Genomic DNA, 72,089 nt, shown 5'->3' with positions numbered 1-72,089 from the left:
GATTCTGTGCCGCACGATGTACCATTCCGTGCCGATTATATTGATTATATGGTGAGGACGAGAGTAAAAGCACGAAGGGTGATGCCGTGCACATTTTCATTACTTGATTGCTTTGGTGAGGACTGAGAGTAAAAGCACGAAGGGTGATGTCGTGCACTTATTGATTTCTGATTCTTTGTTGATATCCGAGATTTACTGTTTCCTTCAATTACCTGTGTTTTTTTATTTTGAATTGATATCTCCCTCGTAACATGCTACCCCTCCCATATTTGACTGTTTATTTCTATTCTTCTTTTCCGTTGTATATAGTTGAATTGCACAGGTTTATGTGGTAGTCTGATCATAGCCTCGTCACTACTTCGCCGAGGTTAGGCTAGGCATTTACCAGCACATGGGTTCGGTTGTGCTGATACTACACTCTGCACTATGTGCAGATCCCGGAGCAGCTTTTGGACCGTAGATTGGGTGGCTACCTTCAGTCCATGCGGAGATCCAAGGTAGACCTGTAGGCGTCCGCAAGCCCTGGCGTTTCCCTCTATCCCTTTTTCCCTTTTTCATTTCCTTTAGTTCAGAAACAGTGTATCGTTTATTTTTCGAACTCTGTATGTACTAAATCTTAGATCGTCTGTGACACTGCGACACCAGTTCTGGGTGGTTAAGGATTAAACAGTTATATTAGCACATGTTCATATTTTTATTGTTTTTCTTCCGCTTATTCTAAATTTTCGATGTTTACACATTATTGTTTTACAAATGTTGAAGAGTATAAAATGGGTAAAAAGGTACTTGTTCAATAATTGGCTTGCCTAGCTCACACTAGTAGGCGCCATCACGACTCCCGAGGGTGGAGAATCCGGGTCGTGACAGCTCATTAGGTGTGTTAATAGTTCGGTTCGGCCGGTTATTTTATAAAATTTATACCATATCAATTTTTCAGTTATTCTATTATGTATAACCAAAATTAGACTTTTCGAAAGCATCTCAATCATGTCGATTACTCTTCGGTATCAGTACGGTTCGGTTAATTTTCGGTATTTTTTTCTAATATCATGTAAAATTTACCAGTAGAAGTAGAATTGCTATAACATACGTTCTTTTATAGGGCTTAGCAAAACTCTCTAGACATTTTTACTGTTTAAAGAGTGATGAATTAAAAAAAAGATGGCTAGAGTATAGATCCATCAACTATTCTACAACAACGTAAAAGAAATCAAACAAAGGCAAAGAAAATATTAATCACACGAGTTGAAAGATATACCAAGCTGGGACTCAAGAATAAAGTCTATAGAAGATTAAATATTCAAAAGATAAATCTAAATTATATAAAAGGAAACATATTCAATACATTGTAGTTTGCTACTCATAATCGCTAGAATACTTTGTATCTTGCTAATAAAGATACTTGAAATAACTTAGTTTAAGTAGATGTAGCATAATAGGTTTTAGGAATTAGTATTTTGAGTTTAATTACTTGTTGGCTTGTAATAATTTTCATATTTTGAGCATGTGACTTTTTCTTTTTCCCAGAAGGGAGAGCCTCCAACTTCAGCGAGCTCTTCATTCTTAACAAACGTGTGTTGCATCTTTTTTCGTCTTTGAATTTTCTCTGATCTCTTTCTCGTGAAATCAATTAAAAATTATTTTTTCTCCAATTTTGCTATTTCTATATCCTTTTCATGTTTCAGATTTTCGATTACTAATCAATCAAAACTTCTCATTTTTTTTCCTACAGTTTTTTCTTTTGCAGAATGTGGATCTTTTGAATTGGTTTCAGCGTCTTTTTTCTGTATTTGGGTAGAGAATTGCATGCAAAAATTGAAAAATATGCAGATTTTGGTCTGCGAAAACTTAATAATGTGTAGTTTTGGTGTGTAGAAATTGAAAAATGTATGCAGAAATTAATAAAAGTGCAGATTTTGGTGTGCAAAAATTAAAAAATGTGTGCAGAATGCAATATATTATAAGTGTAAGTGTAGAAATTAAAAAATGTTTGCAGAAACTGAAATGTAAGTGCAGAATCAAGAAAAATATAGTGCAGAAATTAAAAAATGTGTGCAGAAACTGAAATGTATGTGCAGAATCAAGAAAAAAATAGTGTAGAAAATAAAAAATATGTGCAGAAACTGAAAAATATGCACAGAATACAGAAAAAAGTGCAGATTGCAATAAATTATGTTGCAGAAACTGAAAATTAAGTGCAAAATGGAAAAAACTAATTACAGAAACACCAAATGCCAAAAGTTGAAACATATAAATAATTAAAGTATGAAAACTTCATAATTGATTCATACGAAATGAACTTAATTCGCTTAGTAGTCATCACATTGCAAAATGAACTTGTGTCACTCCAAAATAAATCCGGTCATTACAAAATGAACAAAATGAAAATGACTGTCACATTTATGATGCTATGCAACTTGGCACATTCATGCTTCTGGCCTCTTCTATCCTGAAAAGGGAATAAGATATTGGGAAGCATGTCAAGCTAATAGAAGAAAAAGAATATTTAAGAGAGAAAAGAAATAAATTGCACAAGACAAGACAAGATTTACATGGTTCAGTAATTTTTACCTACTCCACGGCCACACAAAGAATAACTCTTTATTAATTGAAAAGAGAAAGAAGAAGTTTTGGGATGATCTACAAATGAAAATGTAGACCCCTATTTATAGGCATTTGAATGTCCTACCGAGGTAAGCGCTTACATCATAAGAATGTCGATGTAAACGCTTACATCATAAGAATACCGAGGTAAGCGCTTACATCACAAGAATGTCGATGTAAGCGCTTACATTATATTTTCATATCTTTTTAATTTTTCTTTCTTTTGTTTTGTCTACTTTCATATACAACAATAGATTTGCTCCTATCAATCTCCCCCTCAAACCTATGTTAGATCAAGAAAGAAATTTTTTTTGTTATTCTCTGGTGGTGCCTTCACGCTATCAGTCTTGAAAGCTAACTGAGGCAGCGCACAGCCTCAGCTTGTCAACACCGATAACTTTGGTCAATATGTCTGACGGGTTCTTTGATCCTGGTATCCTCTGCAGCGAAAGAGTTTCTTCATTTATCAACTCTCGGATATGATGATACCTCAACTGGATATGCTTCGATCTTGCATGAAACACTGGATTCTTGGCAAGATGAATTGTACTTTGGCTATTGCTGAAAAACTCACAATTGTCCTGCTCTTTACCTAGCTCTTTAAGAAAATTCTTGAGCCAAATCATCTCTTTTCCAACTTCTAAGATTGCCATGTACTCTGCTTTAATGGTAGATAGAGCAACACTTTTCTGAAGTCTGGACATCCAACTAACAACAGTACCACCCAAGGTGAACAAGTAGCCCATGGTACTTTTTCTACTATCCAGATCGCTGCCTAAATTTGCATCAGCAAAACCTTGTAAGATAATATTGATCTTTTTAAAATAAAGTGCCATACCTGAGGTGCCTTTGAGATATCACAATATCCATTTTACACCTTCCCAATGCTCCTTTCTTGGATCTGACATGTATCTACTAACAACTCCAACTGCATGGGCTATGTCAGGTCTAGTGCAAACCATAGCATATATCAAACTTCCTACTGTTGAAGCATACAGAACTTTGGACATGTACTTCCTTTCTTCATCTGTCTTACATAATTGGTCCTTTAACAGATTTAGATGGCTTCCGAGTGGAGTGCTTCTGGTCTTTGCATCATGAAGACTGAACCTGCTTAGTACCTTCTGTATGTACTTTTCTTGAGACAACTAAAAGGTTCCTTCCGACCTGTTTCTGCTAATCCTCATCCCAAGCATTTGCTTAGTTGGTCCTAAGTCTTTTATTTCAAACTCCTCCGCTAGTTGTTGCTTGACCAAATTTATCTCATTTATGCTAGATCCTACAATTAGCATATCATCAACGTACAACAGTAAAATGATATAGGATTTATTAAGATTTTTGATATAACAGCAATGGTCCATCTCACATCGTGTGAAACCATTTTTATGCATGAATCTATCAAACTTCTTGTACCAATGTCGGGGAGCTTGTATCAAACCATACAAACTCATCTTCAACTTACACACAAGGTTTTCTTTACCAGAAACTTGAAAACCTTCAGGCTGCTTCATGTAGATGTCTTCTTCAAGGTCACCATGCAAGAAAGCGTTTTAACATCTAGCTGCTCCAAATGCAAATTTTCTGCAGCTACGATACTTATCACCAACCTGATAGTAGTTATTTGACTACCGGAGAGAAGATCTCGGTGTAGTCAATTCCTTCCTTCTGTTGAAAGCCTTTTACTACTAATCGTGCTTTGTATCTCTTCCTACTATCATGCTCTTCCTTGACTCTGTACACCCACTTATTCTGCAATGCCTTCTTTCCTTTTGGTAACCCCATAAGTATCCATGTTTTATTCTTTTGAAGAGAATTCATCTCTTCTTTCATGGCTAACTTCCACTTATCAAAGTCTATTACCTACATTGCTTCAACAAAATGCTCTGGTTCTCTAGCATCAGTTATAAGTAAATACTAAAGAGAGAGAGTTAACCTATCTGGAGCATTCGTCACTCTTTTAGATCTCCTCAATGTAGGTTCATGAGTAACTGAACCCGAATTTGATTCAGGTCCTGATTCCAGATTTGGTTCTGCATTTGATTCTATCTCTGGTTCCGATTCTGGTTCTAATCTAGGTTCGTCTTCTAGTTCTTCTTTAAATTCAGCTTCTGGTTCATTATCTTCAATTTCAGAATCAGTTGTAATCCCTCTAGCCACTTCATTTTCTGAGATTTCTCTAACTCAACTATTTTGGATATCTGTTTGCTAGTGCTGGTTGGTTCTACTTCAAGCTTGTCCTTGTATATCACATTTTCATTAAATGTGACATTCATGTGTCTCGGGATCTTTCTATTTTGATCACCCCAAAACCGATAACCAAAAATTATCATCACCATAGCCAATAAAGAAACATTTCTTGGCTTTAGGATCAAGTTTATCTCTATCATTAGAGTTTACATGCACATAAGCAACACAACCAAAAAATCCAGATGTGAGAGAGTTACCTCCTTTCCTATCCATACCTCCTCAGGAATTTCAAAATTCAGCGGTACAGAGGGTCCCCTATTTATGAGGTAAGCTGCCGTGTTAACAGCCTCAGCCCAAAAATACTTCGGCAATCCAGAATGTATTCTCATACTTCTGGCTCGTTCATTCAGGGTTCTGTTCATCCTCTCAGCAACGCTATTTTGTTCCGGTATTCCAGGAACTGTCTTGATCATTCTAATCCCATTCTCCGAGCAAAATGCTTTGAACTCTTGGCTATCATACTCTCCTCCATTGTTAGACTTCAGACATTTTAGCTTTACACTTGTCTGATTTTCAACTTCAGCTTTCCATCTTTTAAAGGTAACAAACACATCAGCTTTGTTTTTCAGAAAATAAACCCATACCTTTCTTGTGGAATCATCAATGAAGGTGACATAATAGCGTGAGCCTCCTAGAGAAGTTACAGGAGTTGGTCCCTACACATCTGTATGCACTAGTTCCAGTTTCTCTTTCTTTGGCGTCCTTCCCACCTTTGAGAAACTAACTCTCTTTTGTTTCCCGTAAATGCAACCTTCGCACAAACCTAATTTAACATGTTTTAGGTTTGACAACTTTTCTTTGGATGCCAAAAGCTTCATTCCCTTCTCACTCATGCAGTGGTCTTCTTGTTAATGATGTTAAACGTCACATTTCGTGTTAGCGTCAAACGAATCACACCAAGAGCTTGGCGATCTAATAGATCGCAATCCACTTTGGCCATAGTCTCTGGTTTCACCTTGGTCAGAAGTAAGTGTAATTTTTTCTGGTACAAATAATCCTCTATTTTCATTTTTCAGAATTCAAAATCTTTGCCATTGAACTTGTTAATCTTAACCTTCCCTTCTTCCGATGCTATTTTTCACAAAAAATTTATGTGAATAGTGCCTGTGAATAATACATGCACCAATACTATACTTTTCTACCAGAATTATACTGTATGTGCTCTGATACTAGTTGTTGGGAAGCGTGTTAAGCTAATAGAAGAAAAAGAATATTTAAGAGAGAAAAACAATAAATTGCACAAGACAAGATTTACGTGGTTCGGCAATTTTTGCCTACTCCACGGTCACACAAAGAATAGCTCTTTATTAATTGAAAAGAGAAAGAAAAAGCTTTGGGATAATCTACAAATGAAAATGTAGACCCCTATTTATAAGCATTTGAATGCTAGGTAAGCGCTTACATCATAAGAATACCGATGTAAGCGCTTACATCATAAGAATGTCGAGGTAAGCGCTTACATCAGAAGAATGTCGATGTAAGCGCTTATATAATATTTTCATCTCTTTTTGATTTTTCTTTCTTTTGTTTTGTATACTTTTACATACAACAATAGGTTTGCTCCTATTATAAGAGGACCTTAAGATAGATGAATTTCATCACTGTGAAGTAAGACAAACAATATTAATATATGCATCTCACCGAAAGTGTGTCACGAAAAGGGGCAGATTCTTGCATCCAACTTGTTGGGTTCTCAACCATAATAGAGTCCAAAAATGAAGTGCAGTTTGTTGGTTCTGGTTCAACAACATTATATAAAGAGCAAGTTCTTTTATTGTGGCCAGGTCTACCACATTTGCTATAATCAACTGATTTTTGTTTTCTTTTTATCCTAGTCCTCGAGGCTCCAGGCTCATCCACTTCTTTCTTTCTTAATCTCTGTTTCTTTCCTTTCTTCTTTTTCAAATAAGAAGGTGGCAATAGCATAGGATTAGATGATTTAGGCCATAAATCTTGCCCATTCATAGGGAATATGGTTGTATATGCTTTCCTGTATGTCTCAACCTTGTAGCAGTCGTGAACATAGTCTACAATCTCATCTTTTTTCATCCATATAGCACAAATAGCATGTTTGCAAGGTATCCCTGATAATTCCCATTTTCTACAGCTACATATCTTGTTATACAAGTCCACAACATAAGTATCAATATTAGTAGACCCTAGGATCTCATAATTCCATGAGTCGGCTTTTCGAGGAATATAACCAGAAGCTACTTCATGTTTTTATGCAATTTCTTTTTTATAGTTGGACAAATATCACTCAAAGCCCATTTTTTAGCTTTATCCCTGTTGGTTGTAATTCTAGCCATGAGTATATGTCTTATGGTCTCCAAAAGTTTAATAATGGGTTTATCTCTAGCATCAAGAATCAAACTATTGAAGATCTCACGCACATTGTTTAACATCATGTCGTACTTAGAAAGTGGTGAGAAGTGAGATCTGGACCATTCACTAGGTAACTTAGTAGAAAGACATTCGTGCTTTTTTATCTAATTCAAGTATCTTCAACATACATATATTAAATGCTTCAACAGTTGTTACTCTAGTTGCTTCCCCAAAAGCATCTTTTAACGTATGACCGGGGAACCTAGCCTTTTTGAAATTATTGTGCAAGTGTCGCACACAAAACTTGTGAGAAACATTTGGTAACACTTCCTCAAAAGCTTCAAGAAGGCATTTTTGCTTATCTGACATGAATGTCCAGAGATATTGCTCTTCTATTTCAATATCAATCATCAAATAGTTCAAAAACCATTGTCATGTATCCTTGCACTCCTTTTCCACAATGGCATAGGCTATAGGAAAGATATTGTTATTGTCATCCAAACCAACAACATCAAGCAACTGTGCTTTGCACATAGAATCTTTCAACCAGCAACCATCAATACCAACAATCTTCCTACAACCTGCCTTAAAGACCTCTTTACATGCTGCAAAACAAATGTATAATCTTTGGAATCTAGACGGATTGTTAGGGGTCTCATTTGGTGTTAACTCCATGTAAAATTGATGTTCCAAGATTAGATCACATGATCTCATTAATATAATTCCACAACATGCTAAACTAGTCATTTAAGTTACCATTAATCAGAGAAATAGCCTTCTTTTTAGCTTTTCTTGCTTGACATAAAGATACGTCTACTCCCAGCGCTCTACTGACTTCATCTATGAATTTTGATGTCTTTCAGTCTCTGTTTGATTTGATTCTATCCATATTTTCCTTTGCAATCCAACTGGAAGTAACATTCTTATTCTTGACATTCTAACAAAAATATGTATGCTCGGAGTTGTAAGTCTTTATCTGAAAATTTGTATCCCTACGCATTTTTTAAGCTAGAATTACCCACTTACAAGAGGGACGATGCTTACATCTTCCCCTTGCTCTTTCTGAATCATCCTTAATCCACTCGACTGTCCTTCCTCTTTTAACCTCATGAGTAGTTACAACTTCCTTAAACTCTTTTTTGTTTTGAAATACTTGTCTTGATACTAACATAGGATTAGAGCCATCAGTCTTCACATTATGCTTTGGAAAGTTAAAATCTTGATCAGATGCATCGTTAACGCTATTCAAGCTTTTTATGTTACTGGAAACAACACAATCTGAGTCGCCATCTTCGTTTTGTATATGCTTTTGCAACTCTTTGCTAATAAACTCTCCACTATCATCATTTGTTCTCGTATTTCTGTTGGTATTAATAGAAAATGTTTCAACAGAAGGATCAACATTTCTGTCAAATAAAATGTCATCTTCGTAATCTGAATCTTCAAACTCTCCATAATCGGACTCATTATCAGAATCACTATATACTGCTTGACTCTCGAACATTGAATCTGCCAATAAAGTAATTTTTATTATATAATAACATAAGAAGCTAATTTTTATATGTGAAACATAAGGTTCTTTCTTAAAAGTGGCCCCCTGCTATTTTAACATGTAATTTTTATGCCTTTACCTTTACATTCACTTGTCCACAACCTACCGTATATTATAATAAGGTATTATGCCTTTACTTTTACTTTACATTCATTTTAGAGGAATAATATAAGAAGTAATGTCTATAAATAAAAAAAAACAAGAAAAACTAAAATGAGATTAGACTTACTTTTTGGAACGCTGGTTAGGAGTGTATCACAGGTGCAACAGCGAGATTGTCAAATTTACACTGAAAGGTAAAAGCTTCACTCAAGAAGAAGTTGTTCAACCATTAGAAACCCTATCACAAGTTTCCCAAATGTGGCTTTTTGTTCTGTCAAAAGGAGGAAGGAGGGAAAATTTTGTGAGAAAAGTAGGGGGAAAAGAGAAGTCAGGGGGGGAAGAGAAGTCACGTGAGAATACAAGATTCGTCAAATATAAACGGCAAATTTAACAAAAGGATGTTTTTGGTCAACTTTTGGGAAACTAATTAAAGGATGTTCTAGATTAAGTGAAATATTATAAGGATGTAGTGAAAGTTAGGGTATAACAAGAGGGACGATTTTGGTCAAAGTTTCTTGATAGGAAGTTATGATATGGAGACAAACTGTTGTGTAGGTGCTTTCTTTCAAATGTAAATAGTTGCTAAAAGAAAACTGAAAAATTAATATGAATAGTTGCACATCTAATCACTTACAACTTGTTTGGATGGTTGTTACATGTCATTTCATAATGTATCATATCGTATTGTATTGTACTGTACCGTTTAATAAATACAATGTTTGAATAAATTGTATTGTTTGTCGTTGTTTCATGATATCACGCACCATCAATATGAAGGAATAAAGTTGTAATATTTATAAAGAAAAATTATGATACGGGATAAAATTATTATATAAAAAGGTAATCTAAATGATAAAATAAAATTATTAAATAATAATGAAGGGTGAGATAAGAGAAAAAGACAAGGTAACGACGCGACCACACCAAATCGGTCGTTACATAAAGTGGCATTCGTCGTTACGTAACGATGAATTTAACGATACAATACAATAAAATTTAAGTAACAATCAAAACAAACATAACATTTAACATTTAACGTAACAATACAATAGGTAACAACCCTCCAAACAAGTTGTTAAACTAAAAGTAGTGAGCTTTATTTATCAAAAAGTTTTTTTATTTTTTTATTTGGGGTCTTGTTAAACACTATTATTTCTTATTAGTAAGCATCGTTTAAGATTTTAACATATTCATAAATAATATTATTATATTACATGTAAACATAGGACATATTTTTAAAAAATGTTGTGCGGATTATTTATTGGAAATGTTATAGATTTGGAAAAAAGAAAAAAAAAATCTTCATCTTGATTTTCTAAAATACCACGTATTTTTATTATAATTTTTTTGGGGGTTAAAACCACATTGAAAATGAATTGGAGGAAGTGTCACATAAAATAAATACTACATAGGAAATATATTTTATATATATACATTGACAATAAATGTAGACAGATGGTGGAATCGCTGTCATATCCTATTTTAGCAAAATTCTCAACTTACCCATATGTTTAAGCTCTCTAGGACTTCTTTTCTCTCTCTAAGGTGATCTCCAACCCTCCCGCCCATTATGTTATTCAAGGACAAGAATATAATATGGGTTATTATTTAGCCGATCGTATATCCAAAATAGTTAATTCTTGTGCAAATTATTCGTGAGCCACATTCAGCAAAAAGAAATATTTAGAGATGAAACAAGAATCATATCGAAAAGATGTTGAACATGCATTCGGAGTTTTGCAACAACGTTTTGCAATTGTTGTAGGACCCTCACGTTTTTTGCAAAAAGAAGTGCTACATAATATAATGACTACATGTATTATATTGCACAACATGATAATCGAGAATAAGCACGATCTTAATGCACCAATTCAAGATGATTTGGAAGGTCCACCTCCAACAATAGAAATGGCTGTAGATGAAAATCAACGATTTAGAGCCCGTTTGGATTGGCTTAAAAAAAGTGGCTTTTAAGCACAAGTGCTTAAAAGCACTTTTTTAGTGCTGAAGCTTGTTCTCTAAATAAGTAGTTATGTGTTAGGATAATAGTGCTGAGCTGGAAAAAAGCTGTTGAAGTGTTTGGTAAATAAGTGCAAGTAAATACTTTTTCTGTTAAAATGACTGAAATATCCTTAAAGCTGTTAACACACGAAAAATAAGCTTATTACTACATCATCCTTAATGTAAAATTACCCAAATACTGACAAATTTATGTCTTAATTAACTCTAAATTAAATTAATTAGATAAGATTATTTTTAATAAATATAAACTGAATGCCAATATAATTGTAATATACTTTTGTTCTGAATATTCAACTACTAAATTAAACTATTTGTTTCTAGAGTGAAATGAAAAAAATGTAATAGAAGTATAAAGTAATGCCAATAAAACTAATGCAACAGCCTTTGCATCGTTTCTTTCTTCTTCTTTTTTTCTATGCTAGTTCTCATATTTGTCTAATATTAGGTAATTAAGGGTTTTATTAATTACTTATCACAGAAAAATAAAGCAACCTAATTTATTATAATAATATGAAGAAAGATATCTGCTACGTCAAAATGGAAAATGGGAAAAAATGACGTTATGACTTAATTAATAAAGTAAGGGTATTTTGTAATTTATAAAAAAGGAGGGATAATAAGGTCAATTACTTGGTCAAATATGAAAAACTTTTAATCTAAAAACAATAAGTTGGACAATAAGTTGGACATTTCCAACTTGTTGCTTTTGGCTTAATTCATCTTAAAAGTACTTGACTTAAAAGGCAAAATGTGCTTTTAAGCTGATTTGACCGGCTTTTAAGCCAAACCAAACATCTCTTAGTATTTCGAATGAATTTTATTGTTATGTAATATGTATTTAATTAATCTTGTATCGCAATGATTTCACTTTTATTTGAATTATTAGTTAATCTATAATAATCGCTTACAAATTATATTATTTAAATTTTATGGAGTTGTTTTAATGGAATTACAAATTAGTGAAAATAAAAAATAGAATTTGTTTAATGAAAATTAAAAAATAAAATTGAAATGAAAGATAATAATATAATATAAAAGATAGGAGGATATAAAAAAGAATATTTTCGAAAAAAAATATGGGAATGGTTGGAGCAAGTTATCCAAAAATGGAAATACTCCTCTTCGTTCTTAACTTTTCTTGGCAAAGGTTTTCCTTATCTCAGGTGAGGGTTATGTTACCGCTGTTTTCAGTTGTTTTATTTCATAATTATCTTGCAATTTTCGGTAATTCGTTTGGATTTTGCATTTTGATCGCTCTTTTCTGCTGGATTTTCTTGTTCTCATTCTGTGTTTTTCTGATTCATTTAACTGTTGTTTTCTACTTAAATACGAGGCCCCTTTTTTTCTGTTTCTGTTTACCTAGAACTTGTCTGGTTGTAAAGATTTGAGGGTAAAGTTCCAACTTGCAAAGTTTTGATAATGATGGAAGGCTAATGCTGAGTCCTTTGTTAGGATTGCTTTATGGAATACTTCCTTTGTCCCAATTAATGTGACTTGCTACTATTTGGAATGAAATTTTCCTTGAATATATGTTATACAACTTTCTTATTTTATTCTGTAATCTTTATTTCTGAAAAGGTAAAGGAATCAGTTTACAACCTGAAGAATAGATATTTTGACTATTCCATAATGATGGCATAATCAGTTTAAGTAGTCTCTAGATTTGTGAGTGAATATCGTCTATGCATTTATCACGGCATACAAGGTTTCTAAGAGTAGAATTTTCTATGTAAAACCTGATATACATTTTGCTTGTTACTTTATTTTTACCGTTTCTTTAGCCGAGGGTCTATCGGAAACAATCTCTCTGCCTTTATAGGATAGGGGTAAGGCTGCGTACATACTACCCTCCCCAGACCCCATATATGGGATTAAGCTGGGTTTGTTGTTGTTGTTGTTAGCCTGATATACATTAGTTATGTTACAAGTGGAGCCTGATAAGATAAGCTTATATAGACCAATGAGTATTTAATACCAAACTAAGAATTGAGTTTATCAGCCGCTGTTATTTGAAGATCATTTGAACTTCCCGAGGCCCCAAAATACTGCAAGGCTGCAAATATTCAAACTTTGTTGCCATATTTGCGCCCTGCAATTTTTTCAAACTGTTGTGTAGGTGCTTTATTTCAAATGTTTTAGAACTGCTTTAAGGCAGCTACACATGAGATTACATGTACATAATTGATTCAAATGGCCTGCTCTTTATTTCATTGTTTAAGAGGATCAGTGACAGGTCACATGGATATACCAAAAGGAGACAAGCTTGTGCTTAGGGGTTTAAAGTTCCACGGATATCATGGGGTGAAGCCAGAAGAGACGAAGCTGGGGCAGAAGTTCCTGGTCGATGTTGATGCTTGGATGGATCTTCGGCCAGCTGGTAAATCTGACTGTTTGTCAGATACTCTAAGTTACACTGATATATACAAGTGAGTGGTTACTGCAATTGTAACTGATAAACTTTGTGAAATAAGCCTTTTCAGTTAAGTATTAGGGCTCTACGCTCACTATGTCGATTGAAATTCATTCTGCTGTATCTAAAATGGGAAGTATTCTCTAACAAATAGGAAGATTTGATGATTCAGCAGTTTCCCTGTGGGTAAATTGAAATAAACAAATAAAAACAAATGTATGAAAATTTAATGTTTGACAATTTTTATCATTAACAATCTCTCATAGAAGAATGTATTTCATTTATATCATCCATTGTTGCCCTGAAGCAATTCCTTGTTGCTAAGTAACTGTAGAAAATTCAGTCATACATTGTCTTTGGGAATTTGTTCTTGTCATTATTGTAGGAGATTTTTGTTTTTTCCTTCAGAGCCATTTAATATGTATATCATGTCACTTGATAGCTTTTTAAAAAGAATCATGTTACTTAATGGATATATCCACACTTTTGTATTGTATTCTGAAGCCACAACAGGAACCTATATCTAATCCTGTTGGTTTAGTTCAAACAAGGACTTCTCCCCTGTTTGTTCTTTATCGTCAAAGCTCTATTTTTCCACGCTAGATGAAATATTATTGTGTAGAGTGGTTAATCAAAATGAATAGGAATTTTTTTTCTCCTTGAAGCAATCTTTTGTCAGTTTGGAATTATGTTGATCTACTACTGGGAAGGAAATACGATGAGTGCGACAATTAGTGAGGATTTACTGTATCTTTGTTGGAATTCTACTTGACGTATCCTCTAGTGCATTGTAGATGAAGTAGTTGTGGTTTATTTCAATTTTGTTCCTTATAATATGTAAGAAGAAAATAACATTATTTACTCTGTTGACCACTAGGAGAAAGGTTGAATCTGTAGAACTATTTTGAATCTCCATCATACTATGCAAACTTGATAAAGTTCATGCTTTACTTGGCATAAGCTGTAGAACTATTTTTTGGTGGTGGGCCTTTTCCGAGGTGTCATGTATTTTCTGGGAGAAGATGGTGAAGATAAAAAGAAAGTGACATTTTCCCGTTATTTCCTTGCTTCACACCTTGCTCTAGTGCAACTTTCTTCCGTTAGACGATAATTTGAGAGGGGCATTGTCCAGATTCAGGAGGAAAGAGGGTTAAGTATCCTGTGGTCTCATGTTGTTAACATCACCAAAGATTTAATGCACTATCTGGTAATCTTTTACTGGTTCATAATGGTTCGTTAGAGAGTCAGGGACCAATAGAAGTTGGCCACTATTGCTTTACCATTCTTGACAAGCTTGATGACCTTTTGACGCTCTTCTATGTCCTGTAGTGTAGGACTTGCTATCAAGCTTCAAATAATATGTGCAGGAACCCATTTGAAAATGAACTTATTTAGAAGGAACCAAAATGCCAAGAATTTCCCTTGTTCTAGTTATCTAGCTTCGTTAGCCAAGGCGAAAACCACCTTCCCCTTGGTTATGTAACATATGCTGCTAACGGAAATGATGTTATCTTGATTAGTACTCTAGGTTTGGTTAGCTAAGACAGCTACTTTTAGAATAAGATATGTAGACTTGAGAAACAACCACCAAACTTAACTGACACCAGAACTGAGATCGAACATTCGATGATTTTGTCACTGAATTGAAATGGCTTTCCTATTGGTCTTAACATATAGATTGCCTGCTGGTCCTAGTTAGTCATGCTGCAATAATTTGGCCTGCGTTTGCTAGTACGACAGTTAATTTTCATATCTTAAGCAATTCTCGGAAATAACTATTTTTTGCTGAGCAATTTTCTCTGTTGATCATTATGGTTATTTTGGCATGACATTGCCATGATATAATTTTCATCCGAGAATTGGCAGAATAGTGAAAGAGATTGTGGAGGGTCCACCTAGAAAACTTCTAGAGAAGGTGGCTGAGCTCATAGCATCTACAACGCTCGACAAGTATCCACAGGTATCTGCTGTTCGTGTTCAAGTTGGGAAGCCGCATGTGGCTGTTCAAGGATCTGTTGACTATTTAGGTGTCGAGATCATAAGGCACAGAGGTCTTGATGGTTAAAACCACGTCTTATTGCTTGTATTAATTTTTGTAATTCTAAATCGTGTTGTTCAATAACCGTTTTGGTTGAAAGCTAGTTCCTTTTCCATCTGCATTTGCTCTTGGTTATAAAAAAACTATCTGGATTCCTGCTTCAATAGAGGCCTGCAACTTTACCACAAAGCTTTGTTGAGTACTTGAATTTGGTTCTCTTATATATGGTTACTTCATCACATGAGCACTCAAGAGTGACTGTTTTCCAACTGTTAGGTGATTTCTTCTCATCTGCATCAGTCTTGGTAGGTAGAATTATCATGTACATGTGCTAGTGAGAGTATGAGCACTCTCGTGGTAGAGTGGCTAAAGGGCAACTCGGTGCACTAAGCTCCCGCTATGCGCGGGGTCCGAGGAAGGGCAAGACCAGAAGGGTCTATTGTACGCAGCCTTACCCTGTATTTTTGCAAGAGGCTGTTTCCACGGCTCGAACCCGTGACCTCCTGGTCACACTGGCTATGGACAATTATTACGAATTACGAAGACTTTTTCTATACTCCATGCATTTTGGTCCCAGGGAAATGATCACAATGTCAAGGCATTTTTGCGTTTTAGCAAAACTGATTTTGGCTCATCAAAATGATAACATATCAGAAAGCAGAATGTTGTTCAACAGTGAGTTTATACATATCAATCTCATCACTCAAGCCATTTCCTTGGTCAGTGTATCTCCTTTTCTTTCGTTAAAGAAAATAGTACGTACATGTTTTATTTGAGAATATCAGTTAGAGCTGATTAACATTGTCTGATAAAGATGCAGAATGAATATACCTCAAATATTAACAATTTCATGACAAAGTTTAAAGTTGATGCATATTCATAAAACTCAAGCATACACAGAGATGCATACTAAATCTATAGTGTTTTTCACTACTAATTTCTGCTATATTTTTAGCCTTCAAAAACTAAAAAAATCTAACCTGACGAGCTCAAGCAACACCAAATGACTTGGGATCTAACTGGGGATGGAAATTTCTCTTCGAAAAGCTGTTATAAATTAATTATCCCTTGCCTTCAACGGATTTTAGTTGGATTTGGGATATGAGGTGCCCAAATAAGATCAAATATTTATTGTGGAAATGCCTTCACAATAAACTCCCCAGTATATCCTACCTCTACCATATTGGCATAAATATAGATCCTACATGTCCAGTATGCAAAGACAGTAATAACGAAAATAGCTAACCCAATAGCAGATTCCGCAGCTGCCACCGTTGGAACCAATGAAGCAAATGATTGACCCATCATATCATCCGAAGAAACAGAAAATACCAAAAAGTTCGAATTCACAGCTAATAACATTGATTCAATTGGCATTGACATAATAAGAACATTTCGTCTATTAAGGAGGATTCCCCGAATACCTGAAATAGAGATAATCATAGAAAATGTGAAATATTTGATAGGATCCGATAAGGAAACAATTGAGTATATTTTGCAATTACTGGAACATAAGGGGTTTTTAATGCCTCCCCAATTCATAACATGCCCCATTGCGAAAACATTAATAATTTAAATATCATCACTCTCACCCCTAATCTCCCATGGAAAGATCTATATCCTTTTGTCCTATGGAGCATTTGGCTCAATCGAAATAACAACAATTACTCTAATACAAGCTACAACTTTAATCCAAAACACGTCATAGTTCTAGCAACTGAGTATAAGCTACTCACTGAAAATAAACAAATTACTGTTTCTTCCCATGCAATTAAAGTTGCATGGCACAAGCCCTACCCAAACTTCTACAAACTCAATATTGACGGTGCGTTCAAAGATAAGGACAAATTAGGGGGTTTAGGAGGTCTAGTCAGAGATCATAATGGCAACTGGATAATGGGTTTCCAACACCAATGCCCAGCAACTTCACCTCTTCAGGCTGAACTACTAGCACTTAAGGAGGGTCTCAACATAGCTCTGACGAAGGGTTACACTCATTTGATAATTGAAACAGACGCAACAGAGGTAATCAAACTAATTAATTCTAGGTGTGCTTCTCACGTTTTGATTATATGCACCTGCAGGTGGTTAATACTCCAGCTGAAGCAGCCGACAATCATCCATAATTTCAGATAAGGGAACAAAGTAACCCATAAGCTAGCAAGGGAAGATTTTAAAGATGGAAAGGAACATCAACTCCTACATAGACAACCCCCTTATGTTATAAATAAGCTGGCTACAGATAGGACGGAATGTGTTTATTTTGTTAAGACTATTAGTATTGATGTATGTTGTAGGCTAGCCAACCAGGGCAATATAAATGTCCTTAAGGCTTGTTGTTTTCTGGATGATGTAACAAACAATATTCCGTAGTTTTATATATAATCTCCCTTTTGTCAAAAAATAAAATAAAAATGACTCCATGTATTTCAGCCAAACATTAAAATGAAAAAGCAATTTTTTGGATCTCTTTTAGGTGGAGATGGACACCTCCAGAATATTCATTCCACGGATTGTACACATCCACGATTACATAGGATTCATTTCATCTGTTCGAATCACATAATCACCCATGATATTATAATCATACAGTTATTATTCCATGTATAATATTGAAATTAACTTACATAAAATCACATCTAAAAAATTATATTCTATAGATACCTTTTAATGTTTATAGCAAAATATTTAATTTTGGTTACCTGCTAACCCTAAGCCACTAAATACGCTATTCAGTTACACTATTTTCTTTCTCTCTCTACTTTGATACACTATTCAATAATGAACCGGACTCACACAAACTCTGCTTCACCGACGTGGCATTAAGCAAATCATAAGAAGAAGAAGAAGAAGAAGAAGAAGAAGAAGAAGAAGGCCCCTCATTACCCTGTCTCTCCATATACAATCTATACTTCTGTAAATGACTCGCCACGTTCTCTCGCGTCAGTCCTTCCACATTCATAAGCTGCATAATCGTCTTCGGCACATCGTTTTTGATACCTAAGTGGGCCACCACTTCAATTCTGTGATTTCTACATCTTCTAAGATATGGTATTGAAGGCTTTGACGTTGTTTTTTGCCATTGTGGTGCTCTTATCGGCAGTTGCTTCTGCTCAGGAAGTGACCTCGGCTCCGGTCCAGTGAACGGCGGATTCGCCGGAAATTAGGGTTTGTTCTTGAACAAAGACGACATAGTTTGGGGCTGAGCAACTTGATTTTCTGTTAATATATTTCAATGTATTTTCATGTATTTCATTGTATTCATTATCTTTTTTTCATTGTAATTCAATGTATCTCGTTGTATTCCATGTATCTCATTGTATTCATTATCTTTTTTTTCATTGTAATTCCATGTATCTCATTGTATTCACTGTCTTTTTTTTCATTGTATTTCAATGTATCCCGCTGTATTCTATGTATTTCATTGTATTCACTGTCTCGCTATATGCCATGAATATATTCATACGTTTTTTTTTAATTAATATAATTTATGTATTCAGATGTATTATATAATTTCTCTGAAGATTGCTATGTTCTTGGGGTATTTTTCGGTTGAGAATCTTTTTTTATAACTGAAAATACAAAATTTGTGTGTTATAATTAAGTTTGTTGAGTTATATTAGGAGTCTATTATGTTAATTGATTCACTTTTCGTTTTAAAAACAGTGTAATACCCTATTTCACGTCGTGAATACAATCGAATATAGTTGAATACAATAATATGTTTAGCTGTAATCCCATGTTTCACTCCATGAATACAGTCAAATACACTCGAATACAATAACTAATTAGCTGGACTTCCCTGATCCACGCCTATTTTTGCTACTGTATTCATGAATAGAATAGCTTAAATACATTTTATAACCACAGAAAAAGTATCTATAATCCGTAATATAGCAAATGATATTTATAGATGGCTAATTACTACTAAAAGATAGTGCTTTATGAAAATTAGTTTATTTATCTATCTATCTATATCTATATTATTATAAAAACACGAATAATTTATGCTAAATGTTAAACGACTAAAATATCCTTGAAATATTGATCGACTTTTATGCCCTTAAATATTCGTATAATTTAAGGATCTAATAGTAAATTACCTAATAATAGAATTCTTTTTTAATTTAAACTACACATAGCCCAACCCTACAAAGTAAATCCTACTTGAACTAAAAAAATATGTCCATAATTTTATTTCAAGAAGAATTATTGTTCCTAATTAGAATTCCTTAAAACAAGATACATACTAAAAGGAACATTTAATACTACGCTCTAAAAACAATTAATAACATTCTGAACAAAGTGAAAAATTGAATTTGTATTAGTTCATATAAAGCTAAAATTAAATAATTGTTATCTTTTATGATATGCTTTGTGTTCCTAAATATTAGGAGTTACTACATAATTCAAATACTTTGAGTTAATTTTTAAAATATTAAATAAAAAGAAAATAATTAAATAATAACTTTTTCAAACTAATTAGTCAAACACAAACTGCTTCTCACCAAAAGTATTTTTGAGAAAAACACTTTTGAAAAAAACACTTCTCAAAATAAGCTGATTTTTGCAGCTTGGCCAAACGGGCTAATAATATGTTTCACTTTTAAGAGGGAGAAGTCAAAGTTATAGAAGGAAACATACACCAAAAATGTCATCTATAAAGAAGTATTTTATCACGTTAATTACTTTATAATAATTATTTCATCTTGTAAATAATTTGTTACTAAATTTAGTTAGTTGTTCTTTCACATAAAAGTTCTGGCTAAAGATTTAAGTGTAACGCACGTACATAGTAACTAGTACTATATTAAAAACACGAAGACCCTTAACAAAATGTCATTCATCTTTTTTACCCTTTAAATATAGAGTTCACATTGAATAATACTGTAATTAAATTATTTATCTAATATATAGGAATAACCATTTAAATATTTTCCTACTATTTAGGATTTTGAAATCCCTAAAGTTTGGTGTATAAATTCTTCTATATAATGTTCGTACTATAGCATATTTGTATATATATGTTGCTGGAGATTTTACCTAACAGTAGTGAGAGAAATTGCTTCTTCCTATGTTTTTATTTATCTCCTTTTTTTATTCTGTCAGTTAATTTAATTATTTTATACTAAACCAGATTAGGAATAATATATATGAATGAAATTTACATGTCGTCCTATGCATTTAAGTTTCAGTCTTCTATTCCTAATATAAACATGCAAAAAGGCCAAATACAACCCATTCAACTTGGCACAATATTTCATTTTGGCACTTTATCTTTGCCTTGTTCCATTTTGGCCCTTCAGTTCTATTTTATATGTTCCATTTTGGCCCTCCAACTCTATTTCTTATGTTCCACTTTAACACAAAAGCTAAAACCAGTACAAAAAATATAGCACGTGTGTATACACAAATTTGAGGTGTAATAAATATCCAATTAAATATTGTCACCTGATTTTTCATCCATATCAAACGGGTCAATACTAAAATACCTGAACCAGACCATATAGTTGTTTGCTTCGAGTAATAGGTGTGTTTGCATTCAATTGTGTGGCCTCGTGATCAATGGAGTGGGTAGAGAACCATGAGGTCTCAGGTTTAAATTTCAGCCAGACTAAGGAATTGCTATAGAATTTGGGATTGCATTTACCCATATTTGATTATCTGTACTAGTTGATACTGGTATAAATTTTATACCAAAATCTTGGTATTACCTATTGCAATCGAGGGGTTAATCCCTCGATATACCACCTAGTAACCAAATGACCCTTAAATTATCAGGTACCCTATTAAATTAATCGAGATGCGTCCAAGCTGGCCCGGTTTCCGCAATTATTAAAAAAAGGTGTTTATGGTGTGTGTTAATTAGAAAAATATATGCTTTACTTAAGCTAGGCTGCTGCTTTATCAAAGAGTGAAGGCATGTATGGAACTATATTAGACAACATCTTTAAGTAGATTCAGAATTTAATTTAATGAATGTAGTGGTACTGCTCTTTTCTGACAATAGGTATGAACTTAGCATTAACATATTTTTTAAAAGAATTTGATCGGTCAGTGTCCATACCATGCTTCACTACTGTTGCGCAAGAAATTGTGAAAGTTTGAACTCCATGAATTTTTTCTGGAGTTTGAAATAATAAAAGTTCAAACTTCATGATTTTTTTTGGAGTTCGAATTGCTCATTAATAGGAACGATCCTTGGAGTTTGAATTGATAGATGTTCAAACTCTAATTAAAATTTTATTTCCACATTAAAAAGTGGCTATTTCTCAGTTATATTTTAAACTGTGACTAAATATTAGCAAGCACTTTAAAAATGGACATCCCACCCAAGTTTTTTAAGTCCGGTGTGTCCCTGAATATTGGTCCTGAAATTGAGTCTGATCAGGAAAGTGACAGGGAAATCAAGATGAGGTGCTCCTCGATAGGAGTGATGATGAGAGTGTTGGGAATAAACCCAGTAAAATTAGTATTTACGGTATTAGTGATAAACACTGAACACTAAGTTATGGTTAAATCAGCAAGAATAGAAATGCAACAATAATGACACCAAGATTTTACGTGAAAACCCTTCTGAATAAGGGAAAAAACCACGGCCAAGAAGAGCAACTAATATCACTATAGCAAGGAATTTTACACTGTGTAGTAACGAGTAAAAAATACTCCTAAGACCACTACACCCTCAAAAGAAATAAACACTCTTTTGCTTTTTCCACCTCACTACAATATCTCTCACACTCTATATTTCTTCACAAACTATTTTCTTATAGTTTATGGAATACCTTGTTCTCTCTTTTCTCTCTTTGTTGGTGTAGAAATGAGAGTTAAAGCTCTCCTTTTATAGCTAAAACCTCACTCTCTAAAGCCTACAATATTTGACAATTTACACACCCTTTTCACAATTTCAACAAGGTTGGCTACCAAACCAAACCAAGTCAATAAAATTGGCTACCAAATTATACAAATTCAATAAGGTTGGCTACCAAACCAAACCAAGTCAACAAAATTGGCTACCAAATCAATTGAATGAGATGGAAACCATATCAATCTCCCCCTCCAGTCTCATTCATCTAGAGGAGGTAGCACTATCTTCTAGTTTGAGTGCATGCCGACAAGTTCTTTGCATGGCTCGAACTTGTCTCTTGGTACCACCTTGGTCAACATATCTGCAGGATTTTCACTCGTGTGAATCTTTTTGACTTGAAGTGATTCGTTCTCCACTTGCTCACGAATCCAATGATATCTGACGTCAATGTGTTTTGTTCTCGCATGGTACATGGAGTTTTTGCTCAGGTCTATTGCACTCTGACTGTCGCAATAGACAACATACTCCATCTGTTGCAATCCAAGTTCTTGAAGAAATCTCTTGAGCCATATCATCTCTTTGCCAGCTTCAGTAACCGCAATATACTCCGCTTCAGTTGTAGATAGTGCGACACACTTCTGCAACTTCGACTGCCATGATATAGCTCCCCCTGAAAAAGTAAACAAATATCCAGTAGTGAATTTTCTGTTATCAAGGTCACCTGTCATATCAGAATCTGTATAGCCCTTCAAAATTGGATTTGATCCTCCAAAACATAAGCATTCACGTGAGCTTCCTCTTAGATACCTGAGTATCCACTTTACAGCTTCTCAATGCTCTTTTCCTGGATTTTCGAGAAATCTGCTAACAACACCGACTGCATGAGCAATATCTGGTCGAGTGCATACCATTGCATACATCAAACTTCCAACGGCAGAGGAATAAGGAATCTTGGCCTTTCTCTCTTTTTCCTCCGTTGTTGTTGGACACATCTTCTTGCTCAACTTCAGATGACCAGGAAGAGGTGTGCGAACCAACTTAGCACTTTTCATATTGAAGCGCTCCAGTACACGTTCTATGACTTCTCCTGTGACAAGTAAAGCTTCCTTTCGTTTCTCGAACGAGTAATTCTCATGCCCAAAATCTGCTTAGTATGACCCAAGTCTTTCATTGCAAAAGACTTATTCAACTGTTTCTTCAACTCGTCAATCTTAGAAGAATTCCTGCCCACAATCAACATATCATCCACATATAGCAAGAGGATGATAAAATCGTCATCAGAAAATCTTTATACAAACACACAGTGATATGAAGAAGTCTTCTTGTAGCCTTGCTCCCCTATAACAGACTCAAACTTTTTGTACCACTATCAGGGAGCTTGCTTCAATCCATATAAATTCTTCTTAAATTTGCATACAATATTAGGTACTGGTGAATTGTACCTAGATTCCATAATGAAGGACCTCAGAGAGCTTTACTCCCAGGTGGAAGTTAAGGTGCTTTTATACTCTCTCTCTCTCTCTCAGTTGGGGAAGCCAATGATGAAGCATATATATAGAAGCTACTGAAGTTGTTGATAAATAGCCAACTTTAATAGTATAATGCATAATTTGGGAACTTAATTGTATTTTTTACGACTATCCTCCATCATATATGATACTGGGGGTGTACAAATGAAACCGCACCAACCCGATAATTCGAGTCAAACCGAAAAAAGAAATCCGACTATGATTTGGTTTGGTGCTGGAAAAAAAAAACCCGACCATATTTGGTTTGGTTTGGTTTGGTTTTAACTAAAAAAAGTCAAACCGAAACCAAACCAACCTAACATTATATGTATAGACATTTTAAAAATATTTATTGTAGTGTAGTTTATAAATAGTTATTAATTTTTTTTATAGTTTTATCTTTTCATATATTATTTCAAGCTTGGACTTATAATTTTTGGATGCTGCAATAAGTTTTAAAGTTCATAAAAAAAAACTCAAATAAATCTTAAATCAATACTAATGTTAATAAAAGACATTCAATACAATTGTATTATAAATGAAAATAGTGTTAGATATTTATTTTTTAGTTTTTCCGTAGATTAGATAAAATGAATAACTTATTTTTCTTTTAGTGTTTGGTCATATAAATAATAGTACTTATTAGTCGTATTTATTTTAGCAACTTATTAGTAATTTTAAATTATGTTTGTTTTCATTATGGGTTATTAACAATACTTATTTTATACGATTTTGTTATCTTTATTATTGAATATTTTAGTACGATGCCATGACTCATCTCATATTTATGTTATTTTATTAAAAAATACCTTATATAATTCTATCTTACTATGATTAAAGAAATATTTGAAGCACAAATTATATATTTTGTGCTATGAAGACTTTATGAAGAAGAAACCCCCGAAAAACCCTAGAAAATTGAGATTGAAAAACCCAAATTTTATTGATTTGATCTGGTCTTTAAGTTTAATAGCTGTTTGTCCTGCAGTTTTTCTTCTTAAATCATTATAAAATCATGAAAGCAAGTATTCAAGAGAGAACTGAAGCGGTAATACTCTATTTACATAGTCTGAGTTTGGGCGTCCGTATATTCAAAAACTGTCAATAGTACATGACTTAATCATGTGAACTGTTTGCACAAAAACTATTTCTAGTTTCCAACATTATTTACACACCACAAGGTGAAAGAAAATGCTGCAAATATCTAAGAGCATCTTCAACAAAAAGATATCTCCAACTCACTATACTCAAAACTCCTGCACTCATTCTCTCAACCACCGCTCTTCCATCTTCTACCTTCAACCCTAACCTCAAATCCGCCACGAGCCCGCTAACCGTGTCGCTCGAGCAACATCCCGGTGGCGGCAGCTCCTCGGAAAACCACCCTTCCAACCCTAAAACAAACCTACCTTTCCCTTTACAATTCATCACATTAAAAACGCCCTTAAACCCTTCCAAAATCACATCCCATGTCACCCTCAAGTCACCGAGTGAATCAAACGGCCCCAAATCCCCGTTCTTGACATCAGTGGCAGAGCCAGGAATCCTGACATGAAAAATTCAAAAAAATGCAAACTTGAAACATGATTGAATACACTTCACAATCACAACAACAACAACACAGTATAATCCCACTTAGTGAGGTCTGGGGAGGGTAGTGTGTACGCAGTGTACGCAGACCTTACCCTACCCTGAGGTAGGGAGGCTGTTCCCAAATAGACCCTCGGCATCCTTCCCTCCAAGAACTTCCCACCTTGCTCTTGGGTAGACTCGAACTCACAACAAGATTGGAAGTGGAAGTTTCACAATCAAGGAGATTCAACATAATATATATACTGAAACCATTTCCTATATAACATCATCCCTACCTAACAAACTTCACTATAAAAGTCAAATTTTTCCGGAACCAATTTTCATGTGTTATTTTATGACATGTTCTCTATCACAACACTTCGCTAACACTAAAAAATATTTGAATCCGCTAACATTCAAAAATATTTAGAAAACGAGGCCGTTATAAAAAGATTTGACGGTTATAAAGAAGTTTGACAGCTATTATAAAGAACACCCTCCAACACTTACCTTTGCCATTGTTCGACATCAATATCGAACCGAAAAACACCCTTCTTGTCGAAACAAAGTTGGCTTCCATGCTTGACTAAAGTCACCATGCGTGTAGTGGTTTTATAGATGTTAAGTGCAAAAATAATGTTATTAAGGGAAATACGAGGTTTCAACGGCTGTTTCAGCCGGCGGTTATTCGCCCTGTGACCCAGGGCGTATAATCGCCGGTAAGAGACGGTGGGATTATAACAAGTATTAAGTGTAGAGAGAGAAGGGTAATGAGTGGAGCAAAGGGGTTGCCATATTTGATCTAAGGACATGGAAATAGACCATGATTTGCATACACATGAAGCTATAGCTAGTGTTTTTGGATCAAGATGGTTTGAAACAAGAACAAGAACTTGCCATGGAGGTGGTGAAACTGTCGCCATTGTCTTCTTTTTCTTTTATCACACCATTATTTTCAACTATAAAATCAGACTCATAAGAGTTAGAAGTAAGATTTTATCCAATTTCATTTCTATTGGTTTTAAGTGTCTAAAGAAGTGACACGTGTTGAGTTCTCGGACTTTTGCATGGTGGTGACGTGACACGTATGATATAGTTATACACAGTCGTTACTACTATGTCGACGCGTTTTGAAGAAGATTATGGTTCACTATTTTGCTTTTCCTTATTTTCTCCTTTGTACATATATAGTGTTTTTGATGACTTTAATTTAATATCGTGCGTTTATATTTCGAGAAAACAATATTCAACATGCTAATAATGTGCTTGGAGTGATTAGAACATTAAGATACTTACGTTATATATTGACGTGAATTAATATGTGCATTTTTTTACCAGATTTTGTGATTGAAATTAAGTAGAAAGTCAAGAAGTCAGTCATTCAATTTTGCATTATATTAAAATCAAGTATATTATGTCCACTAAATCTAATATATTTGTCGTTTCAGTGATGGGTACCTATGGCGAGAGACGGACCGAACGCCAGCTTCATCGGACTTTTAATTTTAAAAATTTCAAGCAAAATATATAATCGTTTTTAATATATATAGAATATATTCTTACTAAAATTAACGGAGACCGATGACCTCTCTTGTATAAGCATATGTTCGCTTCTGCATATGGCTAAAATATAATGTATTTTGACTTATTAAATGACTTTGTGATGTTAAATATTTTCTATCTCAATTCTCTTATAACTTTGAGTACAAATATCTAGTATAGCTACTTCCTTTTATCTCTGTTAATCGTATCTTTTTTTACTTAATTACGTCTTAATTTGCTAATTTTTTTATGTGTAAACTTTTTCTAGAGTATTTCATTTTTAGTTCATATATTCAGAATCTACTTCAAATGAATCTTGAACTAAAACCAAACAATTTATTGTGTTACAAGCACTAGAAATGATCTCTCTATATATACATGTAGTATGGAATGGGGTTGAACCAGTAACAATATTTTTTTTGAAGACCTTAGCGTTTGGTCTCTATTAACATTTATCAATACAAATCAATTATTAGGTGTTGATGTGAATATCCTTTGTTTAATTAACCTTAAAAAACATAAAAGCAACCTTAACTGATTTCTCGCACTAAAATTTGCACATTCTATCATATATTAGAGTTTTAAGTTATTTTTCACCTTAACAAATGAATTATTTTAATTAATTTTTAATTTTTACTTTGGGTAAGAACTATTTGAGACGGAATATCATTACGGTCAGGTCGTGGCTTAAACGAATTTAAAGAAGGAAATTAAAAAAAACACATAAAAGAGCAGGTCGTATATTTTGCCTCAATAGGATTAGTAGGGTAAGGTTTAGCCCGGTTTGAGTTGCCTTGGTACTATGCCTTTGGAAAAATATCCACACGGCTATGAGATTATATGCCCTCGTGAGACTTTGCCGGCAGCTACACCATGAATCCTCTACATGAGGCTGCCATCATAAGACAATGTGAGGTGTAGAGGAGTGATTATATAGCCAAGACATATGAGTAACAATACCGGTGCTATTGTCCCCCTCATTTGTACTTGTGAGAAGGCACGAGAGAAAATATGATATATATTGATTAAAAAAAAAAAAAAAAACGAGGTACTGTTAAAATTGCAATTAAAAAAAAGAAAAAGAAAAAACGTAAAACGAAATTCAAAACCAGTTCTTTTTCCCGCTTAAATCATCCTTTATAAATACTCGCTCTGCGTTTCCCACCATTTTTTTCTCTCCATTTTTCAAAATAAAAAAACAAAAGCAAAGTAGCTTACGACGCACGTTACAATGGCGCCGAAAAAGCGATCTTCTCTCTTCTCTTATACTACACCTATTCTCATCGGTAAGCAAAAACAAACCTAGATTGCTCCAATTAACAGTTCAATACTTTTTCTCATAAAATCCCTAATTTTCATTTTTTTTTGTTTTTGTTATTTTTAGGAAATTGTAAGGTCGTTGTGGAAGCAGGGAAATTCTCCTCAGAAATAAACGAAAATAGTCTAGAAATATCTTTGGCAAAGAACGCCAAAGTCAAAATCTCTGGTAATAATCTTACTTAGTTTAACATTATTATTATTTATTTGTTATACTTCTTGGATTGCCATTCAGTTTTTTCTTTAGGATTTGTTATATACACTAATAGAGTGAGTGAATTTTAATATGTGATAACAGGTCAGTTATCTTTATCAAGATATTAATTAATGCTTATAATATTTTGAAGTGAGTGGTTTCTTAATGTGTTTTGTAGTGGTGGATGATGGGTATTGTTCAAAGGAAGGTGAAATCCCTATGAATAGTGGGTATGAGGAAAATGGTATGGAGTATGGATTTTTGTGGGATAAATTTCTCATTTTTGTTTCATTTTTTTGAGTTTGTTGTATCTATTTTTTCTTTCTTGATTTGTGAAATGATCAATTTGGTTGTGGGCCTGTGTTGATTAGGTAATTACTGCTTCCTGCTCATTAATCCAAAAGATGTTGATGCAAAAACCAAGTCTTTACTTCAGGTAATATATATGCCTATGTTTGTACATAGGTACTTTTGAGTGTAGTGTATGTGTATGTATTCAATTCAATCAAATGCGCCTTAATTCCAAGCTAATTCGTGTCAGGTTTATAAGTTCTTTTTAGGTAGAGGAAGACCTAAGAAGTATTGGGGAGAGGTGATCAGACAGGACATGGCGCGACTTAGGATTACTGAGGACATGACCCTTGATAGGGAATTATGGAGGTCGAGCATTAAGGTTGTAGGTTAGGGGAGAGTGTGAATATTTCTACAGCACAATAGAGGGAGACTATCCAGTTAGGAGTTAGACTAGGAATGTCATTGGTCGTCTATTGATGCAGGGCTTTACCTTCTAGTTGTACTATACCAGTCATTTATTTTGTATTTCGTATTTCGTATTCTGTATTTCATATTTCATATCTCTTATATATTGTTGTTATTTTTATTACGCATTTTTATGGTACTAATATATCATCTCCTATTGCTTTTTTGAACTGAGGGTCTCTTGGAAACAGCCTCTCTACCCTTCGGGGTAGGGGTAAGGTCTGCGTACATATTACCCTCCCCAGACCCCACTTGTGGGATTATACTGGGTCGTTGTTGTTGTTGTTGAGACTATTTGCAGTTCATGTGTATAGTTCTGTATATTGCAGTTGCTTTAGCTTAGATCTTGGACAAAAGTTTTCTCATGATCTTGGCTACTGTACTTGGAACTTATTGAGGAAATGGAGAAAATGAAAATGTTAGTTTGATAGGTAAGATTTTAAAACAATTTGGTTGGCTTCTCATTTGCAGCATCATGCAATACTGGCTGATAACATCTTCTGAAGTAAATGATTTGTTGGTTAATATTAGCTCCAGTGTTTTGTGGTCAATGAAGTGGGTGAGAACCATAAGGTCTCAGGTTCAAATTGTAGCGGAGTCAAAAACCACTAGGTGATTTCTTCCCACCTATCCAAGCCTTGGTAGATAGAGTTACCTGATACCTGTTGCTAGTGGTATGTGGCAGGTATCCCGTGGAATTAGTCGAGGTGCTCGTAAGCTGCCCTCGACACCACGGCTAGAAAAAAAGAATTAGCTCCAATATTTTGGAACACAGCTTCCTTCTTGTTTCTGTCTATACACGACAAATCTCTGGCAGAAAATTGTGGTTGGCATTCTATGTGTGGATTGGTTTATGATTCAATATGTTTGTGCGCAGAGCATTAACCAATAGATGAACGTAAGTAATGGGGAAATCTGTAAAGGCTGTGCAGTTGTGATTAATTTGCCGTTTCTATGTCTAGTGATTGCAAAACCAGAACACACGACAATTGTTCGTGTTATGTAGCAAATGAAGGCTGTGTTTCTTGCTCTGTTGTCTGTGCTTATCTTTCATTTTACCCATTTTGATAATTGCTTAGACTGAGTTGTTTCCTTGTAGAGTTCTCACTTGTTTACTGTCTATGTTGTGGCAGGAAGTATTAAGAATTTATTCAAAAGAGCTACCAGCAATGAACTATGCTGCAAACACAGGAAAAGAATCACAATTCCTTGAAAGATGTGTATCAAATGGGTATAAATACGTAGCAGTTAATTCTTCTCTTTGTGCTGATATGTTTTTCTCATGGTCTTTTAGCATAATCCTGATTATGATGGATTTCACATATTTTGTGAATGGATGTGAAAGTCTGCATTTTGAATGTTGATTTCTTTGGCAGGAAGTACTGCACGCTAGTTCTGAAAACCAAGGATGACATAGAACCTGAGGAGGTATGCTCCGATGATTGCTGTACTAGTACTTATTATGTGTTTCTTCGTATAAATGGAATTAAAAATTCCATTCTATAGGTCATCAAATTTGATGGCATGTGTATAGATGATTTCTATGTATTAACATTACTACTTAAATTTACAAGTTTGTGTGCTTGTGAAGGTCTACTGTACATTGCTCTAACTGAAATTCTGCATCTAATCCTTTTTTATCTTTTTATTGTCAAGGTCATTGCTGCAATCACTTATCAAATAGTTCCAGCTGATATGCAAATTGCTGAGGTTCCTCTTGCGGCTGTTAAATCGGTGTACCAACTCAAGGTTCACTAGTTGTTCCCTAGCTTTCCTATGATTTTTATGTTGATTTGATTGTCGCTTTGATTCACATACTGGATTACGACTGTAGCATTTCTCTCGTGCTTCAAGAGATATGAGTGCAAAATTGCAAATATTAATGCTGTCTTCTAGAACTATGAATTTTGTGAGAAACATAGATGTAGCGTTTCTGTTAAACTTGTTAAATTTTTCATCCTCTTTATTCTTTATGTGCTCTTCTCTGCTCTTTATAAGAGATACGATTATTGCAGACCCAAATTAACCAAATAAGTGTATCCATTCAACAATTCCTTCATAACTATTCAACAAGTATTTTAAAGTCTGAAAAATCCTAACATTTTACGCTTTTAAACATTGCATTAGTTTTGACAAATTTCCTAATAGATAATGTTCAATGGTATAGTAACTTGGGACAACATTAACACCTTGACTTGCAGGGGATTGGTCACTTAATCTATATGGAGCTGAGGAAAAGATTGCAAGGTGTGGGTGTTCGAACCGTACTTTGCTGGGGAGATAAGGAGTCTGAACTATTTTGGCTTAAGCAGGTAAACCTCCAATTATGCTTGTATAGGGTTGAACTATAACCAATCATGGCTGGTTTTAGAATACAATACATTAGTAAATATGTATAAAAGATTCCCAAAAGCATGCTATTTAAGGTAAGTTTCATATTTTTTATGAACTTTATCAAGCTGAAAACAAAATATGTCAAAATGCATTATGGTATTTACCTTATGATAAATCCCTCTGTATTTCTCATGTATAGTTTAGATACGGATAACACAAATCAAATAGGTGCATAGATACTGGCTATTCACATGCTTTCTCTGTTGCTCCTACACTTTATGATAATAAGCAATACGTGTAGAGTTTTTCAGTTATTGGTCAAGTTGACACGAAAGGCAGAGCTCGCAGGCTCCCCGTTAAGGCTGATATTCGGAAAGCATTGTGTTTTCCTGGTGGTTCAAATCTCATGATTTCTCATTTCAACAAGGACAACTTACACGATTCTGCAGTGTATCTAAGTCTGAAATTTCCCTTAAAGCCTTCAGGAGAGGATTGCCAATCTCCAGTTCTTCAAGAACAAAGAGAAACCGTGTCTGATAGAAATGACCATTCCCAGTACAGAAATGAGGCAACTAAAAGCATCGGCTCTAACTACTTCGGTAAGTGAAGCTAATACCGCTTCTACTAATTCACAGAACTACCACATTAATTTTCATCTTGTATCAACTCCATGCTCGCCGCTCGGTTATTTATCCTTGCAACAATTACTTCCCTGCACACATCAAAATAGTTACTACCTCCAAGGTAAATTTGGTAATTTTATGACCCTTAAATGTCTGGCTGCATCAACATTATTTTTAGTTACTTTGAATTCAAAAGAAAAAAAATAAGTTTAGAGCATATTGCGACTTCTACCGATCTTTCAATGTGTATTGTTGAATGATAGAGGATTTCCAAGAAGATATTCTCCATATCAAGATTTGATCCTCTAAGATTTGTTCATATCAAGTTTTGATTCTCTAAGATCTTTCCATATCAAATTTTGATTAATCCCAGATTTTATGGGATTTTGTTTCTAACCTATTCTTGTCTATAAAGTCATGTATATGACATTCAAAAATATGAATGAAATTATTCAAGTTTCTTACTCTTTCCACATGGTATTAGAGCATTAGGCTTATTACTGACAGATTTTTTTCATTCATCCATCTTTTCATCATATTTGTCCTCTTTATTCCGCCCAAGGGTTGAAACCATTTGAAAACCATGTCCGAAGAGAGTACTATTGCGAATACTTCAGTCTTTGAAAATGTTTTGGCCACTGTAGAGCATAGCTCTATAGTTTCAACTGGAGATTTACAAAATATTCAAGCCTCTTATCGGTTGAATGGGAAAAATTATCTAAAATGGTCTCAGCTTGTTCGTTCCTTTCTAAAAGGTAAAGGGAAATTAGGACATCTCCTCGGTACAGGACCATCCAAAGAAAACCCCAAGTTTGATGCATGGGATGAACATGATTCAATGGTGATGTCATGGTTATGGAACTCCATGCTTCCAGAAATTAGTAATACTGTTATGTTTCTCAATACTGCTAAGGAAATTTAGGATGCAGTGAAGGATACATACTCTAAAGTTCATGATGCTGCCCGGATCTATGAAATAAAAACAAAATTATCTGCAACAAAACAGGGAGCTCGATCTGTCACTGAATATTCTAACCTTTTACAGGGGTTATGGCAAGAGATGGATCACTATCAATGCATTCAAATGCGCTGCCCAGACGATGCTGTAATTTTGAAAAGATTTATTAAAAAAGAAAGGATTTATGATTTTCTTGCAGGGCTAAATGAAGAGTTTGATGCTGTACGACTGCAAATTTTAGGGAAAGAAGATCTGCCATCATTGAATAAGACAATGGCCATTATACGGACAGAGGAAGGACGGAGTAGTGTTATGCTTGAAACTCAAATAAATGAAGGATCAACTCTTATGACAAAAGAGACAAATAAAAAGGAATCTTGAGTTTCACAATTGGAGAGCACTATCAAAGCCCGCATCATTCAAACCGATTGTCAACAGGGTCAATTTTTACTGCACTTACTGCAAAAAGTACCGGCACACTAGAGAGATGTTGGAAACTCAATGGTAAACCTCCAACCAAAAATACTTTTGATGGAATGCAAACACACATTGCTAGCAGCCCTCGGGTTGATAAAAAAAGTCCATTAGTCCCAGAATTCAACAAAGAAGATATTGAGAAATTGAAGACATTTTTGGAATCTCTTGAGATATCATCTTCGGCAGGTAGTTGTTCAATGGCCTTTGCAGTATTTCTTCCACTTTTGTTGCTAATGTTAGAGACAAATTTTCTCCAATGTGGGTGGTTGATTCCGGGGCAACTGATCATATGACTTGTTCCTCCCATCTCTTTATATCATATTTACCTTGCCCTAGCTATAAAATAACTATAGCTGATGGTTTAGTTATTACTGTAGCTGGCCAAGGAGACATACAACTGGGAAAGTCTTTGATGCTTAAGAATGTTCTTCATGTCCCAAAGTTATTTGCAAATCTCATTTCTGTCCACAAAGTCACCAAAGATTCCAAATGCAAAATAACCTTTTTCTCTTCATATTGTGCATTTCAGAAATAGGACACGAAGGAGATGATTGGGCGTGCTAGTGAGAAATGTGGTCTTTATTTTCTGGATTTTCACAATGGTGGAGATACAATTAAGAATTCCTTATCATGTTCATTCTTGTCTAAATTTGTTATCTCCAATAAAGAGAGAGTTTGGCTCTATCATCGTCGCTTAGGTCATCTTTCTTTTTATGCAATCAAGCTAATGTTTCCATCGTTATTCAAAAATTTGGTTGTTGAGTCTTTTCATTGTGAAGATTGTGAAATCGCAAAACATAAACGTGTTTCCTTTCCAATAAGCAACAAAAGATGCCAGACTCTATTTTCTCTTATTCATAGTGATGTATGGGGACCCTCTTCCATTCCTAATATTTCCGGTGCTAGATGGTTTGTGTCATTCATTGATGATTGTACAAGAGTAACATGGATCTATTTGTTAAAGCAAAAATCAGATGTCAGTCACGTTCTTCCTACCTTTTTTAATCTGGTTAAAACCCAATTTGATGTGACAATTAAAAGATTCCGTTCTGATAATGCCAAGGACTACTTCAATCAAAACCTCTCTGTTTTCTTCAAAAATGAGGGAATTACTCACGAATCTTCGTGTGTCAATACTCCTCAACAAAATGGGATAGCGGAGAGAAGAAACGTTTTGTTACTTGACATTACTAGATCACTATTGTTTCACAAAAGGGTTCCAAATCAGTATTGGGGGGAAGCTGTCCTAACTGCTGCATATCTTAGTAACAGAATACCATAAAAAATTTTGAATTTTAAGAGCCCACTTGATACTCTTAGGAGTTTCTTCCCGAATTTCGAAAATTCCAGTAAATTGATTCCTAGAATCTTTGGGAGTATTGCCTATGTTCACATTCATTCTCAGAATAGAGGCAAATTAGATCCACGTGCTCTTAAGTGTGTTTTCATTGGATATTCTTCTACTCAAAAAGGATATAAGTGTTACCAACCATCAATCAAGAAGTTTTTTGTTTCAGCTGATGTCACATTTGATGAAAGTGAGTCATTTTTTAAAAATTCTTACATTCAGGAGGAGTCATTGGATGTAAAAGGATCTCTAGACTTATCACTACTTGATTTGTCTATTCCTAGCCATGACAAATCCTTATCTATGTCCTTGCCTGAGTCACCATCTCTTAACTCATCTGAGTCTCTAAATTCTAATGAACCTATTGAGTCTTCTAATCTTGATATAGATAAAGAAATTCAAGAAAGTAATCCACCATTGTAGGTTTATTCCAGAAGAAAAAGACTAACTGATCAAACTACTCAACCACAATTATCTCCTCATGTTCATACTCCTAATACCCATCCTGAACCTGTTGAACCATCATAAACACCAAACCAAACTGATCATGAAAATCATAACCAACCAAATGATCTTGACTTCCCATTGCACTTAGAAAAGGAACCAGAACCTACACAGAACACCCTTTGTGCCTTTCCTTGACATATCAAAACCTATCCCCAAGCCATAAAGCTTTTCTCAGTAATCTCCACACAATTCCTGTTCCAAAAAATTTGTCTGAAGCATTAGGTAACAAAGAGTGAGAAGAAGCTATGAAGATGGAAATTGAAGCATTGTAGAAGAATAAAACTTGGGAAATGGTGGAATTACCAAAAGGGAAAAAGCCGGTAGGGTTTAAAGCACGTTTGGTAGCAAAGGGTTACACACAGACCTATGGAATTGATTATTTGGAGACTTTTGCCCTAGTGGCAAAAATGAATATAGTGAGGATCTTATTGTCATTGGTTGCAATTTTTAATTGGAACCTACAACAATTTGATGTTAAAAATGCTTTTCTATATGGAGATTTAGATAATGAGATCTATATGGAGGTACCACCTGGTTTTGAAAGCAAGAAGGGAATGGTATGTAGACTGAAGAAGGCACTCTATGGACTAAAGCAATCACCCCGTGCATGGTTTGGAAGATTTACAAAGGTTATGATCAAGCTAGGCTATTGGCAGAGTCAAGGAGACCACACCTTGTTCATAAGGCACTCAAAAACAGGAAAGGTAATTGCTCTACTAGTCTATGTAGATAATATCATAGTAACAGGTAATGATTCAGAGGAGAATACACAATTTGAAGAATTATTTACTCAAGGAATTTGATATCAAAGATCTTGGAAAATTAAAGTATTTTTTGGGAATTGAAGTAGCACATTCTAAACAAGGAATCTTTATTTCCCAACAAAAATATGTGCTTGATTTGTTGAAAGAAACAGGAAAATTAGGGTGTAAACCAGTGGCCACACCAATTGAATATAATCATGGGTTGTGTAATTCTCCAGAAGATTCTGTGGTAGATAAAGGCTCGTATCAAAGGCTTGTAGGGAAATTGATCTACTTGTCCCATACAAGGCTAGACATTGCCTTTGCTATAAGTGTCGTTGGCTAATTTATGCATGACCCTAGAGAAATGCATCTCCAAGCGGCAAACATGATTCTACAATATCTTAAAGGAAGCCCCGGAAAAGGAATACTATTCAGAAGAGGAGGAGACATGGTTTTAGAGGCTTATACTGATGCGGATTATGTTGGTTCATTATTGGATTGAAGGTCAACTTCTGGATACTGTACCTTTTTAGGAGGAAATCTTGTGACTTGGAGAAGTAAAAAACAGATTGTGGTGGCCAGATCAAATGCAGAATCCGAGTTCAGATCTATGGCGATGGGAGTTTGTGAGTTGTTATGGTTAAAGATAATCATTGATGATTTGAAGATAAGATGGGAAGGACCTATTAGACTATATTGTGACAATAAATCAGTAATAAGTATAGCTCATAATCCTGTACAACATGATCGCACTAAGCATATTGAGGTAGATAAACACTTCATTAAGGAGAAATTAGATAGTGGACTCATCTTTACACCATTTGTATCTACAAAAGATTAGTTGGCCGATGTTTTAAAAAAAGGACTGCCAAACAATGTGTTTCAAGACCTGATAAGCAAGCTAGGAATGGAAGATATCCATTCACCAGCTTGATGAGGAGTGTTAAATGATAGAAGATTTCCAAGAAGATATTCTCCATATCAAGATTTGATCCTCTAAGATTTGTCCATATCAAGTTTTGATTCTCTAAGATCTTTCCATATTTGATTAATCCCAAATTTTATAGGATTTTGTTAGATTTTATGGGATTTTGTTTCTAACCTCTTCTTGTATATAAAGCCATGTCTATGACATTCAAAAATATGAATGAAATTATTCAAGTTTCTTACTCTTTCCACATGTATCACTATTCTCATTTTCTGTATTTCTTTCAAGATTGTCAAGACTGATATGGTGTCCATCTCATTCAAATGATTTGGTAGCCAATTTTGTTGACTTCGTTTGGTTTGGTAGCCAACCTTGTTGAATTAGTATAATTTGGTAGCCAATTTTATTGACTTGGTTTGGTTTGGTAGCCAACCTTGTTGAAATTGTGAAAAGGGTGTGCAAATTGTCAAATATTGTAGCCTTCAGAGAGTGGGGTTTTGGCTATAAAAGGAGAGTTTTAACTCTCATTTCTACACACCAACAAAGAGAGAAAAGAGAGAGCAAGGTATTCCATAAACTATAAGAAAATAGTTTGTGAAGAAAAATAGAGTGTGAGAGATATTGTAGTAAGGTGGAAAAAACAAAAAAGTGTTTATTTCTTTTGAGGGTGTAGTGGTCTTAGGAGTATTTTTGCTCGTTACTACACAGCGTAAAATTTCTCGCTATAGTGATATCAGTTGCTCTTCTTGGCCGTGGTTTTTCCCTTATTCAGAAGGGTTTCCACGTAAAATTTTGGTGTCATTATTGCTGCATTTCTATTCTTGTTGATTTAACTATAACTTAGTGTTCTGTGTTTATCCCAACAAGTGGTATCAGAGTCAAAGATTTTGTCTGAGTATGCTCTGTGGTTACAGCATAGTCTGAACTTCCACATCAGAAAAGAATTACTTTGGTCTCCTAATAAATAGTATTTGTATTTGTGATAAACGATGGAAGCCAATACTAATAGAATGGTTACTTTGAATGGCACAAATTATGCTATTTGGAAGGGCAAAATGGAAGATTTGCTCTATGTCAAGAATTTTCTTGTCTTCACCACTATAAAGCCTGATAATAAATCAGATGAAGAGTGGAATTTGTTACACAAGCAGATTTGCGGCTTTATTAGACAATGGGTTGACGATAATATTTTGAACCATATTTCTGGGGAGACACATGCTCGAACCTTATGGGAGCACTTAGAAAGTTTGTATGCTCGGAAAACTGGAAGCAACAAGATGTTTCTGATAAAGCAGATGTTGGGTTTAAAATACCATGATGGTTTCACGATGACAGATCATCTGAATAATTTTCAGGGGATCATGAATCAGATATCTGCTATGGGCATTAAATTTGATGAAGAAATTCAAGGCCTGTTTCTACTTGGTTCCCTACCAGATTTTTGGGAAATTCTTAGAACTTCATTGTCAAATTCTGCTCCGGATGGTGTGATCTCTATGGATCTTGCCAAGAGCAGTCTTTTAAATGAAGAGATGAGAAGAAAATCTCAAGGTTCCTCCTCATCAGATGTCTTGGTGACTGACTCTAGCGGGAGAAGCAAGAATCGGGGTTCTCAAATTAGAGAACATAATAGAAGCAAATCCAGAAGCAGACTTAAAGATATTGAGTGCTATCATTGCGGGAAGAAAGGGCATACAAAGAAGTTTTGACGGATTTTGAAAAAGGAGAATAGCGACAAAGAAGAACAGAAAGAAGATGGCAATCGTGTGGCCACCGTCACTACAGAGGATTTTGTTACCGTCCTTGATGCGGATCTGATAAATATTGCTTGTGATGAGTCAAGCTGGGTTGTGGACAGTGGTGCCGCATCTCATGTGACATCAAGGAAGGAATTTTTCTCATCCTATACTCAGGGTGACTTTGGAACTTTGAGTATGGGTAATGAGACTGTATCTATGGTGGCTGGTGTTGGAACGATTTGTTTGGAATAGTATTGGAACTAAACTAGTTTTAAACAATGTAAAGCATGCACTGATGTTCGTTTGCACTTGATCTCTGTTGGTGTTTTGGATGATGAGGGATATGTCAGTACCAATGGTGCTGGAAAGTGGAAGCCCACTAAAGCTTCCATGATTGTGGCTCGTGGGAAAAAGCGTTGTGGTCTATACTGGACTACGGCCTCTACCTGTGTTGATATGGTGAATGCCGTTGAGAGCAATAACTCTTCAACGTTATGGCATAAGAGGCTTAGCCACATTAGCGAGAAAAGACTAAATGTTTTGGCCAAGAAGAAATTGTTGTCAAATTTTGAAAGTGCAAGATTGAAAAATGTAAGCACTGCTTGGCTGGAAAACAAAAAGGAGTTTCTTTCCAATCTCATCCTTCTTCAAGAAAGACAGTTGCTTGAGTTGGTACATTCAGATTTATGTGGTCCAATGAAGACAAGGACTTTGGGTGGTGCACTTTATTTTGCTACCATTATTGATGATTGCTCAAGGAAACTTTGGGTCTACATCTTGAAGACTAAAGACCAAGTGTTGGGTGTATTTAAGCAGTTTCAGGCTTCAATTGAAAGAGAAACAGGAAAGAGGCTGAAGTGTATTTGTACTGATAACGGTGGTGAATATTATGGACCGTTTGACGAATACTGCAAGCAACAGGGTATCAGACACCAGAAGACTCCTCCTAAGACTCCTCAGCTTAATGGTTTAGCATAAAGGATGAACAAGACTTTGATGGAAAGAGTCAGATGTTTGTTTTCTGAAGCAAAGTTGCCTAATTCCTTTTGGGGTGAGGCTTTGTTGACCGCCGCACATGTTATTAATTTATCCCCTGCAGTTGATTTGCAAAGTGATGTTCCAAACAGAGTTTGGTATGACACGAATGTTTCCTATGACCACTTGAAAGTGTTTGGTTGCAAAGCTTTTGTACATGTACCTAAAGATGAGAGGTCAAAATTAACTGCCAAGACAAGACAATGCATCTTCATTGGTTATGGCCTTGATGAGTTTGGTTACAGGCTATATGATCCAATTGAGAAGAAGGTCGTAAGAAGCCGTGATGTTATCTTCGTGGAAGATCAAACCCTTGAAGATATTAACAAAGCGGAGAAGCTAAAATTTCCAAATTCTGAAGGTTTAGTTAATCTTGATCAAGTTCCTCATACAAATGCGGATGACGTTGGTGGGCTAAATGATGATGGTGATGCCCAGAACCATATTCCAGATTAGCATATTGATGGTGATAACAATGCTAATGCTGATGAGGTAAATGCTCCTACTCACGAAGCTGTGGACGAGTTAGATATTCCACTCAGGAGGTCTTCTAGACCTCGTACTCCTTCCTCTCGTTATTCGCCCAATGAGTATGTATTACTCATTGATGGGGGAGAACCTGAATGTTATGCGGATGCCATAGAGGATGAGCACAAAGATCAATGGATTGAAGCCATGCAAGATGAGATGAAATCTCTGCATGAGAACCATACTTATGAGTTGGTGAAATTGCCTAAGGGCATGAGAGCTTTGAAAAACAAGTGGGTGTTCATAGTTAAAACTGAAGAACATAATTTGAAGCCCAGATACAAAGCTAGATTAGTTGTCAAGGGATTTGGTCAAAGAAAAGGTATTGACTTTGACGAAATATTTTCTCCTGTCGTGAAAGTGTCCTCCATTCGGACAGTTCTTGGTTTGATTGTTAGTCTTGATTTGGAGATTGAGCAGATGTATGTGAAGACTGCTTTTCTTCACGATGACTTAGAAGAGGAGAATTATATGGAACAACTTGAGGGCTTCAAGGCAAAGGGTAAGGAAAATCTTGTATGCAAACTTAAGAAGAGTCTATATGGATTGAAGCAAGCTCCTAGACAGTGGTACAAGAAGTTTGAGTCTGTTATGGGGGAGCAAGGCTACAAGAAGACTTCTTTAGATCACTGTGTGTTTGTACAAAGATTTTCTGATGATGATTTTATCATCCTCTTGCTATATGTGGATGATATGTTGACCAAGGTGGTATCAAGAGACAAGTTCGAGCTATGCAAAGAACTTGTCGGCATGCACTCAAACTAGAAGACATTGCTATCTCCTCTAGATGAATGAGACTTGAAGTAGCCAATTTTGTTGACTTGGTTTGGTTTGATAGCCAACCTTGTTGAATTAGTATAATTTGGTAGCCAAATTTATTGACTTGGTTTGGTTTGGTAGCCAACCTTGTTGAAATTGTGAAAAAGGTATGCAAATTGTCAAATATTGTAGCCTTCAGAGAGTGGGGTTTTGGCTATAAAAGGAGAGTTTTAACTCTCATTTCTACATACCAACAAAGAGAGAAAAGAGAGAGAGCAAGGTATTCCATAAACTATAAGAAAATAGTTTGTGAAGAAAAATAGAATCTGAGAGATATTGTAGTAAGGTGGAAAAAGCAAAAGAGTGTTTATTTCTTTTGAAGGTGTAGTGGTCTTAGGAGTATTTTTACTCGTTACTACACAATGTAAACTTCCTCGCTATAGCGATATCAGTTGCTCTTCTTGGCCGTGGTTTTTCTCTTATTCAGAAGGGTTTCCACGTAAAATCTTGGTGTCATTATTGCTGCATTTCTATTCTTGCTGATTTAACCATAACTTAGTGTTCTGTGTTTATCACTAATACCGTGAATATTATTTTTACGGGGTTTATTCCCAACAAAAAGACTATCAACCTGGAGATTGTGCTGCTGGGAGCAGCAAGCGCGGACCTATGGGATTCAATGAAAGCGAAAGCCAGGCTTTTCTGAAGCAATGTTCTTGTTCAGCATCAGGATCAAAGAAGAGGACTTGGGAAACCTCGTACACTTCTGTTAAATCCAAAAAAATAAAGGGAGGACATCAAACTGAATGTGACTTTCATGCTAAGGACAATAGTTTAGAAAGTGATGTGGGGATTAGTTTCTCTGCAGTATCAAAGAGAAAATGTCAGGCAGATATTAATCCTAGTGACCGATTGACAAGCCGCTCTCTGGAAAAGAATGCTGAAGAAGCTACAACAGTTAAATCCACATATAAAGGTCACAGTAGCCGAGGTGTTTCTTCAAAAGAGACAAGCTACAGAATTATGTTGATGAACATTGCTGATGATAATAAAAAAGCAAATTTGACCAAGGTATACTCTAGTTGCCTACTTTTTGCCAGATACTTTAATGATTATTTGATGCTTATCCCCTTTCACAATATGAATTTGTGAACTATTTTTGTCAGTTATTTGAGGGATTCTTCTCAGTTATTGTTCTTTTTAACTGCACATTTATGCTGCTTATGCAGATAATCGGAGACCTTGGTGGAGATGTTACTTCTGATGGAAGTGTAAGCACACACGTAGTCACAGGCAAAGTGAGGAAAACCTTGAATTTTTGCTCTGCTCTCTGCTCAGGGTGAGTTTCTCCTCCGTGTGCTGCTTGTTCCAGCCCTGATGGAATTTTAATCTATCTTGACTATTCCATAAATTTGGAGTTGTTATTTTCCTATTTTCTTTTGTCCCTGTTTCTGCTAGTTCTCCTGTAGTCCTTTATCGCTAGTAATATTGAGAGGGAAAAAAACCAAAACATCAATTGAAGGAAAATAAAACCAAGAAAGGTAAAAGCATAGAGTAGTGTTAATTAGGCTATGTTACTAGACTACTAGTTCAAAGTAGTCAGAAGTAAGTCCACGTTTTAAGTCTCTCAATACTGGCCATGGGCATGTGAACTACAGTCGATGAGGAACGATCATATCAAAGACCAATATTGTACTTTACGCACCTTAGTTATACTAAAAGTATATTATGCACCATGGCTACCCAGTTCAGAAGTATAGACGATGAGATGGATATGCAACTTACATTTTTGAGTGAGTCTTTGTCATTCTAACTCAGCATAACACATGATCAAATAGCTACTTGGTTTGCTAGCCTAGGCACTTCAGGTGGAGGTGAACTGCCCTAAGTCTCAATTACAAGATGGACTGACTATTGTCCGTGTTTAACCAAAAATCTGAGTCTTTGGTCAAAGCTAAAAAGAAATTCGGGTTACTGATAATCAGGAAACGAAAATAAAATGTTTTTGAGAATGATGGTAAAACAATAAATAGTTTTGTATTTCAGTAAGATCTCAATAGTATTTCGTGTCTCTACAGATGTTGAGTCCTTCTCCTTTTATAGTTGATTCTAGAAGAAGATGTAATTGTATTGAAAAAAAAACTGAATTTACATTGTAGGTGACGTGGCATGACACGTGGACTGGTCAAATGGTCTAAACACAATAAATAGCCAAGAGGCACGGGCGACAACAGATAAGGGAAAAAAAAAGCAACATAGGTGTGGACCGTTACTAAAATAGGTACGAGTCTAGTACCTATTCGAGTCATTTAAAGACCGAAGATCGGAAGAAGTTGAAGATACGAATCTGATGGCGTAAAAGAGTCTAAATACAACATTAAATATCAAATACGTTAGAATATTTGAATTAAATAGAAATGATTGTGTAACGTTTCTTTTAATGTCATTTATTGCTCATAATTGCCTCATTAAGACAAAGGCATTACATCTTCTCCTAGAATCAACTATAAAAGGAGAAAGACTCAACATCTGTAGAGACACGAAATACTATTGAGATCTTACTGAAATACAAAACTATTTAATGCTTTACCATCATTCTCAAAAACATTTTATTTTCGTCTCCTGATTATCAGTAACCCGAATTTCTTTTTAGCTTTGACCAAAGACTCAGATTTTTGGTTAAACAAATTGGTTTCATTACCGGGAATCTGATAATCTTTTCTTTTAAGCTATATCTTGTCCATTGTTATCACCATGTCAAACAACAACACCGACAATAACAGTAATAACACATTGGGAAACCATGAAAATCAAATCCATCAAAATCAAGGTGACGTGGTTCCCTCCCCTCCAGATTCACCACGTCAATCTCGTGAAGGCACTCCTGTTACTGAATCCCGTGCTGATCAACAAGAACAATCTGAACACTTTGAAGGAGGTACAAATGATTGCCTGCTACACCACCCATACCAACTCCTAATAATAATACATTGGAGAATCCCCGTTCTGGTCTGGTTAATTCTGGAAATGGAGGAACCACCAGTGAACCACAGGAAGGGGGACCAGGTAATTCAAATAATTCCTATTTGCAAAATTTAGTACTAACCTTGCAGAAACAGATTAAGGAACAAAATGAGCGTATTGAGCAAATCCCTAGAGTTCCGCCTGTAATAAAAGGAGTAGACATGGACAAATACTCACAACAACCTTGGAAGCCAAGTGATGCTCCACTTCCAATTCCGAAAAAGTTCAAAATGCCTGACATCCCGAAATATGTGGTACTACAGACCCACGTGACTGCGTTACAACAGGCGTGAAAGGCAACGACTTGACCAAACAAGAAATTGAATCAGTACTGGTCAAGAAATTTGGAGAAACACTCACCAAGGGTGCATTAACCTGGTATTCTCTTTTATCTGAAAATTCTATAAATTCTTTTGCTGAGCTTGCAGATTCTTTTATTAAAGCACATTCGGGAGCACAAAAGGTTGAGAAAAGAATGGAAGATATTTTCAAAATCAAACAAGGGGATTCGGAGTTGCTTAGAGATTTTGTTGATAGATTCCAACGTGAAAGAATGACTCTACCCCGTGTGCCTGACAACTGGGCTGCAATAGCCTTTGCGAGTAATTTAAATGACAAAAGTTCTGAAGCCACGAGACGACTCAAAGAAAGCCTTCGAGAATTTCCTGCAACCACGTGGAATGATGTTTACAACCGGTATAGTACGAAGCTGCGAATTGAAGAAGATACCGTACCTAAGTTTCATCATGAAGAAAGGGGTGGTTCCAGAAGATCAGAAACCGAAAAAAGATCCATATAAAAACAGGTACGATCCATATATGGGACCTGCAGGAAAAGACCCACGGTTAAAACAAGATAGCCAGCAATATGATCAAAAATCGAGGAACAGGGACTCTGGTTCTTCTTCGAAATTCAGGAATGATCGGAACAGACAAGAGTCACGAGATGATGACAGAAGTTTAAAGGCACAATTCGGCGGATATAATTTTAATGTCTCTATCTCCGAGCTCGTGGCTGTTTTGAGAAACATGGGAGATAAGGTACGGTGGCCAAAAGAGATGCGGTCAAATCCAAATAGACGCAATCCAGATCATTGGTGCGAATTCCACAATGATCACGGGCACAAAACTTCAGAATGTAGATTCTTGCAGAGTGAAGTGGATCATCTATTGAAGCAAGGGTACCTCACTGAGTTATTTAGTGAAAAAGGAAAACAAGCCTATATGAAAAATAGGCAAGAGCCACCAAAGCCTCCTTCACCCAAGAGAACGTGATAAGTGGGGGAGAAGATATTCACGGCACACCCTACACAGCCTCCAACAAGGTTTCTAAGGTAACAATTACACACGGGAAACGGGTGCGGCAGGTTTTAGAAAATGAAAGTATTTCGTTCGATGATGCAGATACCGAAGGAGCGATAACTCCACATAATGACGCTCTGGTAATATCTTTACTTGTACATGATACTAATGTAAGACGAGTTTTGATTGATCCAGGGAGTTCCGTAAATATTATACTACTAAGGGTATTACGTGAAATGCAAGCCGAAGACAAAGTGATACCCAAGGCGCACACCTTGTCAGGCTTCAACAATTCAAGTGTGGTAACAAAAGGAGAGGTAATTCTAACAACTTTTGCTACAGGTGTTGTTAAAGAAACTAAATTTCAGGTAGTTGATATGGAAATGGCCTACAATCTGATCATGGAGAGACCATGGATACATGATATGGATGTTGTCCCATCAACTCTACATCAAATTATTAAATTCCCATCACCATGGGGAATTTGCCAAATTCGTGGGGATCAGCAGACAACTAGAAGTATCAACGCTGTAACAGGAACGAGCACCGTAAATAAAGAAAAATAGCAATTACAGGAAGCAGTTGAAGGTGTAAAAGATCAAACTTCAGCTGAACAAGAAAAGACAGATTTGGACTCGAGGCCTGATACAATTCAGGAACCGGAAGAAAATGAAAGCATCAAAACATCAATTGAAGAGCTCGAGGCAGTGATATTATTTGAGCAATGGCCTGAACGGAAGGTTTATGTCGGAGCCAATTTAAGCTCAGACATGCGAGGTATGATAATAGAATTTTTAAAAGCTAACGTAGACTGCTTTGCTTGGTCCCACGCTGATATGACAAGGATACCACCAGATGTGATGACTTACAAACTCAATGAGGACCCCTCTTTCACACCAATAAAGCAAAAGAAAAGAAAGCAAGGTGCTTTCAAGAACCAGGTGATTCAGGATGAGGTCCAAAATTTATTAAAAATCGGGTCGATCCGCGAGGTAAAGTATCCTAATTGGTTAGCTAACACGGTGGTCGTACCCAAGAAAAATGGTAAGTGGCGCGTTTGTGTGGATTATACCGATCTAAACAAAGCCTGTCCAAAAGATTCTTTTCTTTTACCGCATATAGACCAACTAATTGATGCAACCGCAGGTCATGAATTTTTAAGCTTTTTAGATTCATATTCGGGATATAATCAAATTAAAATGGATCCTAGTGATGAAGAAAAAACTTCTTTCATCACAGACAGGGGGACTTACTGTTATAAAGTAATGCCCTTTGGTCTCAAAAATGCTGGGGCAACCTATCAAAGGTTGGTCACCAAAATGTTCCAAGAACATTTAGGGAAGACAATGGAGGTATATATAGACGATATGCTCGTCAAAACCCAGCAGTCTCATGATCATATTTCTCATCTATCTGTTACATTTGATATTTTGCGAAAATTTAATATGAAACTCAACCCAGAAAAATGTGCATTTGGAGTTGCATCAGGTAAGTTTTTGGGTTTTCTTGTTTCTAACCGTGGTATTGAGGTAAATCCTTCTCAGATCAAAGCAATAGAAGAAATCCCTGATATCCTTACTAATAAAAAGGAAGTCCAAAGATTAACAGGAAGAATTGCAGCTTTGGGGAGATTTATTTCCAAATCCTCAGAAAACTGTTTTAAGTTTTTCTCTGCACTCAAAAAGCAAGATCACTTTGAATGGAATGAAGATTGTCAACAAGCCCTTAGAAATTTGAAAGCTTATTTGTCAAAACCATCGTTATTGGCAAAACAAAAGGTTGGGGAAAAGCTTCTCATCTATCTGGCTGTATCTGAAGTTGCGGTAAGTGCTGTTTTAGTCTGAGAGGACCAAGGTAAACAATCTCCTATTTATTATGTAAGTAAGTCCTTATTAGATGCTGAGACACGATACCCACAGCTAGAAAAGTTAGCATTAGCTTTGATCATGGCATCTAGAAAATTAAGACCTTATTTTCAATGTCATCCCATTATTGTAGTTACTGCTTTTCCGCTTCGAAATATTTTGCATAAACACGAACTTTCAGGAAGATTAGCAAAATGGGCTATAGAACTAAGTGAATACGAAATCATTTATCAACCCAGGACCGCTATAAAATCTCAAGTACTAGCTGATTCCGTGGCTGATTTTAGTCAGGGGATGCATTTAGAAGCAGAAAAAGAATTACAAGTTTTTAATGATGCAAACCCGGGGACTTGGGTTTTATTCACTGATGGTTCATCCAATGTAAAAGGGGCAGGCCTAGGGATAGTCCTCGTACCACCTACGGGTGAGACTATTAGACAGGCTATAAAATGTCACTCTAAAACTAACAATGAAGCAGAGTATGAGGCTGTAATTGCAGGTCTAGAATTGGCACGAGAACTCGGCATAACACAGATTATAATCAAGAGTGATTCTCAACTCGTGGTCAATCAAATGATGGGGACTTATACAGCCAGGGAGACGCGAATGCAAGAATACCTCGCAAAGGTACGGGAATTGACTTGAGCCTTGGGGTTTGCTCCCATTCAAGGTCTCAAGTTCGAAACCCACTGGGTGCAAACAATTTCTGAGGGCCATCGGACTGGGTAAAACCTGAATTAACCGTGGTGCACTTGCGGGAAACTCCTTGCCGAGGGCCTGTGCGCCCCGGGATTAGTCGGGGCTCTTAGAGACTCGGACACCCGGTGCAAATCAAAAAAAAAAAACTTGGAAAGTAGTGCAGATCCCAAGAGATGAGAATGTAGAGGCAGATGCTTTGGCTAATCTCGCATCTGCAGCATACGTAGCAAACGATACAAATGCTTCAGTCATACATTTATTTCATTCCGTTCTCGAACCTGATAAAAACGAGGTAAATTTTAATCATTTAACATGGGATTGGAGAAACAAAATTGTTGCCTTTTTACAGCACGGTACCGTGCCTAATGACAAAGGAAAGGCTCACGCACTTCGCAAAAAAGCTGCTCGATATTGTTTATATCAAGAAAATCTTTATCGAAAGATGTTCGGTGGACCACTAGCAAGGTGTCTCGGACCCTCTCAAACAGAATATGTGATGAGAGAAGTGCACGAAGGACATTATGGAAATCACGCAGGGGGGAGGTCACTGGTAAGAACGTTAATTCACGCAGGATATTATTGGCCTAAGATGGAAGAAGAGGCAAACAGTTTCGTGTCCAAATGTGATAAATATCAAAGATACGGCAATAATATGCACAGACCAGCTGAGTTATTACACCCTGTTATAGCCCCGTGGCCCTTTATGAAATGGGGAATGGATATCATAGGTCCACTTCCACAAGCAAAAGGGCCTATAATTTGATGTAGAGTTGATGGGACAACATCCATATCATGTATCCATGGTCTCTCCATGATCAGATTGTAGGCCATTTCCATATCAACTACCTGAAATTTAGTTTCTTTAACAACACCTGTAGCAAAAGTTGTTAGAATTACCTCTCCTTTTGTTACCACACTTGAATTGTCGAAGCCTGACAAGGTGTGCGCCTTGGGTATCACTTTGTCTTCGGCTTGCATTTCACGTAATACCCTTAGTAGTATAATATTTACGGAACTCCCTGGATCAATCAAAACTCGTCTTACATTAGTATCATGTACAAGTAAAGATATTACCAGAGCGTCATTATGTGGAGTTATCGCTCCTTCGGTATCTGCATCATCGAACGAAATACTTTCATTTTCTAAAACCTGCCGCACCCGTTTCCCGTGTGTAATTGTTACCTTAGAAACCTTGTTGGAGGCTGTGTAGGGTGTGCCGTGAATATCTTCTCCCCCACTTATCACGTTCTCTTGGGTGAAGGAGGCTTTGGTGGCTCTTGCCTATTTTTCATATAGGCTTGTTTTCCTTTTTCACTAAATAACTCAGTGAGGTACCCTTGCTTCAATAGATGATCCACTTCACTCTGCAAGAATCTACATTCTGAAGTTTTGTGCCCGTGATCATTGTGGAATTCGCACCAATGATCTGGATTGCGTCTATTTGGATTTGACCGCATCTCTTTTGGCCACCGTACCTTATCTCCCATGTTTCTCAAAACAGCCACGAGCTCGGAGATAGAGACATTAAAATTATATCCGCCGAATTGTGCCTTTAAACTTCTGTCATCATCTCGTGACTCTTGTCTGTTCCGATCATTCCTGAATTTCGAAGAAGAACCAGAGTCCCTGTTCCTCGATTTTTGATCATATTGCTGGCTATCTTGTTTTAACCGTGGGTCTTTTCCTGCAGGTCCCATATATGGATCGTACCTGTTTTTATATGGATCTTTTTTCGGTTTCTGATCTTCTGGAACCACCCCTTTCTTCATGATGAAACTTAGGTACGGTATCTTCTTCAATTCGCAGCTTCGTACTATACCGGTTGTAAACATCATTCCACGTGGTTGCAGGAAATTCTCGAAGGCTTTCTTTGAGTCGTCTCGTGGCTTCAGAACTTTTGTCATTTAAATTACTCGCAAAGGCTATTGCAGCCCAGTTGTCAGGCACACGGGGTAGAGTCATTCTTTCACGTTGGAATCTATCAACAAAATCTCTAAGCAACTCCGAATCCCCTTGTTTGATTTTGAAAATATCTTCCATTCTTTTCTCAACCTTTTGTGCTCCCGAATGTGCTTTAATAAAAGAATCTGCAAGCTCAGCAAAAGAATTTATAGAATTTTCAGATAAAAGAGAATACCAGGTTAATGCACCCTTGGTGAGTGTTTCTCCAAATTTCTTGACCAGTACTGATTCAATTTCTTGTTTGGTCAAGTCGTTGCCTTTCACGCCTGTTGTAACGCAGTCACGTGGGTCTGTAGTACCACATATTTCGGGATGTCAGGCATTTTGAACTTTTTCGGAATTGGAAGTGGAGCATCACTTGGCTTCCAAGGTTGTTGTGAGTATTTGTCCATGTCTACTCCTTTTATTACAGGCGGAACTCTAGGGATTTGCTCAATACGCTCATTTTGTTCCTTAATCTGTTTCTGCAAGGTTAGTACTAAATTTTGCAAATAGGAATTATTTGAATTACCTGGTCCCCCTTCCTGTGGTTCACTGGTGGTTCCTCCATTTCCAGAATTAACCAGACCAGAACGGGGATTCTCCAATGTATTATTATTAGGAGTTGGTATGGGTGGTGTAGCAGGCAATCGACTAGCTAGAGCCTAAAGAGCTTTGCCGACATGTGCATCAATTAGCTTTTGTAAAGCTTCATTTGTACCTCCTTCAAAGTGTTCAGATTGTTCTCGTTGATCAGCACGGGATGCAGTAACAGGGGTGCCTTCACGAGATTGACGTGGTGAATCTGGAGGGGAGGGAACCACGTCACCTTGATTTTGATGGATTTGATTTTTATGGTTTCCCAATGTGTTATTACTGTTATTGTCGGTGTTGTTGTTTGACATGGTGATAACAATGGATTAGATATAACTTAAAAGAAAAGATTATCAGATTCCCGGTAACGGAACCAATTTGTTTAACCAAAAATCTGAGTCTTTGGTCAAAGCTAAAAAGAAATTCGGGTTACTGATAATCAGGAGACGAAAATAAAATGTTTTTGAGAATGATGGTAAATAGTTTTGTATTTCAGTAAGATCTCAATAGTATTTCGTGTCTCTACAGATGTTGAGTCCTTCTCCTTTTATAGTTGATTCTAGGAGAAGATGTAATGTCTTTGTCTTAATGAGGCAATTATGAGCAATAAATGACATTAAAAGAAACGTTACACAATTATTTCTATTTAATTCAAATATTCTAACGTATTTGATATTTAATGCTGTATTTAGACTCTTTTACGTCATCAGATTCGTATCTTCAACTTCTTCCGATCTTCGGTCTTTAAATGACTCGAATAGGTACGAGACTCGTACCTATTTTAGTAACGGTCCACACCTATGTTGCTTTCTTTTTCCCTTATTTGTTGTCGCCCGTGCCTCTTGGTTATTTATTGTGTTTTGACCAGTCCACGTGTCATGTCATGTCACCTACAATGTAAATTCAGTTTTTGTTTTTCAATAGTCTGTCCTTTTGTTTTCTCTGCTTATTTCCTGAATACAATTACTAGAGTTTACATCTTTTTTTTTTTTAAACCCCTCTCAAATTAGGAGTATCCACACTTCCCCTTCATGGTGACTCGAACCCAAGACCTAACGGTCGTAGGTGGAGGTGCTTTTACCAACTGAGCAAGACTCAGTTGTCCTAAAGTTTACATCTTATGTTTATTTCAGGTTAAGAGATGAGCATTTTCTTTCTTAAGGCTACTTTAAGCTTTCCTTTCTAAAAAGGATAGTTTCTACGAGATGGACATCTTAAGAGTGTGCAAAATTGTCGCAGCACGTGCAAATAAGAGATTAGGGAACATTTTATGCAAAATGTACATAAAATGCTCCAAACCTATGTGAAAATCTAGGTCTGCATCCATTTAAATTTTTGATAGGATGATTTTGGTTGTTGTGCTTTTAGTAAAATATGTAGGATTGTCATTGCTGGAAATAATGCATCATAGTGCCACAAAGTTAAGATACTATCCAAATGTCCGTTTGATTTTTTTTTTAATGTCATATGTACTGTCTTATTTTTCTAAACATATAGACAATACTATCGTCCATTCACTTCTATCTCTTGTATTTGTAACCTAAATTCTTGTAAGTAGCTAGACTCTAGAATTTGATTGCATGTGTTCTTGTTTTTGGTCTTGTGGAAATGCGATCAGAGCTTGGATACTGGCACCAAGTTGGTTGAAAGAAAGTGTCCGGACTGGCAAATTTATAGGTGGGTAAAAACTGTTAAGTTTGACCTTAATTGGACTATTGACACTTGTTAATCGGTCCCTGTTGATTTTTTCAGATGAAATGCCATTTATTTTGAGGGATGAAGACTACGAACTGAAGTACAGAACTAAGCTTAAAGGGGCAGTTCTTAGAGCAAAAACATACCCCCAAGCTCTGCTCAAGGGGTATGACATATGTCTTGCAGCTCATGTTCATCCTCCAGTTGGTACCTTATCAGCCATTGTAAAATCTGCAGGAGGAAATGTGAGTTAATATTTACTTCATGAGCAAGAAATTTTTAGAATATTCATAATGCCGTTAATATTTTTCCAAAATCATGTCAAACTTGCACTTTCTCTCCTTTTCTTTTACCATCTATTTTCTAAAATCTACTGGCTCGATTGATTTGCACTAGGTAGGCCAACTAAGGGGAGTAAACTTATACTTTCTCCGCTCTTGAAAAAATGACCAATATGGAAATAATTGAAAATAAGGAGATGGAGCATGTCATTTTTTCCCTGCATTATTTGATGTCATTTCTTACCAAATTCTTAGGTTATACATGGACTAGATCAAGTGAAAGACTATTCTAAAACGATATTCGTTGCATGTGAAGAAGACATGGATGAAGCACTGTCAGCGGTGAAGAAGGGAATATGGACTTTCAGCAGTGACTGGTTTATGAACTGCATAATGAAACAAGAGCTTGACTTAGGAGCTCCTCAATTTGCAGAGTCCCTCTAATGCACAGATAGAATATGAGCAAAGTGATGTGATAAAATATGAAAAATTGTGAATATTTCTAAGAAAGGAAACTTGAAAAATAAAACTTAGGATAGTATATATGCTGTTTGTTAATAGTTAGGGAGAAACACTTAAGATGTTTCCATTTCTTCTAAATAATCTCTTCTTGTCTGTATTTTTAAATGGTTGTAATGGACATTTTTCCTCATCAGGGTTGACTTACTACTGACCAATTGAAGGGATTCAAGTAAGACCAGACCCCTATGGTTTTATCTTGTTCGCTGCATAAAAATTCAAAAGCGACTAAGTTTAATAACAGGGTCTTGGTCCATTCGTGGATGGTTAGTTCAGGAAGGAACAATGTTCCTGATAACACAAATGATTTAAGCTGGATGAGTGATAAGCTAATATTTTGTTGGTTGTTTGAACTGCAACGAATACCCATTTTCTTCAGCTCCGTGACTGATAAAGGTTCACAAATAGCACCATCTTCTTTTTTTTCTTCTTCATCGCCATCTTCTCTAAAATTAGAAGGAATCCATAGGTCTCTAAAATTTTGAAGAAGATGAGCAGGAGCTGGAGTGTGGTGTGTGAGGAATCTAACATTATCGTACTCTATATAACTAGGAACTGTAGTATAAGGGGACATTGTTAACAAATGGTTAAAGAGGAAAAGCCCGGTAAGGTCTAGCAAATGATCCTCAGTAAATGCAAATGCGCGTGCTAACACATGTAGAATCTGGAAAGGCAATTGATTTTCGAACAATAAAAGGTCACGACACACCAAATCTCTATCATGTTTCTTCATATTCATGCTGTCGCGGTGTATGAGAAATCCAATAATAAAGCAGCCGTCGAGGAACAGCATCAGACACCAGTCACGGTCGTCAGCATAACATTCGGAAGGACTAGGAGAGTAACAATTCCGAGCGCTGAGCAAGTCCTTTTCAACAGCTGCATACACTTCCGCAATGGGTATGCCTACACATCCAACCGTTTCCCTCACTACTTCCCGTTTGAACTTCTCCATGTCGTCAAGATGAGGTTTTCCATGGTGTATTGGACCAATGGAAACCACATAGGGCTCATAGTACTTGGCATAATCTTCTGCACTAGTATTCTCAAGAAGCGTAGAGGGAATTGATCTTATTTTGTAATTCTCTGAATTCACTGATGTTGTACTAGGAGGAGGGTCACGTATATCAATGACAGAATGTAACCATTCAGCCACTTCGTCTGCTCTATGTCTGATGTGGTCAGCCATTTTCGAAAGCCAATGGAGTATGCTCGCAATTTTTGAGTTGGAGCATCCATGCATATATACAAAGAGAGAAATATACCAAAAGAAACACAAATATTTAACGTGGTTTGACCAATTGACCTACGTTCAATGGCGGAGATTAACAATCCAGTATATAAAAGAAGGTACAAAAGATCGAGAGAATAACCTCACAAAGAGGCAAATACAAGTGGCAAGCTAACCCTTGTCTCACAAATTCTCCCTTGAAATTAAATAAGACTTTCAAACATTTTAAGGTTCGAGCCGTGGAAATAGCCTCTTGCAAAAAATGCGGGATAAGCCTGCTTACAATAGACCCTTGTGGTCCGGCCTTTCCCGGACCCCGCGCATGCTTTTTTTTTTTTTTTGTTTATGGGGAAGCTCCAAGTTTTATATATATTTCTTTGATATCAAGACTTGTATTTTTTGGAAGAGTGATGTATATATTTTGGTATCGTCAAACAAGACTAGCCTTAGCATTAAGAGTGCTTTTATTCTCAACTTAAAACGCTAACAAAGGCAGATTCTTTCTTTTTTTTTAAAAAGAAAAAAGAAAAAAGAAACGAGGGAGAATGGAGTAATTAAAGAACCAAATATCAAGCAAGTTATCAATGAAACAAGGGAAAGCATATTCATAATTCATCAATTCAGAGTAAATTAAAATAAATGGCAAGATGAAAACAAACAGATTACCTTGCTGAAGATCTTGACACAAATGAAAATTGTTGAAGATTGTGTATTAAGACAACTGCTGTTTTATTTTCCAATAGCCAAAGCTTTGATCTCAGGGTTTTCATCTCTTTGTGGCCGTCTTTGCTCAATGGCCATGCTTTACATTTGTGTTCTCTCAAACTCGGCATTTTGTTGTAAAATAGAAAAGCAAAGCAAACCAAATCAATTAGAGAAATAGTAATATATCATTTCATTTGAAATTGATGCACAAAATTAATTGATTTAGCTTCCTATTTAAAAAAAAAATAACAATAACAACAATAATAGTAATTACGTTTCAATCCCAAAATAAGTTGGTATCCCTTATATATATATGAATCCCTGCTTCTTCAGTTAAGCTCAACTACTACTACTAATAATAATATATTATAAGTGTAAACATCCTAAGTCAAATTCAATTTACAAATTTACCCATTTCATACTGAGTGTCAGTTTTGCCCATCATTTTTGCCCTTTAAAAGTACATTATCTCTTGGTTATTGATGTATAAAAATGTAACAACACTAGATTACAATATACAATGTATCTGATACACTTTTAAACTTGTGATTCTTTTTGTATTCCTAACTAATTAATTGTGTTACTTATTATATTCTGAACTAATTAATTCATAAAACGTCTGAGTTGAGACTTGAAAATATATTCCAAACTAGTGAAATTTCCGCGCTTCGCGCGGTTATAAGAAATATCACTAAATTAAAATATATATAAAAAAATAACGACATATAACGGATGAGAGAGATAATTTTTTAAATTAATATGGATATAAAAAACAATCCTACATATTGATAAATCATATACTTAGCATTTTAATTAGAATTAGATTTTACATCGGGCATGACCAATAGCCAATAATGTCTTTGATTTTTTTATTTTATTTTTTTCACATTGTGTATAATACGTGTACTCCTCTAGTCTATGCATATCTTCATCCATAAGTATCTCTACAGGAGCTAAATGCGCCAAATCACCCATAGTTTTTTTTTTGGGCATAAGCTATAATATTTATCTTTCCTAACAATACAAAACAGTACAATTATATCTTCAATAGTTCCCTCCATCATCATTGCTAAATATTTATATCTCTATTGGTTTTAAATGTACTTCAGTCTCTTGTGCTAGGTATAAATCTCATAGGTTTCTTCGTATAAATAGTGTCTCTAAATCTTAAAAGGAAATACTACTATGACCATCTTTAAATCATGAGTGGCATAATACGACTTGAGCTTCTTCAATTTCCTTGAAGCATAGACTATCACTCGATCATTTTGCACGAGAAAATATCCTAATCCTACCCTCGAAGTATCACATAACATCGTGAATTCTCTAGAGCCTATTAGAATAAGGCTAACATTTGTGTGATTGTCAAACATACTTTGGGCTTCTGGAATCTCGTTGTACATTCCTCCATCCACTGAAATTTAGCGATTTTCTATGTTAACTTGGTGAGTGGTGGTACTATTCTAGAGAAATCCTACACAATGCATATAGTAGCATGTCAAGCCAAAAGCAATTTGTAGGAGAAATGAGTCTCAACCATTTATGAATTGTTTCTATCTTCTTAGAATCTACCATTTTTTTCATTCGTAGATACCATGTGTCCTATGAATACCATCGAGTCTAGCTAATTGAAGAACTTGGTAAAAAGTTGATTTTCCTGTAAAGACTTGAACGTATTTTTCAACTGATTCTCATGCTCTTCATGGCTACAAAAATATATCAGAATATAGTAAGAAAAACTATGAATTTTTATTTTCTTTTTTCCAAAAACAACTAGAACACCATATCCATTATATACATCAATGCAGATGGAGCATTAATCAGTCCAAAAGGTATCACAAGTAACTCCTAATATATATACCGAGTTTTAGAGGCGGATATCGAATTATCTGTAGTTGATGCACATTCTTAGGGACCTATTCTCTCTCTTTCTTTTTTCTTCTTCTTTCAATATTGATGCACCCCATGGTGAATCTCAGTATGATAAAACCCTTATCCAGTAGGTCTCACAATTATTCATTTAGCTCTCTCAACTATGTTAGTGCCATATATAATATGGTTTGCGTGTCAGGTGTCAATCAATACCGAAATCTATTTCTCATATTGAAGGTAGTCCTAGTAAATCCTTAGGAATATATTAGAGAATCTCTCATTATGATTTTTTTTCTCAAACTAAATGTTTCTTCTCTTGTGCCCCTTCCTGTATCTATGAGACCCAAACAATTTCTTTTATAACCATAAATCATTCAAAATATATATTTTGCTCATCTCTAAAACCTATAACCCCCCTCCCCCGGACAAAATTGGCTTTTAAAGTTCAAAAAAACATAATACTCTTTCCATAATAATTTAGGAAAGCTTGGTAAGAAGATAATTAATCCATACCCCTCAGTACGTTAGAGCCAACCATATCAAGTACAACTTCCTTCGCTCAACATTGAATCTTAAAAGCTTTAAACAAATGTCTAACTACTATAGACTTTTCACAAAAGTGGTATCCCAAAAGGATCGTTTAATATCTCAAAATATCCCTGATTTTTATTTCTTCGTTAGAGATGAATTCAATAATAAAGCAGCCATCGAGGAACAATATCAGACACCATTCACGGTCGCCAATATTCCATTGATGACTAGGAGAATAACAATTCGTAGCTCTTAGCAAGTCCTGTTCAACACTTGCGTACACTTGCTCAATGGATACTTTTTTTGCTAATTCCCCCGCTGCTTTCCGTTGTAACTTCTCCATGGCTCTAAGATTATCATTTCTGTGGGGTCCAGCCCATAAATTAAAGAAGACAAGTTTCTTCCTTTGTCTTCTTTTTCTAAATTGGTAGCCACTTTTTCTTTTACATAGTCAATATTGTAGGCGGTGTCAAATGTGGTAAGCGTGCAAAAAGAAAATGTCAAGTGTAGTAGGCAAGGTTCTGCCTATAAAAGGAGAGATTCGGCTCTCATTTTGACACCAATCTCAAAGGAAAAATATATCTGAGAGGTAGGAAGAAAGAGTGAGGTTTCACAGACAGGGTATAAGAAAATAGTATGTGAGAAAAATAGAGAGTGAGTGATATTGTAGTGAGGTGAGAATATCAAAAGAGGGTTATTTCTTTTGAGTGTTGTAGTGGTCTTTTGAGTATTTTACTCGGACCTACAAAGTATAAAATTCCTTGCTATAGTGATATCAGTTGCTCTTCTCAGGGCCATGGTTTTTTCCCTTATTCAAAAGGGGTTTCCACGTAAAAATCTTGGTGTCGTTGTTACTCTTTTATTCTTGCTAATTACCGTATCTCGATGCTACGTTATTATTTCGCTTTTATTACCGTAAATATTATTTTTGTAGGGGGTTTATTCCTAACAACTGGTATCAGAGCACATGTTCTGCTCGTTCACTGAAATACTATTCACTGTCGGTAGTATTATACTCGGTGAAAAATAAAAATGTCCAGAGTAAAGTACGAGGTAGCAAAATTCAACGGAGATAACAATTTCTCAGCATGGAAAAGAAGGATGAGGGATCTGCTCATCCAACAAGGATTACACAAGGTACTAGATGCTAATGCCAAAAAGCCTGATACCATGAAAGCTGAGGATTGGGCTGACTTGGATGAAAGAGCTACTAGTGCAATCAGGTTGCACTTATCAGATGATGTGGTAAATAACATCATTGATGAAGACACTGCACGTGGAATTTGGACAAGGTTGGAAAGCCTATACATGTCCAAAACGCTGACAAATAAGTTGTACCTAAGAAGCAGTTATACGCCCTACACATAGGTGAAGGTACAAATTTCTTGTCACATTTAAATGTGTTTAACGGACTAATCACATAGCTTGCCAACCTCGGAGTGAAAATCGAGGAAGAAGATAAAGCCATCTTGCTATTGAACTCGTTGCCATCTTCGTACGATAATTTGGCAACAACCATCCTGCACGGTAATACTACTATTGAGTTGAAAGATGTCACATTGGCTCTTCTACTCAACGAGAAGATGAGAAAGAAGCCTGAAAATCAAGGACAGGCTCTCATCACAGAAGGTAGAGGCAGGAGTTATCAAAGGAGTTCGACCAACTATGGTAGATCCGGAGCTCGTGGGAAGTCAAAGAACCGATCCAAATCAAGAGCCAGAAATTGCTACAACTGTGATCAACCAGGTCACTTCAAAAGAGATTGCCCAAATCCAAGGAAGGGCAAAGGTGAAACCAGTGGCCAGAATAATGACAACAACACAACCGCCATGGTGCAAAACAATGATAATGTTGTCCTCTTTATAAATGAGGAAGAGGAATGCATGCACATGTCAGGTCCAAAGTCGGAATGGGTGATTGACACAGCGGCATCTTACCATGCCACACCAGTAAGCGATCTTTTTTGCTGATATGTAGCAGGTGATTTCGGCACAGTGAGAATGGGTAACACAAGTTACTCAAAGATTGAGGGGATTGGTGACATTTGTATCAAGACAAATGTCATATGCACATTGGTTCTAAAGGATGTGCGGCATGTACCTGATTTGTGGATGAACTTGATCTCGGGAATTGCTTTAGACCGAGATGGATACGAGAACTATTTTGCAAATCAAAAGTGGAGACTCACTAAAGGATCATTGGTGATTGCAAAGGGAGTTGCTCGTGGCACGTTGTACAGGACAAATGCAGAAATATGCCAAGGTAAATTGAACGCGGCACAAGATGAGATTTCTGCAGATTTGTGGCACAAAAGAATGGGTCATATGAGCTAGAAGGGATTGCAGATTCTTGCCAAGAAATCACTCATTTCTTATGCCAAAGGTACAACAGTAAAACCTTGTGATTACTGTTTATTTGGTAAGCAGCATAGAGTCTCATTTCAGACATCGTCTGAAAGAAAATTGAATATACTTGATTTAGTATATTCTGATATTTATGGCTTAATGGAAATTGAATCAATGGGCGGTAACAAATATTTTGTTACTTTTATTGATGATGATTCACGAAAATTATGGGTTTATATTTTGAAAACCAAAGATCAGGTGTTTCAAGTTTTCCAGAAGTTTCATGCTCTAGTAGAAAGGGAGACGGGTCGAAAGCTAAAGTGTCTCCGAAGTGACAATGGAAGTGAGTACACTTCAAGGAAATTTGAAGAGTATTGTTCAAGTCATGGGATCAGACATGAAAAGACAGTTCCTGGAACCCCACAGCACAATAGCGTAACCGAGAGGATGAACCGCACCATTGTGGAGAATGTGAGAAACATGCTCAGAATGGCTAAACTGCCTAAGTCATTCTGGGGTGAAGCAGCTCAGATAACCTGTTACCTGATCGATAGGAGTCCATCAGTTCCGTTGGTGTTTGACATCCTAGAGAGAATTTGGACCAACAAGGAGGTGTCCTACTCGCATCTGAAGGTGGTCGGTTGTAGAACTTTTGCATATGTACCAAAAAAGCAGAGAACAAAGGTGGATGATAAATCTGTTCCCTGCATATTTATCGGATATGGAGATGAAGAGTTCGGGTACAGATTGTGGGATCCTGTAAAGAAGAAGGTCATCAAAAGTAGAGATGTAGTCTTCCGAGAAAGTGAAGTTGGAACTATTGTTGATATGTCATAAAATGCGAAGAATGGTATAATTCCTTACTTTGTTACTATTCCTTCTACTTCTAACAATCCCACAAGTGCAGAAAGTACGACCGACGAGGTTGCCGAGCAGAGGGAGCAACCTGGTAAGGTTATTGAGCAGGGGGAGCAATTTGATAAAGGTATCGAGGAAGTAGAGCACCCCACTCAGGAAGAAGAACAACCTCAACCCCTGATGATATCAGAGAGGCCAAGGGTAGAGTCATGTAGGTACCCTTCCATAGAGTAAAAGACCACTCAAATGCAAATGGGTCTTTAAACTCAAGAAATATGGAAATGGCAAGCTGGTCAGATACAAAGCTTGATTGGTGGTTAAAGGCTTCGAACAGAAGAAAGGTATTGATTTTGACATAATTTTCTCACATATTGTCAAAATGACTTCTATTCGAACAATTTTGAGCTTAGCAGCTAGCCTAGATCTTGAAGTGGAGCAGTTAGATGTGAAAACTGCATTTCTTTATGGAGATTTGGAAGAGGAGATTTATATGGAGCAGCCAGAAGGATTTGAAGTAGCTGGAAAGAAACACATGGTGTGTAAATTGAATAAGAGTCTTTATGGATTGAAGCAGGCACCAAGGCAGTGGTACATGAAGTTTGACTCATTCATGAAAAGTCAAACATACCTAAAGACCTATTCTGATCCATGTGTATACTTCAAAAGATTTTCTGAGAATAACTTTATTATATTGTTGTTGTATGTGGATGACATGTTAATTGTAGGAAAAGACAAGGGGCTGATCGCAAATTTGAAGAGAGATTTGCCCAAGTCATTTGATATGAAGGACTTGGGCCCAACATAACAAATTCTAGGGATGAATATAGTTCGAGAGAGAACAAGTAGAAAGTTGTGGCTATCTCAGAAGAAGTACATTGAACGTGTACTAGAACGCTTCAACATGAAGAATGCTAAGCCAACCAGCACACCTCTTGCTAATCATCTAAAGTTGAGCAAAAAGATGTGTCCTACAACAGAGGAGGAGAAAGGGAACATGGCTAGAGTTCCTTATTCTTCAGCAGTCGGAAGCTTGATGTATGCAATGGTATGCACTAGACCTGATATTGCTCACGCAGTTGGTGTTGTCAGCAGGTTTCTTGAAAATCCTGGAAAAGAACATTGGGAAGTAGTCAAGTGGATACTCAGGTACCTAAGAGGTACCACATGAGATTGTTTGTGCTTTAGAGTATTGGATCCAATCTTGAAGGGCTATACATATGCTGATATGGCAGGTGACATTGATAACAGAAAATCCACTACTGGATATTTGTTTACATATTTAGGGGGAGCTATATCATGGCAGTCGAGGTTGCAGAAGTGTGTCTCACTCTCTACAACTGAAGCGGAGTATATTGCCACTACTGAAGCTGGCAAAGAGATGGTATGGCTCAAACGATTCCTTTAAGAGCTTGGATTGTATTAGAAGGAGTATGTTGTCTATTGTGACAGTCAAAGTGCAATAGACCTGAGCAAAAACACCATGTATCATGCAAGGACGAAGCATATCGGTGTGAGATATCATTGGATTCGAGAAAGGATAGAGGATGGGTCTATGCAGGTAAAGAAGATCCATACAAGTGAGAATCCTTCAGATATGCTAACCAAAGTGGTACCAAGAGACAAGTTTGAGCTATGCAAAGAATTTGTCGGCATACACCCAAACTAGAACCTCCGGTGTTACCTCTTTCAGGTGAATGGGACTGGAGGGGGAGATTTGTGGGGTCCAGCCCATAAATTAAGGAAGACAACTTTCTTCCTTTGTCTTCTTTTTCTAAATTGGCAGCCATTTTTCCTTTTGCATAGTCAATATTGTAGGTTGTGTCAAATGTGGTAGGCGTGCAGAAAAAAAATGTCAAGTGTAGTAGGCGAGGTTCTGCCTATAAAAGGAGAGCTTCGGCTCTCATTTTTGATACACCAATCTCAGAGGAAAAATATATCTGAGAGTTAGGAAGAAAGAGTGAGGTTTCACAGGCAGGGTATAAGAAAATAGTTTGTGAGAAAAATAGAGAGTGAGTGATATTGTAGTGAGGTGGGAATATCAAAAGAGGGTTATTTCTTTTGAGTGTTGTAATGATCTTTTGAGTATTTTACTCGGACCTACAAAATGTAAAATTCCTTGCTATAGTGATGTCAGTTGCTCTTCTCAGGGCCGTGATTTTTTCCCTTATTCAAAAGGGTTTTCCACATAAAAATCTTGATGTCGTTGTTACTCTTTTATTCTTGTTAATTATCATATCTCGGTACTATGTTATTATTCTGCTTTTATTACCGTGAATATTATTTTTGTAGGGAGTTTATTCCCAACAATTTCCATGATGTATTGGACCAATGGAAACCATATTGGGCTTATAGTACTTGTCATAATCTTCTTCACTAATATGATCAAATAGCGCAGGGGAAATTCTTCTTCTTATTTTGTACTTCTCCTCACGCGCTACTGTTGATGTTGTACTAGGAGGAGCGTCATCTATATCAATGACAGAATGTAACCATTCAGCTACTTCGTCTGCTCTACGTATGATGGGGTCAGCCATTTTCGAAAGCCAATGGAGTATGCAATTTTTGAGTTGGAGCATTTCAAGGATGGTTACCTGAGATGTCCGTCAGCTCTGGTGAGGGATCGGTTGTAGATATAAACATGTAACACTGGAGAGACCTCTTTTGGCAAAGAATTATACCACAAAGCCCCAACTAGGTACTACCACTTATAGGAGTCTTCTTTGCTAGTAGAATGCCCCCATGAGAAGAAAGAATAGTGGGATGCTCACGCTCTCGTTGGATATATATATATATATATATACCAAAAGAGACACAAACATTTAACGTGGTTTGACCAATTGATCTACGTCTATAGGCGGAGATAAGCAATTCAGTATATAAAAGAAGGTACAAAATATCGAGAGAATAACTCACAAAGAGGCACGTACAAGTGGCAGGCTAACACTTGTCTCACAAATTCTCCCTGAAAAAAGACTTTCAAACGTTTTAAGGCTACACTGTGGATGCTACTAAATGAGAAGGAAATATATATATATATATATTGCACTTAGTTTCTGCAGAAGCTTCAAGTTTTATAGTATATATTTCTTTAATATCAAGACTGGTATTTTTTGGAGGAGTGTTGTATGTATTTTGCTATCGTCAAAAAAGACAAGTGATAATAGGTGAATTTAACTATATTCAGGCCCTAAATAACCGCCTTCTTGCATAGTTTTGATAATAAAAGTGATAACAAAATGCTCTTATTATGCTTTTCATGACTTGCAGGTTATATAAGACTAGGGAAGGTTAGGGAGTACTTTTGGAGTCAAAAATTGAAGAAAGAGAGGCCATCCGTGAAATATCCCAAGTGAACCACGCAAAAACAGGCTGAAGAATCAGAGAAATGATTTTGCCGCGGTTCCACCGCGATCACGGCAGAACCGCGATGAAGACTGCTCGCGGACAGAAGGAGATTCAGAGGAGCTGTTTGGCCGCGGTTCCTCCGCGACCGCGGCAGAACCGCGGCAGGCGCGAGAAAGTACAGGGACTAAAGTGCAAAACATGGGATTTTTAGCCCAAAACCCTATTTTAAACATTAGACTTCGCCAAAAGAAGGCATGTATTGATTTTTAGAGTTTCTTAAGAAGGAAAACCATTGTGAGAGATCACCCAAAACATCTTTCTTCTTTTCTTTGATTCTTATTGCTAGTTTATGATGAATTTTATCTTAGTTTGTTTACCCATAGTTATGAGTAGCTAAATCCTTTGTCTAAGGTTTTGATGGAACCTATTGGGGGATGAACTTCTTGTTTATGTGAATACAAATTGCTAGTTTCAATCTTTATTTGTTTAACTATGTTCTTGTTGTAGTTAATTGACAGGATCCTCAATTAGCCGTGCCTATTTAGTGTGCATAACTCGGGAGAGAGTGCATATTTAGGTTATTGTTGAACAACACTACTCCCAAAGTATAAGAGGGATCTATAACTGCGGGTTTAAAGGCGGGATTAGGGATAACGAAGCCTTGAGTGCAATCTGAAGTGAACTGTGTTAATTAAAGCTAGCTAGTGTATCTCGAGAGAGTGCATTGAGTATATTACTGTGATTACTCGGGAGAGATTTGCGGTAAGATGAGCGTTCATGATTGATAGAGGTGTGTTGGTAAATTTGTATGAAGCATAAACAGAAGGGATTCCATCATTAGGGGAAGTCATTACCTTAGCGTTTTCTCATTATTGTTTACAACCTTAGCATCCTTAATTTGCAGTTGTTTATTTACTTGCAATTTTAGTTATTAAAGACACCATCAACTGTGATTCAACGTTTGGGAAATTGGTTCTCAAGAGTGGGTCTAAAGATAGTGATTGATAGGTTAACTCTCTGTGGATTCGACCCTGGGCGTAATACTCGGGTTATATTTGCAACGTCTGCAGAGTCCTTTTTAGAGGGCATAGTTAGGCGTGATCAAATTTTGGCGCCGTTGCCGGGGACTTAATGAAATTATCAATTACCATCGATAGAAATACAAAAATTCTTAGGAAAGTTAGTTTACTTTACACCAAATTTTTGATTGAAATTTTTGACGGTTGTTGACGGGGTTGCTCAGGTGTATGCCGAGAAGCTCTACGAGGAATGGAGAACTACTTGAAGGACTCTCAGACCCCGAGAAAACATTCTGGATATTGAACCGTACCAACAAAAGACTTCAACAACCTCATCAAACACACAAACTCGAAATTGACATGGGTGACGCAAACAACGCCGACGGAAATGTCAGAGATATGGCACCTCCTATGCTTGAGGCTGCACTATATGACTGGGCACAACCCACAGCTGACAATCTGGCCACTGCCATTGTTGTGCCCGCGATACAAGCTGAATCTTTCCAGATCACGAACAACATGCTGCACTTGTTGCAAAACAAGGGACTATTTTCTGGGACACCAGCCGAAGATCCTCAGCAGCACTTGAAGAACTTCCTGTCGATTTGCAAGACTCAAAGGCAACCCAACGTAACTCCGGAAGCAATCAGGTTGCTATTATTTCCATTCTCGGTGACAGGAGCTGCTCAAGTCCGGCTAAACTCACTCCCCATAAACTCTATAGAAACTTGGGATGAGTTAGTCAAGCAATTTCACATCAAGTTCCACCCGCCCAACAAAACAGCTCAACAAATTGATGAGATCATGAGTTTTAAACAGAAACCAATGGAGACACTGCATGAGACATGGAGAATGTTGGTTATATGTCCACACCATGGTATTCCAGATCAGATGTTGGGACAACGGTTTTACATGGGACTATCAGATAGCATGAAGAATATTGTAGATGCCTCAGCTGGTGGGGCATTTTTGAGCAAAACTTGGAGAGAAGGTCAGAGTCTGCTTGACAAAATGGCTAAAAATTCGGGGTGGACGACGAGGAATGCACCCATCAGTCCAGTGGTGCACTCAGTGCCTTTTGACCCATCAAATTCTATGGCTGAAAATGTGGCGACGCTCTTGACACAGATGAGCATACTCACCAAAAAGGTGGAGGGATCAGGGCAGAAACAACAAGTGCACATTGTAGATACTACCAATGGGGGCTTGTGCATATCTTGCATCAGTCAGCCAATGGGTAATCGTTGGAATGCAGAACATGATCATCATCAGCAGCACCCTGGAGACATGAACTATGTGTTAAACTATGGAGGCCAGAGACAGGGCAATCAGAACTGGGGTCAACAAACTCAGCAGCCATACAGACCACCTCAGCCACAGTACAACGATGGAAACATGGGAGGTATGAGACCCCCCAACAATATGTCACCTTATCCAAGGTCACAGGGGTACAACAATCAACAGCAAGGGTATCCCCCACCTCAGCAACAACAGGGTGGAAGGCAAGAAGAAGGGTTCACTAGACTTGAAGCAATGATGCAGCAGGTTATTGGATCCAATGCAAAAGTAAATGAAAGAGTAGATGCACATGACACAGCGATCAAAAATATTGAAGTGCAATTGGGCCAAATTTCAATGTCTCTGAACATTCATCCTCAGGGGACGCTACCTGCAGATACCCAAATCAATCCTAAAGATCAGGGCCCGAAGCAACTGATGGCGGTGAGTCTCCGTAATGGCAGGGATCTTGATGTAGAGCAGGAGAGAGCTCCTGACAATATACAGGCTGAGACACTCATTCAGGTACCCATTGAGCTAGATGATTCCACAAGGCTGATAGATGTGACAATCCAGCCTGCTCAGGAAGAAAAGAATACTAAGCAGGAGACCGAGAAAGTTGCTGAAGCAGTTGAAGAGCCGGTAGTAGAGATAGTAGCTGAGAAAGAAAAGTCCCAAGTGATTGGGAAGAAAAGACCTCCTGCTCCATTTCCACAAAGGTTGGCCAAGCATCAAAAGGAGGAGCAGTACAAAAAGTTCTTTGAGATGCTCAAGCAAATTCAGGTTAATATTCCATTGATTGAAGCTTTAAAGGAGATGCCTGGATACGTAAAAATGATGAAAGACTTAATGTCCCGGAAATTTGACTTCCAAGACTTGGCCACGGTGACATTTACTCAGACGTGCAGTGCAGTGGTAACTAGACCTGTTGCTGAAAAGCTCTCTGATCCAGGGAGTTTTACTATTCCATGCACTATTGGAAACTTTGCTTTTGCGAAAGCACTCTGTGATTTAGGGGCCAGCATTAATCTTATGCCCCTGGTCATTTACAAAAGGTTGGGCATTGGGAGAGCTAGACCCACCTCTATGTTGTTGCAGCTGGCTGACAGGACTGTGAAGCGTCCATTTGGGATCCTTGATGATGTACTTATTCAGGTGGGGAAATTCGTGTTCCCTGCAGATTTTGTGATATTGGATTGCAAAGTGGATGAAGAAATTCCTATCATCTTAGGAAGACCATTCTTGGCCACAGGGAGAGCTCTTATTGATTGTGAGACCGGGGAACTTAAGATGAGGCTCAATGACGAAGATATTATATTCAATGTGCAGAAATCTATGAGGCGACCAAGTGAGTTCGCCAATTTCTCTCTTATTGATGTCGTGGATGTAATCGTACAGTCTGATGATGAAGTATTGACAGTTGAGGATCCCCTCGCTGCATGTTTGACGAATTTGGAGAAAGTGAATGGTGAGGACTTGGCGGAATGCGTGTTGGCACTGGAAGGTAGAGGGTCTTGGGAAAGAAATCTAGAGTTTGAGCCCCTACACTTAGAAAAGAGGGAGACTCCTCCAGCTAAGCCATCCATTGAAGAACCACCGAAGCTGGAACTAAAGCCATTGCCAGCCCACCTCAGGTATGAATTTCTGGGACCTGACTCCACTCTACCTATTATTATCTCATCTGGTTTGTTAGATGTGCAGGTCCAACAGCTTCTACAGGTATTGAAGGAGTGCAAAACTGCCATTGGGTAGACCATGTCAGACATCAAGGGGATCAGCCCCGTTTACTGCATGCATAAGATTCTGCTGGAAGAGGGGCACAAACCTTCCAGGGAACATCAGAGGAGGCTGAACCCAAATATGAAGGAAGTGGTGAAGAAGGAGTTGATAAAGTGGTTAGATGCGGGAATTATTTTCCCAATCTCTGACAGCAGCTGGGTTAGCCCAGTTCAATGTGTGCCTAAGAAGGGTGGCATGACGGTTGTGAAGAATGACAACAATAAACTAATCTCAACGAGAACCGTCACAGGCTGGAGAATTTGCATGGATTATCGAAAGTTGAATCTAGCCACCCGGAAAGACCACTTCCCACTTCCCTTCATCGATCAGATGCTGGATAGATTGGCAGGGAGGTCACACTTTTGTTTTCTGGATGGGTACTCAGGGTACAATCAGATTTCCATTGCACCTGAGGACCGAGAGAAGACCTCCTTCACATGCCCTTATGGCATTTATGCCTTTAGGAGGATGCCCTTTGGCCTATGCAATGCACCCGCCACATTCCAACGGTGCATGATGGCCATATTCACTGACATGGTTGAGGATATAATGGAGGTGTTCATGGATGACTTCTCAGTGGTGGGAAGTTCATTTGATGAGTGCCTGGTGAATCTGACGCGTGTGCTGAAACGGTGCATCGAGACTAATCTGGTGCTGAACTGGGATAAGTGTCATTTCATGGTACAAGAAGGCATAGTCTTGGGGCACCGGGTGTCAAGCAAGGGAATAGAAGTAGATCGAGCAAAGGTTGATGTAATAGCAAAGCTGCCTCCACCAACTTCGGTCAAAACAATCAGAAGTTTTCTTGGATATGCTGGTTTCTACCGGTGGTTCATAAAAGACTTCTCCAAAATCACCAAACCTCTCTGTAAGTTATTAGAGAAAGATCACTCGTTTGTATTTTCTGATGATTGCAGGGTAGCGTTTGAGGAGTTGAAGCAGAGGCTGGTCACAACACCCATCATTGTTGCCCCCAACTGGGAGCAACCATTCGAACTAATGTGTGATGCTGGTGACTACACAGTGGGGGCAGTGCTGGGCCAGCGGAAGGACAAATTGATGCACCCAATCTACTATGCCAGCAGAACGCTGAGTGGAGCCCAGTTGAACTATACGGTGACTGAAAAGGAGATGTTAGCTGTGGTGTTCGCATTCGACAAGTTCCGATCCTACCTGATAGGATCAAAGGTAATCGTCTACACTGACCATGCTGCTCTCAGGTACTTAATAGAAAAGAAAGACTCTAAGCCACGCCTGATTCGTTGGGTGTTGCTGCTGCAAGAGTTCGATCTTGAAATACGTGACCGCAAGGGCATTGAGAATCAAGTCGCTAATCACCTATCACGACTTGAGGGAGCTGAAAATGCAATTGCAGTCGAGGAAATTCTGGAAACTTTTCCGGACGAGCAACTGCTCGCCACCACTCATCAGGAAGCGCCATGGTATGCAGACTTGGCCAATTACCTGGCCAGTGGTATAGTTCCTCACGACCTTTCATCGGTCCAGAGGAAACGATTTTTTCGTGAAAGCCGCTTGTACTATTGGGATGAGCCCTATCTCTTTCGAATATGCCTGGATAACATGATCAGGAGATGCGTCTCTGAGATAGAACAATCTTCTATTTTGCAGGCTTGTCATGCATCGACTTATGGTGGACACTTTGGAGGGATCAGGACAGCAGCAAAGGTGCTAGAAGCCGGATTTTTCTGGCCGACTGTGTTTAAAGATACTCACTCATGGGTGAAGGATTGTAATGAATGTCAACGCATCGGGAATATTTCCCGACGCCACGAGATGCCCATGAACCCAATTCAGGAGATAGAAGTGTTCGACGTCTGGGGGATTGATTTCATGGGTCCCTTCGTCAGCTCCTATGGCAATAAGTACATCCTTATTGCTGTAGACTATGTGTCCAAGTGGGTGGAAGCTGTAGTGTTGCCCACCAATAATGCGAAAGTGGTGGTGGGGTTTCTAAAGAAGAACATATTCACCCGCTTTGGGACACCACGTGCGATTATCAGCGACGGAGACACTCACTTCTGCAATAGAGCCTTCGAGAAGTTGCTTATAAAATACGATGTGCGCCACAAGGTGGCTACTCCATACCACCCGCAGACTAGTGGACATGTTGAGGTATCCAACAGGGAAATCAAGAGTGTGTTAACGAAAACTGTGAACGCCACAAGAACTGATTGGGAAAGGAAGCTAGATGATGCACTCTGGGCCTACATAACAGCTTTCAAGACACCAATTGGTATGTCACCATACAAGTTAGTGTTTGGGAAGGCCTGTCACCTACCTGTAGAACTTGAGCATAAAGCGTGGTGGGCACTAAAACAACTAAACTCAGACACGGAAGTTGCGGGCACGTCAAGAGTCACAGAATTGCATGAGCTCGAGGAGTTCAGGTATCTTGCTTTTGAGAGCACAAGGCTGTACAAAGAGAGAATGAAGAGGCTACACGATCAGAACATTGTTGAGCAAAATTTCAAACCTGGGGACATGGTATTGCTATACAACTCAAGATTGAGGTTGTTCCCGGGTAAGCTGAAGTCACGATGGTCTGGACCATTTCGAGTAGTTGAAGTTTTCCAGTCAGGAGCGGTTGACGTTGCCACTGAGAATGACTCTCGTACATTTAGAGTCAATGGTAAGAGATTGAAGTTGTATGTGGGTATGAGCGAGCCCAAGGAAGGGTCTGAACTGCAATTGACTGAACCACAGAGGTCGAGCGAGCCTTAACTGCACTCATCTGGGTCGTGTCGCGACGTTAAATCAGGCGTTGCATGGGAGGCAACCCATGAAATTGTTGTAAGTGTAACTCTTCCTAAAAAAAAGGCGTCAGAATCAGAGATGGGCTCAGACCGCGGTTCTACCGCGACCGCGGTAAAACCGCGGTCAAGAGGGCCATCTGAACTTGGTCTACCGCAGTCCTACCGCGACCGCGGCAGACGCAGATGGGGTCCAGGTAAGTTTGTTTTAATTTTTTTTTCTTTTTCCCTTTACCTAAAATACCCCCCACACCTACCATTAAACCCTCCCCACCCTCCCAGAACCACCAAACCCCCCCCCCACTCCTTTCTCTCTAATTTCTCTCTAACCTCTCTCTATCTTCTCTCTTCTCCTCTCATCTTCGCAAAACTTCATTATCATCCTCCCTACTTTCCACCTTCACCACCCACTTTCCCTCAACCAAACAAGTAAGTTTCTCTTTCTCTCTCTCTATTTTATCTTCTAACTTAGTGTAAATTTGGTCTAAACTTATTTAGTTAAACCCTAGGTAGGAATAGTGTAGATTTCCTTTCAATTTTTGATTCTTTTTTTTATTGTTGTATTTGCTTCTTGTGGATTTATTTGATGCTAAAATGGTTGGGTCTTTCTTCTACTTCGATTGTGGGGGTTGTTTAGATGCTTTGGAGGCCTAGAAATAATTTTTGCGGTGTAGTTTGGTAGTGGGACCTTTTTGGCCGGAAATTTGGGGCTTGTGGTGCTATTTTGAGGCATTTTGTGCCTACCCTAGGTTGTGGTAGTATTGTATTTGGTGAATGGTGGTGTTATTTTTAACGTGACTCACTTGAGGGAGTAAGTGTGAGGTGTTGTATGCTTGTGGGGCCATTGTGGAGATTGTAACTTTGAACACATCACGAGTTGAGGGTTTGGCATAGTGTCTAAATGGAATTAATGGGAGATATTATTTGGTGCCATCGGGTGGTGAAGTCTGAGTAACCATCCGGCTGGTACATGTAGGATATATTTGATGGTTCTTCTGTATTCTTTGCAGGTCATATGGCTCGTAAGAAGCATAAGAGATCGGTAGGCACGTCCCAACAGCCTACTTATGATGCTTCTAGGTTCGAATCCGAAGTGGCAGAGGACGACTTTCATGCCAAGGCCTCAAAGAGCTTCATCCCTGAAATACCGATTGACAGGGCAGCCCTCCGTACAGAAAAGGAGGAGATGTATGAGGAAATCCGGTGGAGGGAAATGGATTTCTTATTTGATGAACCTGAAACGGTGAACAGGATGCTTGTACGAGAGTTCTACACGAACTGCCCAGCTCATATGCTGCGGGAGGTGACTGTGCGAGGCACATGGGTAGATGCCTCAGTTGAAACTATTCGACAGGTATTGCAGCTGCCCCGGTTTACTGGTGACGTCGACTATTACCAAGACGCCCCAGGTGGCACTTGGGATACTATGACTGATGTACTCTGCGCAGGGGG

At 37.0% G+C, this 72,089-nt stretch overlaps 3 protein-coding genes across 9 annotated transcripts; 2 read left to right on the top strand and 1 right to left on the bottom strand.

Annotated features, from left to right (window-relative positions):
• Positions 1-11,912: 11,912 nt before the first annotated feature.
• LOC107763556 (dihydroneopterin aldolase 1) lies at positions 11,913-15,464 on the top strand. 4 transcript variants are annotated; one of them, XM_075233648.1, is made up of 3 exons: positions 11,913-12,015; positions 13,080-13,278; positions 15,129-15,464. In XM_075233648.1, exons 2-3 carry the CDS (start codon positions 13,091-13,093, stop codon positions 15,325-15,327), a joined length of 387 nt encoding a protein of 128 aa, XP_075089749.1. In that variant the 5' UTR covers positions 11,913-12,015; positions 13,080-13,090; the 3' UTR covers positions 15,328-15,464. The 4 variants fall into 4 exon arrangements, with proteins under 4 accessions (XP_075089749.1, XP_016437524.2, XP_075089750.1 ...); XM_016582038.2 differs by having other exon boundaries at positions 11,933-12,015; positions 13,072-13,278; XM_075233649.1 differs by having other exon boundaries at positions 11,935-12,015; positions 13,086-13,278.
• A 6,429-nt stretch (positions 15,465-21,893) lies between these two features.
• Positions 21,894-26,165, bottom strand: LOC107763559 (putative F-box protein At5g04010). 2 transcript variants are annotated; one of them, XR_012700423.1, is made up of 3 exons: positions 25,699-26,165; positions 22,916-23,331; positions 21,894-22,778 (listed from the first exon to the last, which is right to left on the bottom strand). XR_012700423.1 is itself a non-coding variant. In XM_016582045.2 (2 exons), the coding sequence occupies exons 1-2, from the start codon at positions 26,109-26,111 to the stop codon at positions 24,784-24,786; spliced, it is 792 nt and encodes a 263-aa protein (XP_016437531.2). In that variant the 5' UTR covers positions 26,112-26,165; the 3' UTR covers positions 24,654-24,783. The 2 variants fall into 2 exon arrangements, 1 of the variants encoding a protein (XP_016437531.2); XM_016582045.2 differs by lacking the exons at positions 21,894-22,778; positions 22,916-23,331 and adding an exon at positions 24,654-25,162.
• A 1,745-nt stretch (positions 26,166-27,910) lies between these two features.
• Positions 27,911-53,050, top strand: LOC107763555 (uncharacterized). Of its 3 annotated transcripts, none has more exons than XM_075233644.1 (14): positions 27,911-28,016; positions 28,115-28,216; positions 28,422-28,487; positions 28,615-28,679; positions 30,136-30,233; positions 30,379-30,430; positions 30,659-30,751; positions 31,204-31,314; positions 31,638-31,935; positions 41,607-42,055; positions 42,214-42,323; positions 52,027-52,085; positions 52,161-52,348; positions 52,701-53,050. In XM_075233644.1, the coding sequence occupies exons 1-14, from the start codon at positions 27,962-27,964 to the stop codon at positions 52,728-52,730; spliced, it is 1,776 nt and encodes a 591-aa protein (XP_075089745.1). In that variant the 5' UTR covers positions 27,911-27,961; the 3' UTR covers positions 52,731-53,050. The 3 variants fall into 3 exon arrangements, with proteins under 3 accessions (XP_075089745.1, XP_075089744.1, XP_075089747.1); XM_075233643.1 differs by having other exon boundaries at positions 52,640-53,050; XM_075233646.1 differs by lacking the exons at positions 31,638-31,935; positions 41,607-42,055 and having other exon boundaries at positions 52,640-53,050.
• The last annotated feature ends 19,039 nt before the right edge of the window (positions 53,051-72,089 follow it).

Source organism: Nicotiana tabacum, chromosome 16 (assembly GCF_000715075.1).
Source record: "Nicotiana tabacum cultivar K326 chromosome 16, ASM71507v2, whole genome shotgun sequence".
Taxonomy (NCBI): domain Eukaryota; kingdom Viridiplantae; phylum Streptophyta; class Magnoliopsida; order Solanales; family Solanaceae; genus Nicotiana; species Nicotiana tabacum.
The sequence above is the reverse complement of the archived record's forward strand: the minus strand, read 5'-3'. Positions and strand labels throughout refer to the sequence as shown.

Bases quoted from the DNA above. Each gene is read 5' to 3' on its own strand.
- LOC107763556 (XM_075233647.1), top strand. From the start codon at position 12,025: ATGTTACCGCTGTTTTCAGTTGTTTTATTTCATAATTATCTTGCAATT. The intron at 12,077-13,085 runs GTAATTCGTTTG...GATCAGTGACAG, and splicing joins TAATTATCTTGCAATTTTCG to GTCACATGGATATACCAAAA. The intron at 13,279-15,128 runs GTGAGTGGTTAC...GAGAATTGGCAG, and splicing joins AGTTACACTGATATATACAA to AATAGTGAAAGAGATTGTGG.
- LOC107763559 (XM_016582045.2), bottom strand. From the start codon at position 26,111: ATGGCGACAGTTTCACCACCTCCATGGCAAGTTCTTGTTCTTGTTTCA. The intron at 25,163-25,698 runs GTAAGTGTTGGA...TTTTCATGTCAG, and splicing joins GATGTCGAACAATGGCAAAG to GATTCCTGGCTCTGCCACTG.
- LOC107763555 (XM_075233643.1), top strand. From the start codon at position 27,962: ATGGCGCCGAAAAAGCGATCTTCTCTCTTCTCTTATACTACACCTATT. The intron at 30,431-30,658 runs GTATGCTCCGAT...TTTATTGTCAAG, and splicing joins ATGACATAGAACCTGAGGAG to GTCATTGCTGCAATCACTTA. The intron at 52,349-52,639 runs GTGAGTTAATAT...CCAAATTCTTAG, and splicing joins TAAAATCTGCAGGAGGAAAT to GTTATACATGGACTAGATCA.